This window comes from Callithrix jacchus, chromosome 3 (assembly GCF_049354715.1).
Source record: "Callithrix jacchus isolate 240 chromosome 3, calJac240_pri, whole genome shotgun sequence".
In the NCBI taxonomy this organism is placed as follows: domain Eukaryota; kingdom Metazoa; phylum Chordata; class Mammalia; order Primates; family Cebidae; genus Callithrix; species Callithrix jacchus.
The window spans coordinates 4,713,706-4,785,794 of NC_133504.1; the positions used below are offsets into that span (position 1 = coordinate 4,713,706).

Here is a 72,089-nt window from a genome sequence, read left to right on the forward strand (position 1 = left end):
TTCATCTCAAAGAATACTAACGTGTTTTAATATGCATATAATTATATTGACCGTTTTATTCATGCCTGCATAAGTGTTACAGGAAAACATTCTAAATCTATTATAAAAACAAGACATTACATAAGGTTTGAAAAATGTAGGAGATAAATCACTCAAAAGTTTACCACCATAGTGGGACAACTATTGGCATTTTACCTGTGGTTAGGTTTTCACAAGCTGATTGTAAATCAGGTGTGCGGTACAACGAGCCAAACAAATTGCCCAATAGCCTCTTCCTGCCTCCAGCACCGACGCCTTAATCTCTTTCTGAACCCTCTCCCTGGCTTGTAGCCAGGGCTTGATGCCAGGACAGGCAAATTTCTCCCTAGAACAATTTGCAATATAAGCCCCAGAGTCCCTCACAACCCTTTCATTTGTAGGAAGTGCCATGCTAACATCATAAACATCTGGATGAAGGTTCCTCGGAGATATCAGTTTATTAAAAAAAAAAAAGTAGAAATAGTCTCTTATTGCTAATACAACACTGAATAATTGAATCTTAATTCAAATACTTTCTGTCATAATCACAATGTTGTATGGCCATTGGCTTATTAAAAATTAAAATACAAATTCTAAAGTAAACATTCATCTATATAATAAAAAATTATTATATTAATCCTAGCATTTCCACATGCTAAACAGTATTTTTATTTAAACACATTGGGAAAAATATTTTACCTTTGACATACAGAGAAGTGGGCATTTTTTTCTTTGATCTATTTGCCATTATGGGTTTTATTTCTATTAATCTTCTTTTGTGGATGCCCCAAATCCCACAGTTATAAAGAAAAATCAAAAAGCTCACAACAGACCATGATTAGGTGACTACTTTTTAGAGAAGCTGTCCCTCAGTCAATATTGCAGGTATTCGTTCTATGATCACGGAATGACTCCAAATGCGAATTCCGTGGTGAGACGTCCATAATTACATTGGCATTTTTTCTTGGTACCTAACCTGCCTTCATTCCTATCACCATCTGTTCTTTTTCATCCTTCTTGGCTCTCCTCTTAGTCTTTATTTCTTCCTCACCTCCTTTTGTATCCTTCTGTCTCCTAAAAATTTCCAGGACACGGGAGAACGAAATGGGCTCCTGGCTACTGCTCTACCACAAACAAATTCAACTTTTTGGAGTATGATTTGGAAATATCACACGACCTTATTTCTAAGAATTTATTCTACAGAAATACAGCACATGAAAATATAGGAAAAAAAAGGATGTCAAAGATTGTTGGGAGCAGTAAAATATTAGGAAAAATCATAAGTGATTACCACAAGAACCTGGGTAGACTCAATGCTGGCTAGATGATGACATATTCAGCTAAAAGTGTATTGTGTATCTCTCTGCATTGACTTGGAAGACACACAGGACAAATTGTTGAGTGAAAAACGCTACGGACCAGGATATGATTCCGTCTACACATGCATACATTTTGCATGAAAGAATTCCAGAAAAATATGTACCAAACCAAGAGCAGTGTTCAACTCTAGGAAGCAGAATTACACGGAAGGCTTTCACACCAGCCATATTCACATTTAAATCGGCAAGCACTTTTTGATAATAAAAACTACTATTAATCTATAGTAATTTTAAAATTTGGCAGTAGCTCAGGAATGGAAAGATAAAGTGAAAAATTATACCACGTGATATATGGAATTTAGTATATGGTAATGGTAACAACATAAAATAATAGGAAGATAATTGGATTTGTTAGCATATTTGATCATCTGTAGTATATTTGGTTATCCATTGGAAAATAATCAAACTGAATAATCATTTCTTTCCTTATCCCGAACCAAACAAATGACTTCCAGATCCATCAGAATTTTCAACCTGAACAAATGAAAATTATAGAAGTTCTAGATTAAAACATAGGTAAATATCCATGTGACATTTAAAGCATGTCACCAAACCCAGAAAAATAAAAAATTCACTATTTTCTCAGAGGGGTGAGATATGAGACTTTACACGTGTACGTAAACAAGTGAAGTATCACTGCATATTCCTGTGCCTTCACCTCAACACTGAGGCATAGAAAGGACTCATTTCATGTAAGTATTACAGATATATACATTTCAATGGAAGGGTCAATAGTTTATCAATGATTCATGTGCAACATTTCAGTTCATGCTTCTTTTTGTCACTAAATTCAATTCTATTCACTTATGATCAGCAGACCTTTTTTTTGAGATCTGTGAACACATTATAACATTGTATCCACCTCCCTCATGACCAAAAAAACAACTTTTATTTTCTAACCAAATACCAGTACGATTTTAGAAACCTTTGTTTCACTCTTCATTGCTATGATCAGCACCAGCCATTCATTTCTTTTCTGAGCACCTTCACTCAAAGAGTGAAATAAGTGAACATTGTATGCCATGTAATTGAGAAGGTACAGAGGATCACAAGCCTCATCAAGATGGGAAATTCAAATGCTTAATTCCTATGAACTTTCAAGGGGCAATTTGGTGATACCTGTAAGGCATTTTAAATGCATATAATTGTATTTTTTTAAGGAGACAATATGCTTGTATTTGAAAACAAAATTCTTCAAAGGCATATATATATATATCCATTTGTTTTGGTAAAATTAAAGACAAGTGGAATTGTAAGATGAGGCGGTTAGGGAACTTCTATTTTTCCTAAGCTTATGTAACTTTCATGGTTAGGAAAGTCCTGCTTCACTGAAATTACAAATATTGACAAGTCATTTACTATCAGGTTGCTCATAAATAGGAAAATCTAAAATGTCTACTGTGTCCATTAAATACCTCTGAACCATCATACTAAAAAAAAAAAAAATGATCACCTGCCTATGCTACAGGAGTTGACAATTTTATTGAGAAGACAGGGTTTGCAAGTAAGTCAATTTAGGGGAAAAAAACTTAGCCACTTAGGCCACCGTACGGTTCTAAGTTGGCTGTAAGCAAATGCATTGGCTGAAATGCAAAACGTGACGGCTGCAGTTGTCTAGAAGGAAAGATGAACATTAGAGAAGCAGCGATTAGCCTGGTGTGTAAGACACAGTTTACAGAACCACAGGAGAGAGAAGGGTGCTCTAGGGGAAGAAACTCCAACCACTGGAGACCTGGCGGAGAGAAAAACTGGGATGTATGTGAGGCCCGGAGTCATGGAGAGAGACAAGAAGAGCTTGGTAGGGGTGGAGCGCAGGCCGCTGGGAATGAGCCTAAGGATACTTCTAGAAAGGAGTTGTCCTCACAGCAGGTCTCCAAGCTTTGTGACTTAAAAGCACTGAGGGTGTTTCTGTAGAAAATTGCTCAGAATAATGAAATAATGTGATACTAGGAAATATAACAGCAACACTATCTAGCGATGTTTGGCTTCGAAGAAAAGTGTGGGATGAAGTTTGAGAAGGGGAGAGAGCATCGTAAAGATCTGGGGACGGCAGCATGGTGAAGGCACCGCACCAACATCTGGCAATCCCAGGGGCCAGCTCCGACCCGCGTCAAAAGGACTCATCAGACCACTCTCCAGTGTAGATAGCTGTAAAATAGGTCTTCAGTGTAGACAGCAGTAAAATGTCATGTCAGAGAAGACAATCTTTAGGACACAATCAATCAATAGACTGTGACTTTCTGAGGGCTTTCTTCTGTGCAAAACAACGTAGGTATATTCTGCACAGCTTCAGGGAAAGGACTGACATACTCCGTCGTCACACACACACAGATTTCAGCAGTTCTCGGCTGTCAACAACATAAAGTCACTCTGGAAGTGACCAAGGAAAAACATATTGAAAATGATTGCTCACAGCACATACGGGAAGATCAGACAACCAAGCAACCAGGTGAGGCCGGGCAGAGCCCTGGCCAGGCTTGGCTGGCTCCCAATACTGCCAAGGGCACTGTTGCCACTGGACTCGTTGACAAGTCTCATGCTGGGGGTGTACAACAGCAGCCACAGGAATCTCCCACTTGGAGCTTTGCTGCATCTCCTCAAGAGTTCCGGCCCCAGTGAGGGCATGATTGGCTCTGATGGTGCCATGTGCTTGTGCCCTGGAGTCCACAGTCTGGGAGGAAAAGAGCCTGCCCATTTCAGCTCCCAGTGGAAGGCAGAGCCCTACTTTGGAACTACCCAAAAAATAGTAAGGATACATAGAAACTGCTGAGAATGACACACCGCCACCTAATAAGATCTGTCCAAAATTGTATGGCTTGTCTTTGGCAAGTGGTAGATGTAGGGCAGTGGCAGATGGTGGCCCCTAGAAAGGTATGTCCACGTCTCGATCCCTATAACCTGTGAATGTGACCTTATTTCATAAAGGGGTCTTTGTAGATGTCATTAAGTTAAAAATCTTTGAGATAAGAATGGGAGGCCAAGGCAGGTGGATCATGAGGTCAAGAGATCGAGACCATCCTGGTCAACATGGTGAAACCCCATCTCTACTAAAGATACAAAAAATTAGCTGGGCATGGTGGCGCATGCCTGTGATCCCAGCTACTCAGGAGGCTGAGGCAGGAGAATTGCCTGAACCCAGGAGGCGGAGGTTGTGGTGAGCCGAGATTGCGCCATTGCACTCCAGCCTGGGTAACGAGCAAAACTCCATCTCAAAAAAAAAAAAGAAAAGAAACTCATTCTGTATTACCTGGGTGGTCCCTAAATTCAAGAAAGGGTCTCTTTTTAAGAGACACACAGAGGATAAGATGATGTGAAGACAGAGAGCAGAGACTGGAGGCGTGTGGCACTAGCTGAGGAAGCCAGCAGCCACCAAAAAGCACAAGCAAATGGATTATCCACTAGAGGCCCTGTAGGGGGTCATCCTGGCTCAACACCTTTGAGCTTCTGGCCTTGAGAGCTCTGAGATCATGAGTCACGGTTTTCATGCCACTAAATTTGTGGCAATGTGTTACAGCAGACCAGGAAACCGAGACAGAGGTAGTGAGCATCCCGTTACTGTAAGTATTTAAGAGGTTAAATTCTACTTCTCAGAGGTCAGTTTTCTGGAGACAATCCTTGCCTAAGGTAGGAGGCCAAATTCAGGGATATTGCATGTTCTTTTCAACTCCAAGTCCCGTAATGCTAACCTCCACATAGGTATCTCACCAAGAATACAGCCTCATCTTGTTTATTGTATAACTTCTCTGCAATTAGGCTTAATGACCAAAATATTAACATTCCGCTACTGATAGAGTATTGAAGGTTTTATTTCCAAAGTTGTTAATATCAAATGTGATCTACCATTTACAGTCTCTTGATTTTTCTTTATTCTTTCTCTTGTTTTTTGGCAACAAGTTTCAATCCACTAACATGAAATAATTAACTGTTCTGATTATGCAGCTGTCATTTTCCATGCTCCCCGGGAATATTTGTGGAAAAATAAACGGGAGTAGGGCTGCTCCATTTGTTACCAAATCACTGGAAATTCCCTGATTGCACTTGAATCATCCTGAGACACACTTATTTTTAGCTATTTTCTTCATGTTGTCACAAATTGGAGTTCATCTCTGCAACCTTGTGACTCATGTCTCATCTGCATAAATAAATGCTGAGAAGTGGTGTGTAGAAATGTCTCTTTCTTTTTGAACAAGGAACTGAGGCAAGTGACGGCCATTCTGTAAATCTGTAAGTGGAAAACATCCGTCGTCATAAATTGGATCAGATTTTATGTTCTTCTTGCTCTTTCTCCAAATATTAAAAGTAAATGATTACAAAGAACTTCTTGGAGGGTTTTCTGGGTGTTTTTAACATTTCATTTTTAATATCCCAATTTTGAATAACGTCCTGTGATATTTCATGGGTAAACTTCATAGCTGGGTGTTACGTCTTTATAGAGGTGAAGGAATGATGATTGCAGATGTAACCTCAGTGTTAGAGAACATATATAAATAAGCCTTATGGATATTATTAGATTATGTATGTACATGTATGGTATGAACTGTAACACCAGAGTAGTGTCATGTCAGAGATCTCTGTGTTACTGTTACCTTCCCGACTCCTGCTCCTAGCCCCGCCACTCCCCATCATGCCTTCATGCTAGTCTTCCCTCTCCACTTTGTCCAAGGAGCTCAGGGCTAAAGAAAGGCTCAAAATGTGCGTGGTTAACTGCAGCGTAAGGCCAGCTATGGACAGTGACACAGCTACCAACACAGCACTAGGGAGAGCAGGGCGGGAGAGGCTCGGCACATGCTGAAGCCTGAGGAAAGGCCCTCTGGAAGTCTTCAGGAGCGGGCAGGACTTCCCATAAACAACACAGCGGGAGAGTGGGTTTCAGGAAGCAGAAGCCAGGGCCCAGGCAAGGGAGTGTATTGAGGCAAGGTTGAAAGATCCTTGGGAAATGAGGCAGGGGGCAAGGGGCAGGCACTGCAGGACGAATCCAGTTTGGATTGTATTATGCAAATAAAGTGATGGAGCGCTTTCATGCACCGGAAGGCTTTGGATGACATGGATGCAAAGTTAATCCAGAGAGAAAAGAACCAGACTCCAGGTCATTCTCTTTAGGCAGCAAGTGTGGGCAATGATATTACGGAACGGTGATGGAGGAGGAGAGGAGTGGGAGTGCCCAGGAGGAGGGGCGATGGGACTGGCCTGACCCTGGCAGGGGCAAAGGCAGCACGTAAAGGCCACCCACAGCCTCGGGGTCTGCTCTGCCTCCTGAGTTCACACATGCTGGTTCCCAGGAACTGATGAGCTCCCCACCCTAACATAAAAACATGAGACACACTCTGGTAATATATTTCCAATATAACACACATCACACAACCTGAAGCTCCGTCTGAACTGAATCCAAATTTTTCAAAGCAAAATTCTAAAGGCCAGACGACAGCTCCACTGCCTCATCTCACGCAGTTTGCAAGCAGGAGAAGCAAACTCTCCACCATCCGCTGTCTTCCTAGCTTGCTAGAGCAAACTCTGGGACTCGCCCTTCTAGGCAATCGCTTGCTGCTTTACTAACTTTCAGTCCAAAGAGAAGACATTTTGTCCTGTGTGTATGTGTTGGGGGCAGGGGCCAGTGTTGAATGTGAGGTTTCAACTCTGCCTCCCTAGTCAGGGCATAAAATACAGCTGCCACCTTCCGGCCCAGACAGCTCAGCCCATTTATTCAGGTCTTGTGTTTCAGCACTTCGCTGAGCCAGCCCCAAAATGCCTTTTATGCCAGGCTGGATGTCCTTTGACTGCTTAGCTCTCCTGGGTCCACTTCCCTCCTGCTTTTCCCCTTTACAGGGATGTGGTTTCTGTAGCACATGTCCGTGCAGAGAGGAAGGCTGAGCAGGCTATCAGCCCAAATCCCATTTACTGCGTCCAGTGTGGGGGTCTGAAATATTTGGGTGAGGTGTTTGGCTTGGTTCTATTTTCCCCTTCATGAGAGAGTATTTTGACAATTACTTGTGACGATATTTGAAAAGCGGGTGTAGCTGATTCCCTCGGGGAGTTCTAGGCCTGCCTCCTGCCAGAAAGAAATGCAAGCTCAAGGTGCTTATTTTGGAAAGGAGACCACCGAATGGCCCAACTGCGCTCAAAGTGCAAAGCAAGAAAGAGCATCTGTGCCCTGCAGAGCAAGGCAGCAGCCTGGCTTAGCCGTGCCGGGTCTCGGAACTAATTCACATCCTCTATCACCTGGCGGCAGTGATGTGCAGGCCTACATTGTGGGCAGAGAGGACCCCTCGGCTGGTCCTCCACTTGGGCAAGCTGTGTATTCCTTTGAAGATGAATTTGCACCTTCTTTTAAGGCCGCCCTAGATGTAAAGTTATAGTGAAAAATAATCATTACTCTGGCTCCTTGTCTACCCCTTGCTCTCACACCTATGGGATAAGGTCCTACTTTGGAGAAATAGTTCTCCGGAACTTCCAACAGCTGGTTGGTCCCAGAAGCCTTTTGGAAGTAAAGCGAGAGAGGCAGCGCGGCGCAGGGTCCCAGCAGAACGAAGCTGCAGTCGTCCTTAGAGCCGCTCGGTCTGAAGAGTCGGGCTAAAGATTTCTGTGGATTCTTCAGAGCTGAAGAGGCAGTTTCTAAAAGTCGACCAGGAAAGCAGTGTGTCTAGCAGAAGTTCTCTGCCAACAGCAGGAGAGATGGAGGATCTAGGGTGGGCTTTGCCATTAACTAGCCCCAGCACCCAGGACAAGTCACTGAAGCTTGAACTTTTTGAGCTGTAGTTTCCTTGAAAACAAAAGTTACACAGAATCCATAGTTCTGAACGCAAACAGAAAGGTGAAGGTAGAGGATGTTATGATCACCTGGAAGTGGTTCTGTTTGCATGTGCGTGTAGCACACTCGTGCCTGCCATCAAACTTACAAGAATGTGAGGCTTCAGGACGGAGGAATCCACGGAGCCAGAGATGATTGTTTTGGACGGACGGACAGATGGATGGACGGATGGACGGATGGACGGATGGATGGATGGATGGACGGATGGATGGACAGATGGACGGATGGATGGACGGATGGATGGATGGATGGACGGACGGACGGACGGACGGACGGACGGACGGACGGACGGATGAATGGATAGATGGGCGGATGGATGGATGGATGGATGGGCGGATGGATGGATGGATGGATGGATGGATGGATGGATGAATGGATAGATGGGCGGATGGATGGATGGATGGATGGATGGATGGATGGATGGACGGATGGATGGATGAACGGATGGATGAATGGATGGATGGACGGATGGATGGATGAACGGATGGATGGACAGATGGACGGATGGATGGACGGATGGACGGATGGATGGACAGATGGACGGATGGATGGACGGATGGATGGATGGATGGACGGACGGACGGACGGACGGACGGACGGACGGACGGACGGATGGATGGATGGATGAATGGATAGATGGGCGGATGGATGGATGGATGGATGGATGGATGAACGGATGGATGGATGGATGAACGGATGGATGAATGGATGGATGGACGGACGGATGGATGGATGGACGGACGGACGGATGGATGGATGGATGGATGGATGGATGGATGGATGGATGAACGGATGGATGGATGGATGAACGAATGGATGAATAGATGGATGGACGGATAGATGGATAGATGGGTGGATGGAGGGACGGATGGATGGATGGAGTGATGGATGGACGGATGGATGGATGGACGGACGGAAGGATGGATGGATGGATGGATGGACGGATGGATGGATAGATGGATGGACGGATGGATGGACGGATAGATGGATGGATGGATGGATGGATGGATGGATGGATGGACGGATGGACGGATGGACAGATGGATGGATGGAGTGATGGATGGACAGATGGATGGATGGATGGATGGACGGAAGGATGGATGGATGGACGGATGGACGGATGGACAGATGGATGGATGGATGGACGGATGGATGGATGAATGGATGGAGGGATGGATGAATGGATGGATGAATGGATGGATGGACGGATAGATGGATGGATGGACGGATGGACGGATGGATGGATGGACAGATGGATGGATGGAGTGATGGATGGACGGATGGATGGAAGGATGGATGGATGGATGGACGGATGGATGGACGGATGGATGAACGGATGGATGGACGGATAGACGGATGGATGGATGGATGGATGGATGGATGGATGGATGGACGGATGGACGGATGGATGGATGGATGGAGTGATGGATGGACGGATGGATGGATGGATGGATGGAAGGAAGGATGGATGGATGGATGGATGGATGGATGGATGGATGGATGGACAGATGGATGAACGGATGGATGGACGGATAGACGGATGGACGGATGGACGGATGGACGGATGGACAGATGGATGGATGGAGTGATGGATGGACGGATGGATGGATGGACGGATGGATGGATGGACGGACAGAAGGATGGATGGATGGATGGATGGATGGATGGATGGACGGATGGACAGATGGACGGATGGATGGATGGACGGATGGATGGACAGACGGACAGATGGATGGATGGATGGGCAGATGGGTGGATGGACGGACAGACAGACGGATGGATGGATGGACGGATAGAGATACAGATTGCTACAAGAAACATCAAAGTAAACAATCATTTCAGTGATAGGGTAGCTGAAAGGAGCTCATCCACATTTGCAAGAATGTGTAAAAATTAACTAAGAAGGGGGAAAGAGAAGAGAATAGAGAAAGTTTTGAAGGAAAGAAATGGTGTGATCTCTTCCCATAGTGAAGAGGTGTGGGATCGTGAAACCAGCAAAGCTAGGAAGAGAGGCCAGACGTCTCTGAAAGACTCATGAAAGCCCTGAGTCCCAGGCTAAGGAATTTGAACTTTATTTGGCGAGCTACGGAGAGATGCTGAAGAATTTTTCAATGAAGAAATGACATGATTGGGCAAGTGACATCACTGGGAAGTGGCCGCAATTGCTCTGACAGCGTTTTGAGCAATAGTTTAGAAGGGAGGTAGGGTTAGCTGCAAGGATTTTAATTCAGAGGTTAATGTGATATTTCAGGCAGAAAGTGTGAAATCATAACCTAAAGTGATGGTCTAAGATAGAAGAGGTGAACTGGATTTCAAAGGAACCACAACTGGTCAGATACCAGAGGTGAGGGAGCGGGAAAAGGTGAAAATGTCACACAGGTTTCTGGCTTTGTCAACTGGTTGACTAGAAATACAATTCATTATTTAGATGGGAAACTTAAAAGCAACCAATTTTCTGAGAAATTGCTTTAAAAATAGCACGTTTTAGAACATGTAAGTGGAGTGATCTTTGAGATCACTGGATGTGGAGATATGGAGACTTTCATAAAATCAGAATATGCCACTCTATATGAATATAAATACATACATATAATTATCCAGTTATGCAAATAGTATATTCTAAGCAAAAACTTGGGAAGGAAATGTGTCCTGAGTTCAACAGAGTTATCTCTGTCTGGTACACTTACGAATGGGATTTCCTTTTTCCTTCCTATATTTTTTCTATTTTCCAAATGTATGTAATTAAGATGTATTACTTTCAGTGTAGATAAACTTCCTTTTAATAATAAGATAAAAACCAACAAGAGAAATGGTAATGTAGTCACTCAAGAGAGAAAACTGTCCATTGGTGTGCCACTGTGGAGGTCATTTGGGGACCTTCCTAGAAGTCCCTTCCCATAGGTAGAGTATGGGAAGTAAATACATTCAGAGGAAGTAGGGACAGGGGATTCTTTCTAAAAGCATGGCTGCAAAAGGATGTAGAAATACGATCAGAAAGATGAGGAAGATGGGAGTTCAAAGGGGTGTCTAAGATGGAATTATCGTGATGTGTTCATAGCTGACAAGAAGTCACCAAGCTGGACAAGAGGTCAGAGTCACCAAAGAGAGAAGGCCCACATTAAAGGTCAAAAGGACTGGGGGAGGATGTGTACCCTGGGAAAACCGAGCCGACTGAGGTCAGTCCCAGAAACACAAAGTGATGTATGTTTCACTTGCCTCCTACACCATCTTTGGTGAGGGAGGAATGGCTGGACCCACAATGCCAGACACTGCCCAGGTAAGGTCAACGGCAGTTGACTGACTGCAAGGCCTGCAGCCCAGGGCAGAAGGGCAATGCCCACACTCAGGCCCTTGGGGGGCAGCGCTCAGGAGCAGAGTGAGCCGCCAGGTGGCAGGAGCCAGGCTTTATGGTACCACGGGAGTGAGGTGACCCCGGGTCCCATTTGAGGATGTGATTGGCTTGTTTGAATAAAACTCCAGGCTGGTAGGGAAATGAAACTTGTCACCCAGGAACAGCCATGAACTGTGTATTTAGCCAAGAGACCTTATCCATGGGAGCAGTGTGGAGGGGGCCTTGACGTTAGGCCATTTGATGCCTTCACCAGATGTCAGGCAGCAAACACCATGGAGCCTTAATTTTAGGCCTCACACCAATGTTCAGAAAAGGAAAAGTAATTATAACATGCCTCTGCTTAGCCATGAGTGGCATTTACATCTTATATAAATGAGTATAACTTATGGGAGGATAGGGCAGACAGAAAACGTGTTGTCAGTGTTGAGAGAGAAGAGGGCTGCTGTGAGGAAGAGCTAACCCGCATGCTCCCCGTGGGAAGTCCACAGAGCGGGATGAAATGGACAGATCAGTGAGTGCAACGTAAGCGCGACATTTACAAGTGTGGATGTAAGTGCCAAAAGAAATCCAGCTCTAAGTGGTTGCTTCTGGGAAAGTGGAAGTTAAGGATGAGAAGGTCAGGGACTGCTGTTTCCTCACACCTGTTTGCCTCTGTAAACTGTATTCATGAATGACTCACAAAAAATGGTAAAGCTAATTTTTAAAAATGAATGAAGGTAAGTTTGTTGTTCACAGGAGTAACACTGAGGAATTTGCCGTTCGGTACTCAAAACGTCAGCTCCGGAGGCAAGCCATGAGGCCGCTGTGGCTGTCCTCCCCCAGCTGCTCCTCCTCCGAGCGCTGACACAACCGCCCTGAGCCTGAGCTGCTTCCGCTCTGAAATGGAATCATAACCATATCTACTTCAGGACACTCTGGTGGAGACTGGATGAAGTGACAGAAATGACGGGCTTGACCTATGTGACGGGTCCGCCCTATAGGAAGCGCCCTGCCAATGTTAGTGACCTTCCACCAGGATGATGGCTTTTCTCAGCAGAGTACAAGAGTCTTTTGCTATAAGGTGCGGTGGGGAGGGCTGCAGTGTGAGGAATGACATGAGCTGTGAGGGAAACGGGACTAGAACCGGAAACGATCGCTCTGCAGAATGGAGGGTCCAGCAGAGGTGGCAAGTCTGCAATGCAATGCGTCCTCTGCAGCGACAGCCCTGGTGCTAGGGCGGGGAGATCGGGTGTTAGCGCAGCTGGGGGACCGCAGTTCTGCTGAGCGAAGGGGGCAAAGGGGTAAAACACAGTGGTAAGAGTGTGACTGAAGGGATGGACTGTCGCGTTCAGACTGTAAACCAGCCTGGAGCAGGTAGAAGCCGCTTGATTGATGGGGCCCGCAGGCTTTCCTGCAGCCAAAGAGGATTATGGCAAGTAAAAGGTGGCACACCGAACTGGTTCAGAAAAAACGACCAGAGAGCAGGGGATGGGCAGGTTTCTTTTTAATTTCCTAGCCCCATGGTAGAGAATAAAATACATGCTATGGATAAAATACTTATTTTATGTCTTCACAACGACCTTGGAGAAAAGAAGGTGAGATAAGGAGTGGGGGGGAGGGGACACACTGACCTCTGCTGAAACCTTCATGGATATCTGAGCTGTGTTAGGCTCAGTACATATTAATTTCATTTGTGTTTCACAACAGTCTTATGAAGCATAATCATGTCCTCACTTTACAAAGGGTAAACTACTCAGAGAAGCTGAATGAGTGACTCGAAAGCCAAGCACGCAGCTGGCAAAACGAACCCGGGGACAGGCGATTGGTACTGCAGCCGGCTGTGGGAACCGGGAAAAGGCGTGCATTTTTCTGAGGCTCAATTTCCTAAAGTGAGTGGGCTGGAGGGGTGTTCTTTAAAACACTTCCAAGATGAACGCCCCGGGCTTCTAAATAACATTGTCTATGAGCATCATTTTTCTCACTGGTCAAAAAGAAGCAACGAAATCTCCCTCATCCGCCTCGGAGGGCCATGATGCAGATCAGACGAGATCATGCGTGTTACAGGGATGTAGGAATGAAGGTGTGCTACACGATCGAGAGGTTAAAACATCTGGAAATACGGGAAAAGTTAAAGTCATGATGAAGAAAAATAGGGAGACAGAAGCAAGTAACATCCAGACCATCCCTCCCACTTGCTAGCCAGAGACCTTGGGCAAGCTGGCTGACCTCCTGTGCCTCAGTTTCCTTATCTGTAAAATGAGGATTAAAAATTGGACGACTTCAGAAAGTTCTTGTGAGAATGAAATGAGATGGTTTACAAAAAGTATCTTTTAAAAGCCCCTGGCATAATGTATGTGCTAAAAATATTATTATTACTGCACTAAAAAACAAGACTTCTCAGGATTAGAAAAAAATCCAAAGGGAAAGTATTAGGAGGCTGGAATGAGAATAAAAACTGATATTTGAAACACACACACACACAACACACACACACACACACGTATAAGGTTGGTGGAAAGTAATCACAATTTTTGTCATTAAAGAAGTAATGGCAAAAACAGCGTTACTTTTGCACCAACCTAATGAGAAGTAGGGCCCACTTAGTCTGCTACCAGCTCCAGACTACCAAGCGGAGATAACCAGCGGTCGCCTGTGTGTGTGACTTGTGGAGCTCCGTGAAGCCTGCTCTGCTCCTCCGAGTCCTCAGGCCCGCGGGAGAATCACAGCATCTGCCATTCCAGGGCCCACTATCTGGGAATGATTGCCTCAAGTGCTGGAGAATGACAGCCGAATAAGCCAAGTCTCTGCCCTTGGACACCTAATTGTGGAAGAATCGGCTATTTAAACAGATAGCTCAGATACAACACAGGAACTGCCAGCATTGTCTATTATTTACCCACCCAGAAAAGCCGGCACTCCAGCTGTAGAGCTGGCACGGTTCATGCTTTACTCTGCCCTACTCACAGGGCGCAGTCAAGAGTGGTGCCCGTGACCCAGTGAGGAACAGCAGGGCCTGAACTAGGGAAGTGGTAGCAGGAGTGCAGAGGAGGAAAGAGATTCGGGTTCTATTCAGGGACTTGAAATTGGCTGGGCTTGGCAACTGATCAAGAGCAACTGATGAGGAGATATTGAAATCAAGGAAAAATTCCAGATAACTCTGGAGGGACTGTGCCCGGTGACACGGATCCAGAGGGCATACACATGTCAAAAATGATTTTTAAAGTCCAAGCTTATTTTTAGAGCCCCTCGGACATCAGAGGCTGCTAGTTTCCTACCCAAATATCTATTAATGCATATTCTTAACTAACAGAACCTGTAAGTTTCTGGGTGCAGAAAAAACGTCCGGCTTTCCTTTCTGATGGGGTAGCCACTGAGATGTCAACAGAATGCACTGGATGAGGTTGCTGGAACCATCTTTGCTCCTGTCCCTTCTTTCCCAGACAGAATGTGGGCAGGATGTCTGGAGCCTCAGCAGTCTTGCCTGTGGACCTGAGGTGGTCTTGAGGGTAAGCACTGATCAGTAAGGATGGAGGAGTGAAAAACAGAAACAGCCTGAGACACTGAAGGCCTCAGAGCTCCGCCACAGTGGCCCTGGGCTGCTTCTGTTGAGGTTGGTGTAAAGGTAATCACAGTTTTTGTCACAACTCTCAATGGCAAAAACCACAATTACCTCCAGTCAGTGAGGGTGGTTCCAGGGCCATCTCTCTTGCAGAAACTCAAACTCAAAGTGAAGAGCTCCTCCTGCTTCTCCTCACCCTCCCACCTGTCACCGTGCTGAAGAATCTCGCTCATTGGCAAGTCGGTTTTCAGCTCTGTGTCTCTTCTCTGTGTGACCACGTAGAGGCCACCAGCTGATACCAGCATGGGGAAGGCTTGTGCAGAAGATGAGGAATTCAGTCTGGAAGAGGCTGAGGGTAAGAGGCCTTGAGGAGAGCCGGGGGAAGATGCTCAACTGGAGCTGGTGGGGACTGGAGCTCAGGAGAAGGCTGCAGGCTGGAGGTAAGGTGGGGGTGTGGACCTGAGCACCGATGGGGTCGCCTGGGAGAACACGTGGAGGAACAAGAGCAGTCGGGGATGGCAGAGCACAGCTAGGGGTGCTGACCTCCAGCATGCGGTGCAGGGTCCTGAGATGGCAGAGAACGCCCAGTGCAGTCAATGAATGAGAACGAGGGAAGAAACGCCTTGTGCAGAGCCGGGCCTCAGAGTCATCCAGAGGTGCCCCTGGGCAGCGAGCCTTGGTCTCAGCTGAGACTGTGCTGCCTGAGGGTGGAGGTGGGACGTTGGGTTGCCAGGGGGCTGCTCTGGAGCTGCCCTGAGGCCGGGAAAGGGAGGGGAGGAGCTGCAGCCAGCGATGGCTGGGGGGCACTGGCAGGAAGGCAGGGGAGCAGCCGCGAGGTGAGGGTCAGCCCGCTTCCCACATCCCCCAGAACTCTGCGATGCAGCCTGAATCTTATTTTTTCCCACACCAAAGCCCACCACGGTGGGCCCTGGAGCCACTTTTTTTTTCTTTTTCTTTTTCTTTTTTTTTTTTGAGAGGGAGTCTCGCTCTGTCACCCAGGCTGCAGTTCAGGGGCTTGATCTCGGTTCACCGCAACCTCCGCCTCCTGGGTTCAAGCCATTCTCCTGCCTCAGCTTCCGAGTAGCTGGGACTACAGGCCCCCAGGGCCACCTTCTAGGAGTCTGCTGTGTCTGACCAAAAAAACCCATCTTCACCACTTCTAAAGCTGGAGGCTCATTTGCCACCATTGTTTAGAGCAAAAAAGTGAGAAAAGTCACTTAAAGTATAAGACAGAGAGTTTCTAGGGGCGGCCATAGATAGCCATTTTAAAGATCTAATCTGATTCTTAAATTTGTACCAGAATGAGTATTTGACATGAATGGATATTTATAAAAAATTATACATTTGGAGAGAGCTATAAACTACTAATCAAATAATTTGGTTTCCAAAGTCTGTTTCAGCAAATTATTTATACTATTTGAAAATACATATTCTTTAAATTGGCTGAAAATATTTCCATATTCTTGACTAACGCTACTTTAATTGCTACAGTGGAAGCACACCCGTGTGCAAACCCAGAGACCTGCCTGTCCTCCTAACATAATACGTATCATAAACACTCATCTGTCAGGTGCTTCCTGCCTAATGTAGTATCGAGGCATTTGTTTCGTTGACAATTATTCTAATCGCTGAAATCCTGTTTTGAATCAGATGGAATATCTGTTCATTACCCCAGAGTTCTATTTGCCTGTGTACATTTCCATTCTTTTCCTACGAGGACTAAAGCTATTTCTGTGAGTAGCTCCACACTGAGTCACTTTAAGATAAGAAATCCGATAAACTATCCAGCCGAGAAGTGTCACCCTGGGCTTTATTAATGTGCAGGATTATATGCAAGGACGTCTTTCCTGCACCGCTAAGATGCGTGGAATGGTTATCGAAGGCCTTGCAATTGTCTTCTAACAATTGTGTCTAGTTTTAAAGATTCATCTTCAAATGCTCAGATCCTTGACCATTATAATTGCATTCAGTATCTCTGAAGAGTGCCAGATTCATAATAGAATAGGGAAGTGTGCCCTAAAAACAATGGAAGAGAGCCCAGAAACAATGCCTTCTTTATGTGCTTACTCAGCCCAACTGCTATGTAATCAGGAGCATGACCAACTTGTACGAGGAACTGAAAAATTGACTTGATACCTAGAAACCAGAAAGACCGTGAAGGAAGGGCTGGCTTGTCAAATGGATTTTTTCTTTTCCAGCTAGAGAGCATTTATAATTTCACTGGTCCAGATAACACAAAGGTCTCTGCTCTTCTTCATATATATATATATATATATCCATCCATTTAGAAGAAAACTTCACCCTTTAGAATTTCACCCTTTATACTGTAAATCACAATGACTGAAGAGGAGGTCTGATCCTGTCTGCATGCTGAGACTAGATTCTACCGGGAAATGTTTCATCACATTCTTTTCCTGTCATTAGAGGCAATTATCATGTATATTTATGCATTCCTTTGTATGAAAGTATGGTTTGGTTCTGAAAAGAGCCTGCACAAAAGAGCGTTTTTAATTGGACAGCCCGAGTGGCTCCTGACTCGTAAATGGCTACGTGAAATTGATACATACCCATACTGGACAAGCTCACGGAAGGCGGTTTCCAGTGCTTAGCCATGCTTAGCTAACAGGGCTGAGGAGGAGGCAGCTGCGTTCCATTCGACCTCACACATCACCGGCCAGATACCCAGCTGAGCTCAGATCCCACAGATTATTATCGGTAATGATGTTTAAGGCAAAGACTGTTCGGGCGGCACCCTAATTTGGCAGTCAGAGCAGCCTTGTTGTGACTTGTAAAGTTTGCACTTAATATGCCAGGCATTTAGCACATTAATTACGTGTAGAGCTGGATATAAAGCCTAGAACTGAGTCTGGTCTCTGAAAATGAGCACTCCTAAATTTCCAGCCCGGAGGAAAGGGAAATTTGCTCTTTCCCAAATCCAGGTAAAGAACTCTTGAGCAGCGTTCAGGTTCTGTGTGTGTGTGTGTTGTGCTGCTTTGCTTTTTGAGACTGGGCCTTGCTCTGTGCCCAGGCTGGAGTACAGCGGTGACATCATAGCTCACTGTGGCCTCAGATCCCTGGTCTAAAGCCATCCTCCCGCCTCAGCCTCCTAAGGAGCTGGACTACAGGAGGTTGGCCACCATGCCCAGCTAATTTTTTTTTAAATTTTTTTGTAGAGATCGGGGGTCTCACTATTTTGCCCAGGCTCGTTTCAAACTCCTGGCCTCAGTGATCCATTCACCTTGGCTTCCCAAAGCACTGGGATTATAGATGTGAGCCACCACAGTCATCTCTCTGGCACCTTCGAAAGCCTACATGGACTGTTTAAATCTCGTCAGCTACAGCATCTGAAGTGCTTCCTTTTAAGGAGTGTGCACCTTTTGAGACAGAGCCCAGCAACTAACATGGAAGCTGAAAAATGCCCAGCTCTTGTCTCTTCAAACTCCCCGGTGGTTGGGGAGTATGGGCACAAGGGAGGCTCTGCCAGCCCAACAGACCCACTCCTGCACCTTGAAGCTGCAGCTGTTGACCTGAGAAGCAGGGGCCATGCAGAATCCACAGAGCAAGGGTCTAAGGGCACGGCACTGCTGCAGCTACATCTGGTTTCAGAGGCAGTGGTTTTTGCAGTGTTTGCAACTGCTGGCAGGAATGTATATTAATGCAACTTTTATAGAAAGCAATATGGAGGTTTCTCAAAGAACTAAAAATAGAGCTACTTTCCGATCCAGCAATCCTGCTACTGGGTATCTACCCAGAGGAAAAGAAATCATTATGTTAAAAATCCTCTGGGCCAGGCGCGGTGACTCACGCCTGTAATCCCAGCACTTTGGGAGGCCGAGACGGGTGGATCACGAGGTCAAGAGATCAAGACCATCCTGGTCAACAAGGTGAAACCTCATCTCTACTAGAAACACAAAAATTAGCTGGGCATGGTGGTGCATGCCTGTAATCCCAGCTACTCGGGAGACTGAGGCAGGAGAATTGCTTGAACCCGGGAAGCGGAGGTTGCAGTGAGCTGAGATGGCGCCATTGCACTCCAGTCTGGGTAACAACAGCGAAACTCCGCAAAAAAAAAAAAAAAAAATCCTCTGTACTCATGTGTTTTTCACAGCACTACTCACAATAGCCAAGACAGAAAAGCAACCCGAGTCTCCATCCACAGATGAAGGTACTCATATAAAGAAACCGTGGTATAGATACGCTGTAGACTACTACTCAGCCAGAAGAAAAAGTGAAATCATATCTTTGGCAGAAACATGAATGGAACTAGAGGCCATTATGCTAAGAGAAATAACTCAGACAGTCAGGCAAGGTGGCTCACGCCTGTAATCCTAGCCCATTGGGAGGCTGAGGTGGGCGGATCACCTGAGGTCAGGAATTTGAGACCAGCCTGGGCAACACGGTGAAACCCCATCTCTACTAAAAATACAAAAAATTTGCTAGGCATGATGGCAGGTGCCTGTAGTCCCAGCTACTCTGGAGGCTGAGATGGGAGAATCACTTGAATCCAAGAGGTAGAGGTTGTAGTGAGCCGAGATCACGCCATTGCACTCCAGCCTGGGCGACAGAGCAAGACTCCATCGAGAGAGAGACAGAGAGAGAGAGAGAGAGACAGAGAGAGAGAGAGAGAGAGAGAGAGAGAGAGAGAGAGAGAAATGACTCTGAAGCTAGGAGTCCAACACTGCATGTTCTCACTTAGAAGAGGGAGTTAAACAGTGGGTACACACAGAGACAAGGTGTGGAATAACAGACACTGGGGACTACACAAGGTGAGCTGATGTAACGGGCTGACGGATGAAAATTTACTACTGGGTACCATGTCCACCTTTCAGACGACAGGTACAGCAAATGCCCAGACTCCATCAAATATACATTTCAGACTCCACCAAAACATATATCAAAAGTTACATAAATTACATGCAATATCTGCATGTAATAAAGCTGCCCTTGTACTCCATTTCTATAAAAAAACATGTTTAATATGTGATTTTTGAAAAATAAACAAATTTAAAAATGTGTCTCATGTGAAGACATCAGTAACGCAAGCCGCCATGTGTGTGTCCAGCAGTGGCAGTTGTGACGTTTTCACTGTTGGAAAAGAAATGCTCCTCTCCCAACTTAGTTCTGCCATCTGGGGGCTGCAAGTTAACTGATGATAGATTGACAGGAGAAAAACGTATTACACTTGCAAGAGTGCCCTGTGGAGAGAGCAGCTCCCAGGATGTCTGGGAGTGAAGAGTCTATACCAGCTTAAGTAAGGAATCCGGGCTAGGTCAGGGCATGAAAGGACGGAGGGCTCTGATGCGGCTTGTTTATACAGCCTTTGTAGAATGAACTGGAGCCCCAGGTGAGTGCGGTCTGGGTGGAAACCAGGGGTTGGGGCAGGGAGCAGCTGTGGTGGCCGACCCTGTAAAAGCGCTGCACAACTCCGATAAGAGAAGTCCAGATACGATTTCTTTCTGCATCTTCTCAAGCTCACATGTCATCACTTTGAAGTAATTTCTGTACCAGTTGGGGAGGTTGTTGGTTTCTTTGTACACTCATCTTGCAGTGGGATTTGGAACACTCTCAGCTGCACAGTTTTCAATTCTACAGGCTCTCCTATTAATTCTGTAAGTTCTGAAAATAGTTTTACAGATATGCCTTTACTATTCTAAGTATGTACTTGGTTTTAGTAGCCTTTATCTATGAAGACAATTACTGCATTTAAAGACAATTGAAGAGAAATAGTGATGAAAATTTAGAAGCATTTCCATTACAGTCAGAACCAGAACAAGGATGATTATTATTTCTGTTCACATTTAATATTAGCCTAGATAATGTCTTGACAAGAACATTTTAAGAGATAAAATAGTCAGAAACAAAGAGACAAAGGCATTCATTATTTGCAGACAAATATATATATGTATACATATATAAAATGCAAAATAAAGTTATTAAAACAAGATAAATCTGCAGTTACTAAATACAAGAACAGAATTTTAAAAACCAATAGAGTTCCTATGTAACAGTTAGAAAATGTATTAGAAAAATATTAAACTCAAAATCATATTTTTAAAAAGGTATACATTATCATGAATAACTCTAACTATAGATATAAAAGACCTTTATTAAAAAATTAGAAATATTATGTAAAGACACTAAAGAAGACCTAAATAAATAACGTGATAGACCACATTCATGGATGGAAAGATTCAATATCACAAACATGTCAATTTACCCCTTATTTATTCTGTAAATTAAATGAAATTACAATCTAAATCCCAAAATTATTTTTGTGGTAATAAGCTAACAACAAAATAATTATGGAAGAGCAGAAAGACCAAAAAAAAAAAAAACTATTTTGAAGAATAAAGTAGAGGATTTGCCCTATGAGATACTGATACTTATTTTTTAGCATTAAGATATCATGTTGGCAAAAAGATGTACAAAAATAATAATAATTGAGAGTGCTGAAACAGACAGACTGATCTGAGGGACCTGTCCCAGAGGGAAACTCTGAGGGATCTGGTCTCTGCGGGAAACTGAAGATCATAAGGCAAAAAAAATGTATACACAATATTAGATCCTTATAATTCTAGGAAAAGCAAAATTAAAATTTTCAGAAAAATATAGAAAAATATCTTTGTGAACACTGTTTAGGGAATTTTTTTGAAACATACACAATAAAATCCACACAATAAAGAAAAAGACTGATCAATTTCATTACATTATCCTTAATAAGCTCTAGTACCAAAAGATATAAAATGTATATTAAAAGATATGTGAATTGAAAGTTACAGTCTCTGAGAAGATGTTTTCAACACACGAAACTAACAGAGGATTAGTAATCGTGATTTTTAAAAGACTCCTACAAATCAACAAGAAAATGGCAAATCATCCAATAGGAAAAACAGACAGGAGATATAAACAGGCAATTAACAAAGAAAACTCCAACTGAATAAACAAGTAAAGATATACTCAACTGCATTGGAGATCAGGGAAATGAAAATTCATCCCAAGAAATGAGATACCATTTCACATCCATCAGATCAGCAACGCTTAACATTTACAATGCCAAGTGCTGGCACGCTGGATGAGCAGAAGGAACTGGTGGTAGGGAATACCGACAGAAAGGCTAAAGTGAAAGATGTTAGAACTCAGCATTTCAGCAATCTGCTTCCAGGTGTATTACAGGTGTGCACAGATGTGCAGATGTGCAGAAGAATGGAGTTTATAAGTAGTCACTGTTGCGACTTTTGTAATAATCAAAAAAAATTTTTTAAATACTTAAAGACCTGTCAAAGAAAAATGAAATTATAATTAATACAATATAATATCCTATAGCAATTAAAATAATTAAAATAAATTAAAACTACCTGTATCAACATGGATAAATCTCAAAAGCAAGGTTATTTTTTAAAAGCCAATTTATATGTATAACATACTATATGTATACATACAAATTTTAAAGAACATGCAAAATAATAATGCATATTGCTTATGATTTCATGTATTTGAAACAAAGGCTTACATATTGAAGTGATAAACATCAACTTCTTAATGGGAAAGAGAAAAACAGAATCAAGAAAAGGCACATGGGGCAAATAACCGTGTCAATTCTGGTCTAGCTCCTTAAATTCAAAAATTATCAGAAGCAAAAAAATAAATAAAACTTTTGAAAGACATGATCAAAACCAAAGTGGAAAAATGTGCCAATAATATGAAATTAAATTATAAGCAAATACATAGGGTAAACTGCAGGTTTTCAGCATTTGTGTGAGTCAACAGGACTTCTTATTCTATACGGTCCAAAATCTCTATTAAATTTAAGTTTCAAATCCTGAAAGTAATGAATCTAAGAATTCTTCAGGTTGCTTTTTCATCTGACTTTGTAAAAATATATCTTTGGTTTACCTGGATTCTGGCTGCTACAGAGTAGATTAGCAAGAGATCTAAAAGTTGCACTGAGTCAAAGTTGTCCTGTCTTATTCATTCCTCATTATGAAAAAAGAAATAAGGTTTCTGAGCTTGTTTCAGCCTATTCAGCCTACATTATGCAAAGATGCAATTAGAAACCCGGGGGCTGATTTCAGACTTGACTTTCACTACTCCTAGAAGAAGCTCTTCTCACATAAAAAACATTCTTAGACATTCCCAACTTGGTCATTCAGAGAGTAGTGCAGGCCACATTTAGGCAATATGGCCACATTTTTAGAAATTTATATGAAAGCAGTTATGCTATTTTATAACGTCAACACAGGACTGAAACATGAAAATCACAACAAGAGAATCACATTTAAGGGTTTCGTTATAACACACCTGTCTCTAAATTCTGCCGATTAATAGCAAAGTCTCAGATCGTCCCCAAAAACACAATTGCAATAACACCTAATAGTAACCCAGCACACCCAGCACATCTGGGACTCTAAGACCCTTGCAACAGAGTCTACATGACAATCTATAAGTATTTGACCTAAAACTGAAAAAGAAGTGAAACTCACTACAACTGAGATCCCAACAGTTCAAAAGCACTTCACTAATAGCAGCAGCAAGCAGTTCTCCAGATGAAATAGACAGACAAGCTAACCAATAATGAGATTCCAGATGGGCGTGAGTCATCAATATTGAGATGGATTCCTGTGGTTCAACTCTGCTGAAACCGGAAGGTAAGAAGACAGATGAAAGAAAACATTCTACGCAGCTCTGGAGCAGTAGGCTGAGACTCAGGTAGGAAATACATTCTCACACAGCATCGATGAGGATGGTTTGTGAAATGCAAAATAATCGCAGCAGATGAACCAACAGGCTGCATGATAAAAAGACATTTTGAGAAAAAAAAAATCGTCATGTAACCCACGAGAGAGAAAACTAAGCTAGTAACAGACTGTTCAAATAGCAAATGCGGCTACCAGGGAAAGAACAGCGGCTCTGCAAGGGCATGTCTACAGCACTTGGTATTTCAGCCGCACACCATTAATTGAGCAGTAAAAGTGAGTCATAATGCATGCACATTTGAATACCAGATGAACACACTAAATACCTAGTTCCAATACAGTTTTTCAGAGGAGCAATGGGAAGCTGCCAGGTCTTTCCCCTAGGTTTGCTTAAGCAAGTTAGATAAAGTAAGTTATAGCCCAAGGAGCCAAGGGCACCAAGAAAGTCTCAAAAATATAGGTCCTCAAAAACATAGCATCGTCCATCTGATTTGTTAATGTCATCTTTTAATGGGCAATTTGTTCCCCTAGCATGTTAAACATACAAATTCTTAAGACTTTCATCGGGATGTGTTCCTCCAAGCAGAGACAGGAATTTTGCTCTGAAGAAATGAGTTTGAGGGAGAAGAAATGAAGGGATTTTAGGGTAAAGAGAATGAAGAGTCTATCTGCAAGGAAGCCTAAGTTCACAGAGCATTCACCATTGCAATTGTTGAATCGGACTATATTTTGATTCAGAAAATACACAGACAATAAAGTCAGAGCCCTTGGGAGGATTTGCCTGAACATCCTCTGATGACTGACATTCTGGGGCAGCAGAAGGAACTATAAGAATTAGAAAGCAGGAAGGTGGCAAGTTGGCTTCAAGTTTTTGTAGTCACATTGAGTTCCTCAAAGCCATTAAAAAGCATCTTACCATGCTAGTCTTCCCTGTGCTCACTCTGTTCCCCTCTCCACTTTCCCCCTTTCTGTTTCTGAAATGCACCCAGTTTCTTCCCCACTTAGGATCTTTGCACGCCTCTTCCCTCTACCTATGATTACTTCCTGCCAAATGTTCAGAAGGCTGACTTCTTGCATTCAGGTCTCAGCTCATTATCACTCCTTCAGTGGACTATTTTCTGACGAGTCATTCTGAAATAATTCATCACATCATTCTCTATCACATCACTAATTATTTTCTTTATAGACTATGTATCTCTACAAAAGTATCTTCTTTGTAAATTTTACTTTTTTTAAATCTCAGTCCACTAAGACTTAATGTGCTAAAAAGTCAGAACTGTATCTGTCTTTTCTACAACACTGCCCAGAACCATACCTAGCATATCACAGGCTCTAAACACTTGTGTAAGACATGAATACAATGACTGAATGGTCAAACTTTATTATGTAACTTTGTGAACATAATTTTGGAAACAACACTGTTCAACATGAAAAGAATTGCTAAAAAACCATGCACTGCAGCATGTAGCATTCTTTTTCATTTCTCTTACAGGCCAGAAGGACCTTAGCAATATGTCTGCTCGGTATGGATTTGGAAAGAGGAAAAATTATTGTAACAATGGTAATAATAACATCTGTATCAGTCAGTCCTCAAGGAAAGTATCAAGAACCATCATAGGTATGCATATTAGTCCCTTTTATACTCTAAAGAACTACCTGAGACTTGGTAATATATAAAGAAAAGAGGTTTAATTGACTCAATTCCACATGGTGGGAAAGCCTCAGGAAACTTACAATCGGGGTGGAAGGTGAAGGGGACATGCATGTCTTACATGGCAGCAGGAGATGGGAGCGGTGTCACACTTTTAAACCATCAGATCTCATGGGAACTCACTATCACAAAACAGCGTCGGGGAAACCACCCCCATGATCCAACTGCCTCCCACCAGGTCCCTCACTTGACATGTGGAGATTATAATTTGAGATCAGATTTGGGTAGGGACACAGAGCCAAACTGTAACAGTATGTTAAGCAGAAAGGCATTTCATAATAGGTATTGAGCACTTAAAACTCATCAAAAGGACTGCAGGGGCAGATTCTAACCTGTGCTTCCAGTGACAGCACTCAAAATACTGCAGATTGACACAGTATTGGAACTACTGTATTACTTTTATCAAATTCTGAAGAGACGAATCAAGACACCAAAGCTGGAATCTATAGATTCAAAAAACAAACACTGCTGAAACTATAATCCAGGGATCAGGAAGCTGCCACAGCTAGGGCTACAAGGGGTGACTGCACACTGACTTTTGACTTCAGAGTCAACTCTGACGTGGGTACCTCTCAACACCCACAGGTTTGGAGATCAGACAGCATGTCCATTTTTTCTTGCCACAATCATGCTGCATTACCAAAATCAACAAAGCCTCAATGGCATACAACAACAGCCATTCTATTTGGTTCACTCTGTGAGTCAGAACTGTGGCTCTGCTCATCCTGGCTGGTTGTGAAGTCAGTTCCTAGGTTGGCCAGGCATGTTGATCTGTGAGGGCTGCGAAGACTCCTCTGTTTCATGTGCCCAGTGAAGGCAGGATTCTAAGTTCTAAAGCAGAAGCAGGTAAGTCTCCTTGAGGCCTAGGCTTGGAACTGGCTCATGACCTTTCCACAGCATTGTACTGATGGAAGTAAGTCATGCAGCCAGAATCAATGCTAAGAAATAGACTCATTCCTCCATGAGAAGAGCCATAAAGTCACATTGGTAAATGAGGATACATTCATTAGAGCCATCAATGCAATCAGCCTACCATGGTCATTAAAAGTCTGCTGAAGAAAAGAACTCATCTCTCCACAAACCCATTTGCCAGTAGAAAATGGCAAAAAGCAATAAGCAGATTTCTGCCTTCTGCCTTTTCCATCTTGCAAATGCTGTATCATATAGACCTAATTTGTATCCAGAACCTTAGGTGCAAGATAGTTTAGAAAATGTAGGTTTTATCTTTCAAGTCTCTGCCGCACAGGAAAAACTCACTAGGAGAAGGTGAGAAAGACCCTAAGTAAGAAGACAGCATATTCGACTTAGTAGCTAACATCTGATAAACACTTACTAGGTGGCTCCATAACATACTGAGCAACTGGCACGCCTGATCCCTCTGCTGCAAAGTCCTCTTTTGCTACGTATCTCCATGACCCTTTCCTTTACTCTTTGGAAGAATTACAGATTTGCCTTCCATTTATGAGTATTTCTGTCCTCCCAGCCACTGTCCCAGAAAACCAACACCAGTCTGTAAGACACTTGAGACAGCACTGAAGTTCAGACCTGCAGGATGTGGGCTCTGTCTTACAGCCATTCTCTTCCCGCTGTGTGGAGCTCTGAAATGCAGCTGAGAGCATCCCTTCAGGCCTGCAGAGTCATCCAGCTTCCTAAGTATGCACGGTGGATAAAAATCAGCCTGATTACATCCGATCTGTCATGCGATCCGTTTGTTGACCAAAGCAACAAACTGCGTAGAATTCCAGCAGCAACTGGAAATGTGCATGTAGTGTGAATTCACTTGAGCAAAGAGACTTCTTGGTAACATGCCTGGAATCGTTGGTGCCATGGTACTTGCTTTATTTGCTGAAAGCAGATGTTCCCCGCAGCACCCTTCACAGTGCGCTGCCAAGCCAGCTTGCCTGACACTAGCGTACAGCAAAATCTTCGTGGTTTCACTCTCTCGGCATATTAGTCCCGATTCTATAACAAATAACTCTCTCCATATACTCATTATTATTCCTTTGTCTCTTCTTGGGAAATGTATTTACCATTTTTTTTCCCAAACAGAATGTATTATTTCTCCTACATCACTTTCCATAGTCTCATAAACCATCTAATTGATTATAATAATTACTGTGAGCCTAATTTATATTCATAAGTCAATTTATGTTTTCTCAGCCTTTCACTGTGATTTTAAAGAGTTACTTCTCTTGGAAAAAGACAAGATTCTTTAATGCTTTCTTTGATTTATAGCTGAATATTTTTTAAAACCCTAATGTTATATTTAAAAAATCAAAATAGCGACTTTCTAAACAAGATATTCTGAGCAATTCTAGTTTCTATTAACCCTGTACAAGTACCTAAGTATCTTCTTTAACCAAGAAGACTTCATAAAATACCTTTATTTGGAGCTGAATTTTAGAAATTCTCTAAATAATTATTTTCAGATTATAGTCTTAGAAGTACAAAGAGTTTTGCAGAAGTATTAGAGGACATCAAGGGAAAAAAAGATTGACAAGACCAAGGCTCACACCGCTACCACTCCCTCCCCCACACATACACATATACACACATGCACATGCATAGATATGCACACAAATATATAGACATGTACACGTGTGAACATATATGCACACATACAAATATACACACATGCACACACATGTATACACATACATATACACAGGTATACACCCACACACATATACACACATGCACACACATATAGGCACACATACAAATATATACACATGTACACATGCACACACAAATATATACATATGTACAAATGCACATATATACACATATACGTATACATGGGTATACACCCACACAAACATATACAAACATGCACACATATACACATACACATATACACATATGCACACATATATGCACACAAATATATACATATGTACACATGCACACACATATACACACATACATGTACAAAGGTATACACCCACACAAACATATATACACACAAACAATACACACATACACACATGGACACACACACACACACACACACACACACACTCTTCCAAGAGAGCAGAGCAGCTCTTCTGGTTTTTATTTTTGGTTTTGCTTTTTTGAGACAGAGTTTCGCTCTTGTTACCCAGACTGGAAAGCAATGGCGCGATCTCGGCTCACCGCAACCTCTGCCTCCTGGGTTCAGGCAATTCTCCGCCTCAGCCTCCTGAGTAGCTGGGATTACAGGCACGCACCACCATGCCGGGCTAATTTTTTGTATTTTTAGTAGAGGCGGGGTTTCACCATGTTGACCAGGATGGTCCCGATCTCTTGACCTCATGATCCACCCGCCTCGGCCTCCCAAAGTGCTGGGATTACAGGCGTGAGCCACCGCACCCAGTCTCAGCTCTTCTGTTACTAGGTTCCTGCCTATAACATCTGTATACGTGGTTCAACCTCTATAAATGTGGTTCAGCCTCTGTAAACGATAGGATGACAGTTCAGACGCCACCGTCCTAGTACTGCCCTCATTGTTCTGTAAGGATAAAAAGGGGCCAAGTGAATTAAAGGACTCAGTCAAGGCACTGGTTTTTCTTGTCTCCTGGTCAAGTAACTTCCCCACTCATCTTATGTTCTTATTTGTTTATAAAAAATTGTATGGCCTTTAAGGAGTTTTTTTAAATTTGTGATTATTTTAACATTTAAATATTTAATATACAATTATTGCTATAAATGAAGACAATTTTAGTTTTACAACATAACTGACAACTGTCATTTTGTCACTTCCCTGAGCACATAAACTATCAATATGAACTGTGCTTAAAAAAAAAAAAAAAAAAGTACATATCTGAATGTTGGTCTCACCAAAATTACAATGTATTTCTCCAATTTTATATAAAGATCAAAGAAGTATAAATTCAGGACAAAAAAATGATATGCCAAAATAGCAGGGTTTTATCCTACTTTTCAAAATGATCTGCCATGCTTCCTCAGCCATTCTGTTACCCGTGTGCTCCTCAAGTCAGTTAATAAAATGTATTTGACAGTCCTGAAGAAGGCTGAGCATTCAAAACGTATTCAGAGTACGCCCAGGACTTAAGAAGGCGTTTCTGGAGCGATCGGGGATAGCACCAACGCAGGGTTAGAAATCCCACTGTTATACCTAAAAGGATAGGTTTAACTTATATAAATAAAGTTAAAAGTGGGTTTTACTTCACAGTTTAGTGCAGCATGGAGCAGAGATGACTCTGAAATTCCCCAAGGAGCTGATGAGGACCTTGGGGCAGTCATTTTAGCCAAGACCCTACTGTGACTTTAGACGAACTATTGTATTCTGCTTTCTTCATTCAGAGGACAATATTCACTGGCCTCATAAGATTTCTGTGGACAAAAACTATTATAAATCATAGTCAAAGTATTTATAAAATAAGATGCAAAGGAGCCTATTTTGTATATTTCAATCATGGCCACTATAATGACAACTATATTCCTTGGTGGTTGTGACCATATAAATAGACAGTGATGGGCACGGTGGCTCATGACTGTAATCCCAGCACTTTGGGAGGCCGAGGCAGGCAGATCACAAGGTCAGGAGTTTGAGACCAGCCTGATCAACATAGTGAAACCCCATCTCCACTAAAAATACAAAAAATTAGCCGGGCATGGTGGTGGCTACCTGTAATCCCAGCTACTCAGGAGGCTGAGCCAGGAGAATGCTATCATCAAGAGGGAAATATCAATACACTTCTTTCAATTATTAATGGGTCAAGAAAAAAACTTAAGATTGTAAAAGAATGGACAACACAGTTAACCAACCCTGCACCCCCAAATTAGAAAATAAGTGTTCTTCTCAAATACACACGAACCCATGTGAAAAATAATCATACAGAACTGACTTCAGTAATAGTAAAACTCTGGTCTCTCATGGGAAAAAAATTATGTAACTGACTATAAATAATGTCTCAAAATTTTTCAGAGAATTGGCTTATGGGCTTCTTCTCTTATGTCACTGAAAATTGATTAGACATTACCAACAAAACATGAAGAAAAATAGCATGTGTTGGCAAATGTAAAACACACTACTAAATACCTAAGATGCCAAAGATAAACTCAGAATAGAGATTTAAAAATACTTGGAATTGAAAAATAATGAAAAAATACACGTTAAACTTTGTGGAACATGGCAGAAATGGTATCTTGAAAAATAATCATAGCTTCAAATTACATTAGACAATGTAAGAGCTAAAGATTCGTAAGCTACATGCCCAAATTTTACAATGAAGGAAGAAAGAAAAGAAGCCCGGAGAACATATAAGGAAGAGGTCAGAATTAGGAAACAGTAAATCAATAAAAGTATTTTAAAAAGAAACAGAATATATCAACAAAGCCAAAAGTTAGTCTTTACAAAAACTAATAAAAAACCTTCCAACACAAGTATAAAGGAAAAATGAAAAAGCACAAAATTAAGAATGAAAATGGGGACATAACAAAAATTTCCAAGAGAACATGAAAATATACAAAGAAATATTTGTACCAATAAATTGGATAACTTTGGTAAAAATGAATGAATTTCTAGAGAATATTTTTTAACAAAATGTATTTGAGGAAATGTACAATGCCCCCAAACTTCTTTAACAATTAAAGAAATTAAATCAGTAGTTTTAAAAAGTCTTCTAACAAAGACACTGAGCCCAAATACTTTTGCAATCAAAGTCTATCCAAGATCTTTCCACTCCCATGTAGCATCCTTCAACTATAAACTACTAACCAACTTATTCTCTGAAGCCAACATAGCGTTGCTACCAAAACACACAAGAATGGTAAGAAAAAGAGAGAGAAAACTACAAGCCAGTTTCTTCATGAGTATAAATGCAATTATCCTAGACAAAATAAGAGGAAATTACTCCCAGTGATATATAAATACATTAATATATCATGACCAGGCTGCATTAATTCCAGAAATACAAGAGCCATGTAAAATTACTATACATATATATCTCATTAGTACATTAAACAAATTAAGATCATATTAACAGAAACAGAAAAAGTATTAGATATAAGTTAATATTAAATCATAGTTTTAAAAGATTTCAAGATGCAAATGGAAGTGAACTTACCAATCTAAAATAGAATATATATCAAAGTCCTAAAGAAAACATGCTTTTTTTTTTTTTTTTTTCTGAGACTGAGTTTCACTCCTGCTGCCCAGGCTGGAGTGCAATGGCACAATCTTGGCTCACCACAACTTCCACCTCCCAGGTTCAAGCAATACTCCTGCTTCAGTCTTCTGAGTAGCTGAGATTACAGGTATGTACCACCCTGCCTAGCTAATTTTATATTTTTAGTAGAGATGAGGTTTCTCCATGTTGGTCAGGCTGGTCTTGAACTCCTGACCTTGGGTGATCTGCCCCCCTACTTGGCCTCCCAAAGTGCTGGGATTACAGGCTTGAGTCACCACGCTCAGCCAAGAAAACATTCTTTAATATTTAAAGTGCTAAGAGCCTTCAAGAATCAGGAATAAGATGGATGTCAGTTTTTACCACTTCTATTCAATATTGTAGCCAGATCAATAAAGATATAAAAGATATGATTATGAAGGCATAAAGAAAAATATGATTATTCACAGAAAATGTGGTTGTTTAGATAAAATTCCCAAGAAGGTCTAAAGATAAATTTCATTAGAAATGAGAGTTTGTCTCGGTGCTGTGGTTCATGCCTGTAATCCCAGCACTTAGGGAGGCCAAGACAGGCAAGTCACTTAAGCCCAGAAATTTGAGAATAGCCTAGAAAACATGGTAAAACCCTGTCTCTACAAAAGAAATGAAAAAAATTATCCAGACGTGGTTGCCTGCACCTGTAGTCTCAACTCTTCCAGGAAGCTGAGGTGGGAAGATCACTTGAGCCCAGGAGATTGAGGCTGCAGTGAGCCAGGATCACACCACTGCACTATAGACTGGGTGACACAGCAAAAACCTATCTCAAAAAAAAAAAAAAATTAATTAAAAGAATGGCAGAGTTTAGCAAAGAGGCCAACTATAAAATCAGGATGTGTAACTAACTGCATTTCTACACACCAGCAATTAATGGAAAACACTTTGAAAAAAGAACTATGTGAAATAGCAGTAAGAGTCTGGCAAAAGATATATCTCAGAGATATGTACAGAAAATTATTCCTCTATATTTAAAGCCAAAAAGAAATAATTTTTTTAAAGTCTGACTTAGCCTAGGTCTCTCCATCACCCAAAGGTAAAATCTGAGAAAAGGCCTTTTGTAAAAGTCATTTATTGACAGTCTGATCTTATGGAAAGGAATGGGGATAAGAGAAGTTAAACAGAGAAGAGAGCCAATGCAAGGACACATTACTGAACTGGCCACTGCTACAGGCAACTGGCTGCTTGTTACCATGGATCCATCTGTGAAATGTTATGAAGAGTGTCTCATTCCCCTTCCTTCATTGTGAATAAAGGCAGTTACATTTATCTGTTAATTCCCATTCTCTAATGATCAAAAGTTGCTAAGCAGGGTATTGATTTTCCTATCCTCCAGAATGTGCCCTTGTATGTTCTGAGTGGTTTTCCACAGACATCTTAAATAGAGAAGATACAGCCTAAGAAGCAAAAGATACAACATGATCCTGAGATAAGGCAGGCAGGCAGTCTGCACATGTGTGAAGCTGGTTAAGGTGTGCCTGGGATTGGTCACTACAACTATGGCTAGAATGATAGGGAAGGCTCAGGGAATTGAAATGGTATATAAGAAGTATCAAATATATACCATGTTCATAAACAAGATTAAATATTGTAAATATGGTAATTATTTTCAAACTCAATACTAATGAAATCTGAAACGAATTTTTCTATGAATTTTACAAGCTCATTCTAATATTATATGGAAGACCAAAAGGCCAACAATAGATTAGACATTTCTAGGCCGGCATAGTGGCTCACACCTATAATCCCAGCACTTTGGGAGGCTGAGGTCAGGAGTTTGAGACCAGCCTGACCAACATGATAAAACACCATCTCTACTAAAAATACAAAAATTAGCCAGACGTGATGGTGGGCACCTGTAATCCCAGCTACTCGGGAGGCTGAGACACAAGAATTGAGGTGAAGGTTATAGTGAGTCTAGATCATACCACAGCACTCTAGACTGGGCAACAGAGTGAGATTCCATCTCAAAAAAAAAAAAAAAAGATTAAAGAAGAATAACATAGAGGGAACCTGCCATACAAGGTATCCAGATGCATAAAGCTATAAAATAAAGGCAGTGTGGCACTAGCACACAGAGGGAACAACTGAGCAGGAGAAGGAAACACAGATCCCAGAAGCATATCACATGTGTGGACACTTCATAGTTGACAGAGATGATACAGTAATCAACTATGTATGTAAAGGTAAAGTATGAAAAGGTAAAGTATGCTTGACTAATTAGTTATCTCTATAAGAAAAAAATGAAATTTGGATTTCTTACTCAGACCATTCACAAAAAGCAATTCTCATTGTATTTAAGACTTAAATGCAAAAGGCTAATTTCTAAACCTTTTAGCAGGAAGTAGAAGAGAATATTGCTACAACATTAGGATAGAGAAGACTTTCTTAAATGAAACTGTTAAGAAAAAGTAATTGACAAAGTCAACTAAATTAATGTTTAGAATGTCTGTTAATCCCAGCCTGACCAACATGGTGAAACCTTGTCTCTACTAAGAATACAAAACTAGCCAGGCGTGGTGGTATAATCCCAGCTATGCAGGAGGCTGAGGCAGGAGAATCACTTGAGCCCTTAAGATGGAGGTTGCAGTGAGCAGAGATCGCAGCATTGCAATCCAGCCTGGGTGACAGAGGGAGACTCCGTCTCAAAAAAAGAAAAATAAAAGAATGTCTGTTAATCAAAATATACCATAAAACAAGATACAGATATTTTGGAGAATATGTGTTTTACATACCAATGTTATACAACTTTGAGTGGAATGAGAGCCAGATATTAATTCAAAGGCAGCAGAAGAGGAATCAACTCACTGAAGAGCAGAAGCAACCGTCTCCACTGTTTCTCAGCAAGGGCCCCATTGGTACTTTGGGCTGGACCATTCTTTGGTGTAAGACAATGCATTGTGGGAGCTTTATCACCCTGATGTCTCCTTCCTAAATGCTAAAGGCATCCCTTAGTTCCTGGACAACTAAAACACTTCAGCAATTCTAAAATATTCTCAGGAATCAGGCAGTGGCTCCGTTGGATTGAGAATCAATCTGATTACACCCAGAAAATACATTTCCTTAAAAAGTAAATAAGAGAACAGGAACCATAGTTGAGGGCTAAACTTCCAAGTCATGAAGTGAAAGAGAATTTTATATATATATAAAGGTGAAGGAGGTGACTTTTCACAGCCTGTCTTGGGAAGAAATTTGGGAGAAAGCTCAGTGAAAAAACTTATTTCTGAAACCTCAAAGGGCAACCTGGAGATCTCTATCCAGAGGGAAAGCTAAAAAACATATTTAAGGGCATCAAATCTCTTGTCAGATGATTTCCCAGACAAAAAGAAAAAACACAAGAAAACTCAGATAACCATCCAAGAAAGACTGTAAAGTTTTAAAATAACAAGTTTCTCTGCTTATTTATTGGGCTATCAAGGAAGGAGTCTATTGAGGGAAAAAAAAAAAAAGTTCCACCTCCTGGCCAACAGGACAATAAGAAACTCAGGAGGTAAAAGAATAAAGTGTCAACATCCAAAGATGAAATCACGCTGTATCCCTGGAGCTGAGAAAAATGAAAAGGGTACATAAAATTACAGGGCAGCCAAATGTCCCAAACAATGGATACAGGAACATTTCTTAATGTGCCCAGACTTCACCCTACTTACCTTTTTAGATTAACTTATGTAATTAGTATTGGTTGCACAATACTTTAAGTAAAGCCAATTTTCATAGCCTGTAACTCAAGCAGGATGATTATATATTCACTTAATAACAGCAGAGGAAATGGCTAATTACTAAAAAGTATTTATCTATGAAGATTACATTTACTGGAATACTGGAGAGGGTTTCCGCTTATTTAGAAAAAGGTTTATATAGTAAACATAAAATCACTAAAGATAAAAAAGGTTGACATAAGCCAGCACCACTGGCATTCAGCTATACTGCTATCTAAGCTACTGCTTATCACCCATTTATGAAGTGTGAAGGCTCATCTGTCTTCTAGGTCATATAACGGGAATTTTCAGAGACTCACTCATCTGCACTGAGCCCCATTCACTCTTCATTCATTCAATAAATGCTAGCCCTCTACTAGTTGCCAGGCACTGAAGAAATAGTTTAGGAACCTCTGCCCTCAAGGAGATTACCGTTCATCAGGAAGAATACTGGAGAACCAACTAATGGAGGTATTGGGGGAGGAGGAGGTGTTGACTGGAGGGCAATTCAAAAGATCTTCCTACAGTGATACTGAATGGAATTTTGAAAGATATATGGGGCTTAGCTAGGGAAAAGCATTCCAAGAACATGGGGGAATGTGTGCACAGAGCCAGATGGGTAAAATAGCATACATCTGAGTAGGAGGTTAGCGCTGAGGAACAAGACTGGTTTAGGGGTGGCCAAGAGTCCCAGGAGAAGCACTGGCCCCAGCAAGAGCTTTTTCTGATCAACTCTGACCTGATTTAGAACACATTGCTGGAAGGCATAAGGAACCATTAAAGCAATTTAAATAAGAAGCTGAAAAGCTCTGATTTATGTTTTGTTTTGTTTTCTTTAAAAGCGCTTTGATGAGAAAACGGAGGTTGGCCCAACTCAGGACACTATGACAGAGGGTTTTACAGTAATCCAGGCAAAGACCAAGTGCTTAAAAGCAGTCAGAGGCAGAGGATCTACGGAGAAGGATGCTGATACCCACGGTATTGAGGAGGCAGGGGCCACAGAACTTGGTGGCTGACGGGGTAGCTGGTGATGGACGAGAGGTGGATGTTCTGAATCGCTCTTTGGGTTTGGCTCGGGTGTCATCTTCCACACAGCTGAGGCACTTTGGAAATGGGAGTAGAGGATGGAGAAGGTGAGTTCAGCTGGGGATATGTTGACTTTGAGAAACACATGGGCACCCAAGTAAGAAGAAACATGTCACAGACAAACGTATGGCATTTACACGCTGGACTTAAGATTCAGATGTGTTTACCTCCACAAGTAGCAGCTGATACCATGAGCTGGGGTAGAGGGAAAATATAGAGAAGAATTAAGAACGAACAGCTGTGAAGACAGTAACATTTCAAGGACCAAGGAGGAAGAAAAGAGCTACCAGAGGCGAAAGGAGCACTTAGGACAGAAATGCAGCAACAGCCACATCACAGACCCAAGGAGAAAGGAAGAGTGGCCACAGCAGGAAGACAGAAAAGATGAGAAAATTGATGAGGAGGACAGTGGCTGAGCTCAGGAGTGCGGATTAGATGGGAAACAAGGCAGGTACCAGGTGCAGTGCAGAGAAGTTGGGGAGCCAGGGAGGAGGAGAGGAAATGCAGATTTTGACTGAGCATGACTCTTTCTAAAAGCTTGACTAAAGAGTCAGGAGGAGACAGTGGCTAGAGGGGCTCAAGGGAAGCAGGGAGAGTCCCTGGCCCTGTTTCTGGGCAGAAATCACACTAGCAAATGCACTGCCCTCGGATGAATGAAGAAAGTGTGAGCTCTTTATTTCCCCATAACGGATCTCATTTTCCACTGGGCAAGGGGAAATCCACTTCATTTGACAGACGTTATCCCTCTCTTTCAGCTTTAGCAATCTCTTTTGGTCAGTCTCTTTCAAGTCAATGCCCCAGTGACAGCCAACATTAATGAGTATTAGGGGGTTAATGCGTGTGAGGCGCCTCTTAAGCATTTTATAAAAGTTATCTTAAACTGTCATGACAACCCTATATTGACTTGAGAAATGAGGAAAATGAGTAACTTGACCAAGGTGAGGCGGCTGAGGCATGTTGAAACCAGCTTTCAAACGCGGGCGGTCTGAGCCTGTGCTCTGACCAGTAGCACCTGGCTAACACCAAGCAGTGCCCGGGGTGTGCAGAGGACTGAACACAGCGAGTCTCTCAGATGCCCCCACTGCTCTGTCCATCTGATGGTTTGATCAGCTCTCTGGACTGATGAACACAGAGGGGCAATGAGTGCCATCTGATTGTCTGACATCAAGCTGGCATGCGAGACTGGGTACTGTGGTCCTAACCACGGTCTTTGGGCGCTAAAGAACCCACACGCTGCACCCATTTGCCTTCTGTCTAGGCTCTCTTGTCTCGCTCCAGACCATCAAAGGCCAGCCAGAAGCCCTGCATGCCCTGCAGTCATAGGAGCTTGGCACTGTTTCTTCCACAACACGCAGGTGGCCGAGTCGCATAAAGCCCTACCCCGTAACGCCCAATGTCATTGCCCTTTGCCTTCCTTTCATTTTGCTATTCCATATCTCAGGGCAAAAGGGAAATACTTCTAATTTCTCCATCTCTCTAAACACTGAGTTCCAACTACATTTGTCTATAGCAATTAGCCAACACTTCATACTGATGGAAGCTCAAGAAACTCTGAAAACACATTTCCTTCTCCCAAAGCCTGGCGTTCAAAATCATGGTCTTGCAGCATGCTCCAGAAATTCGGCTTTGTGAGTAAAGCTGACCCATCGTATGTCTGTTGGAGGCAGAACTGGGCTACTGTGCTCCGGGGCAACGGGCCTCATGGCTCAGCCTCAGAGGTGGGAGGCTGGAAGGGAACATGAAACCAAAGCGGATGAAAGTGCACTGACTTCACATCTTCAAAATATTCCAACAACTATGTCCCGAAAAGCCCTCCATAGGGGCATAAACACTCTAAGTAGACTCTGTGTTCCTCTCTCCCCGAAGCTGTCTTCCTTGTAGTCTAAGAATTCTGTCCTGTATTTGATCACAAATTTCCAGTCTATAATTTTATTGTAGCCCTGTTTAATCTTTGCAGCCAGAGTGGGAGAGACTCAAACTTATCAACACGTTGTGTCTTGAAAAAAGAAAAGAAGGATTATTGTAACAAGGTTCTTTTATTTAGGACTAGAGCTGAGTTAGTTGTCTAATGAGTCATACACAAATGAGAAATTTAATAGTACATAAGCAAATATTTTCATTACATAAAGAAGACATATTTTCCTTGCAGGAGTTCAGCTTACAGATTTAGAGAGTAATAAAAGAGCTGCTCGTATTATTTACATCAGTAACACGGATATTCTGGCTTTAAAAGGTGGCATTCATAATTATTATAGGCCTGACTTCTCTATCTGCTTTAATGAATCCCATAATGCTTTGTGATCTATGTGGATCTGTGTGCAGTAAACCATCGACCACATATCTTATTGCTGGTTCTTTTAGTGCAAGTCAGAAAATCATCCATAAGCTCACACAAATTAAGCAGTGAAGCAGTAAGACTCTGGCAGATTAGCATACAAGAAACATGAACAGACATTTTATACAAGAGAAAACATCCAATAAATCTACAGAGAAATATCTTTTTCGTATTCAAGAAGAGAAAACACAAACGCCAGTGATATACTATTACTGGCCATTAAAGTGAGAAAAACTTCCAGTGATGAAACCCAGTTACAGTAAAGCTGGATGAGGCTCACACGGCTGTACGTTGCTGGTGGCATTACAGATCAATAGAACACCGTTAGAAAACAGTTGGGAAACATGCTTTGAGACCACACGTGGGCCAGGTGGCCCCTATTATCAGAATTTATCTTAGCAAAATCATCCAAAATCTATTTGGGTCCGGAGATGATAATTGGAGTGGGCAAACTTTTTCTTAAAAGGCCAGATAATAAGTATTTTGAGCTTTGTGGGCCACACATCTTCCGTTGTACTCACTCTACTCTGCTGCTGTAATGGAAGGCAACGTAGACGATACACACACAGGTGTGTGTGAATGTGTTCAACTGAAATTTTATTTACAAAAGTACGTTGTGGACAGGATTTGATGCATGTGCCAAACCCAGCTTCATACTGTTGTTTATTATGGCAAATGAGTGGAAAAATCTAAAAGCTCAGCAATTACAAAATACTTTCATAAAATACGATAATCAACTCAATGGTTTATTAGGTAGCCATTAAGATAACAACAATTATAAAAAATATAGTAGCATGGGAAATGTTAAGTAAAAAACAGCATCCAAAATTATGTATACGGCAAGATTACAAACATACAAGATTCCATCTGTAAATGAAAAAAGACTGAAAGGGAATATATAAAAAGTGCAGATAATTATTTGCCATGAAGGATGAGATTTTGAGCTTGTCATTTTCATCACTGTTATTAAAAATGTACCTGAGAGGCAACATCAGCTTCAAGCACTCGTAATCACACTGCGTTGCTGTCATCACAAAGCATCTGCCTTTGGGTAGAAAAAGCACTAGGAAGGCAGCCAGAGGCTTGTGTAGTTCTAGGGTGATCACGTGTAATCTCATTAGTATATTATTCTGTTCTCAAATTGCTATAAGGAACTACCTGAGACTAAGGAATTTACGAAGAAAAGAGATTTGATCAGCTCCTGGTTCTGCAGGCTGTACAGGCTTCAGCTTTCAAGGAGGCCTCAGGAAATTTAACAATCGAGATGGAACACAAAGGGAAACAGGCAAACCTTCACATAGCCTGTAGGAGAGAAAGCGAGAGAGAGAGAGAGAGGGAGACACAGAGAGAGAGAGAGAGAGAGAGAGAGAGAGACACACACAGAGATAGAGAGGGAGAGACAGACACACACACACACACACACACAGAGACAGACACACACACACACAGAGACACACACACACAGAGAGAGAGACAGACAGACACATACACACAGAGAGATAGAGAGGGAGAGACAGACACACACACACACACAGAGAGAGACAGACAGACAGACACATACACACACACAGAGAGATAGAGAGGGAGAGACAGACAGACACACACAGAGAAAGAGACTGGGGGGAGGGAGAGAAAGAGGAGAGGGGAGTAGAGGGGAGGGGAGGGAAGGGGAGGGGAGGGGAAGGGAGAGAGAGAAGGGGAGGTGCTACATACTTTCAAAGAACCAGATCTGGTGAGAACTCTATCACAAGACGGTACTAGTGGGATTGGGGATTACAACTTGACAGGAGATTTGGGTGGGGACACAGCCAAACCATATCAATCACCGTATATGAATTCCTAACCCTCATCCATCAGCTTGCAATGCAAATTGGCTATATTGGCTGCAGATAATCAGATGAAAACTCTGCATGATTTAAACACATCCATGTGCACTACTTTTGTTTGTTGTTTAAGATTTGAGATTCCTTTAATCAGAAGCATTCACCTTCCAAGGATGTGCTCTTCATGACCCTAAGGGGATGCCTTTGATGGACCAGGTCCCATAGAGTGAGACTTGGGCTCTTGATAAAAAATATGTTTTCTGGATTTTATTTAAACAGTGGTGAAACTTAAAGGGCACCAGTCTAGATGCCCAAGGGTCCCAAGTATTTAGTGTTTGTGAAACCAACTCAAAGGGCCTCTCAAGCTAATGGCAGATGAACATTGTCACTATAGAGAATGCCGGCCGATAGAGCTCAGATGCACCTCATCTTGTCGTGGCGTGCCAGAGCCTGCTAAACCAAATCCCACATTTATCAGCAATTGAGAATGGCTTGAATCATAGTCATAAAACCTTTATACTGCCATGTACTATTCAGTAGTATATTTGCACTGTCTCCTTTGCTCTGCAGAACTAACGGAAAAAGGATACTGGGAAATTTTTATATAATTTCTGATGTTATGACACATTACAATCATCCATAACCAACTCTATAGTTTGGTGGTTAAGAGTATGGATCTGGATATAGACTGCCTGGGTTCAAATTCCAATTCCTTTATCTACTAGGTGTGTGAACTTAAATAAATGTGTTAAGCTCCGTGTGCCTCAGTTTCCCCATATGTAAACTGAGTTTAATAGCAAAATCTACCTTCTCAGATAGTTCTAAGGATTATCTAAATTACTACCTGTAAATTGCTCAGAACATAGTTTAAGACACTCAGTAATACTGAATACCTGGTTTGTGAAAACACAGTAATTATTATTATTTTAAATTATATTCTACTGATATTTCAAATCACTGTTGTATACACAATTTTATCTTACCACTCTGTTTACATTATTTTCTCCTCAGGCAGCACATAAAAAATTAATTCAACTCCCTAAGTAGACAATGGTTCAATATCACATCTCATAAATCCTATAGCATTTCTTGCAATGCAGTGGAAAAACATCAGATTTACTCTGGCAGTAATTTAATTTCACTGTTCTTCCACAAACACTGTCTGCTGTCTAAAAGCAAAACCGACAATCACCCCTACCCCATCAGTCTCCAAGAAATGCTGCTAATAAGACAACAAATGCCATGTTGGTCTTTCACGGGGAGCTACGTGGGAGACAAGTCCCCTTGAGGTTGCTTCTAGGAAGCAGGTGGAAAATTTGTCTTGAGATTTGTGCTGTCAGACAAAAACAGGAATCGGACAAAGCAACACGGTGAATGTCGTGTTCTTATTATAAGCCACAGTCAGCGTGGAGATGATTTCCAACAGCTGCTGTCAACGTCCCACTTTTACTATCCAAGTACCACACACTGAGTAAACGCTTAACGTATCAATCACCTTTGAAAAACAATCTAAGAGTTCTGAAAGGTAAATAATATGTGTAAACGGGTAACAGCATGCTTTACTTGACGCCATGGGTCATAGAAAACATATGTACGTTTTCCCCACTTGTACTGACTTCACCGTTTGTAAACATGGTGATGATATTCCTTTAGAGTGCAGAACAAAGGTACTTTGCAACTTTGCCCATCAGTCTTCTGCAGATTTTCCTGCTCACCTGATGAATTCAGCAAGACCTCATAACCCTCTTAACAGAGGTGATGACCAGATTACAGGTTAGAAATACTTACAGTCTTAACTGGAAAGTCAATATAAAGACATTTTAAAGAAACTATTTCCCAATACACTCCTGGATACAGACATGGTAAGAAGTTTTAAAGTGTTTCTTAACCATAACAATTTATGGGTCACATAGCAATGGTTCTCAAACCTTAATCTGCAGGAAGACATCTGTCTAGGAAACAAACTTAAAATGCAAATTCCTAGGCCCCGCCCCCATGGACTCTGCTTCAGCAAAACCAGGATGCAGCTCAGGAATCTGCATTTTTATCAGGCACCCAGGTGTCTTTCACACTCAACACCAGACCACACATTGATCAAGACCACCCTGGACAGCCCCATCGTCTCCACTCCTCACATTGATCGAGACCACCCTGGACAGCCCCATCGTCTCCACTCCTCACCTTGATCGAGACCACCCTGGACAGCCCCATCGTCTCCACTCCTCACATTGATCGAGACCACCCTGGACAGCCCCATCGTCTCCACTCCTCACCTTGATCGAGACCACCCTGGACAGCCCCATCGTCTCCACTCCTCACATTGATCGAGACCACCCTGGACAGCCCCATCGTCTCCACTCCTCACCTTGATCGAGACCACCCTGGACAGCCCCATCGTCTCCACTCCTCACATTGATCGAGACCACCCTGGACAGCCCCATCGTCTCCACTCCTCACATTGATCGAGACCACCCTGGACAGCCCCATCGTCTCTACTCCTCACATTGATCGAGACCACCCTGGACAGCCCCATCGTCTCCACTCCACACATTGATCAAGACCACCCTGGACAGCCCCATCGTCTCCACTCCACACATTGATCAAGACCACCCTGGACAGCCCCATCGTCTCCACTCCACACATTGATCGAGACCACCCTGGACAGCCCCATCGTCTCCACTCCTCTACCATCACACAGTGCTGACAGCATGAATTTGTGTATTCATAGTAGTTCTTGACCCCTTGTTGACAGACAAAATAATCTTGAATTAGGTTCTAGACAAGGCCTTCCTGCTTTCTGTGTGACTGGGCAAGGCACTCCAATTCTCAGATTTCATCATCTTAGCATTTGCTGTTGACTCCTCAGCATCCATTACCATAAACTGCAGCCTGAATTTTTTTTGAGATGGAGTCTCACTCTGTCACCCAGGCTCCTGTCACCCAGGAGCAAAGTGCAGTGGCATGATCTCCGCTCACTGCAACATCCACCTCCCAGGTTCAAGCGATTCTTCTGCCTCACCCTCCTGAGGAGCTGGGACGACAGGTGTGCACCACCATGCCTGGCTAATTTTGTATTTTCAGTAGAGACGGGGTTTCACCATACTGACCAGGCTGGGCTCCAACTCCTCATCTCGTGGTCCACCCACCTATGCTTCCCAAAGTGATAGGATTACAGGCGTGAGCCACCATGCCTGGCCAACCACAGCCTGAATTTTTTTGCAATGCAGTTGGCATGGGATTGATCCTGCCCTCAGCTCAAGGTTTGTAAGTAGCTGCCTTACACCAGTTGATAAATCTGATCACATTAATCACAGAGATTAACTGAAAAGAAACAGTGGCACATGACCCAAGTCGGTCCAACCAGGGCCAGGAGAACTCATTTCTGGGTTTTGCTTGAGGTCTCAGGAGGCAGACTCTTCTCCCATTAGAAGTGCTGGGAAGCATGTAGGGAGCAGCTTCTGGTCCCCATTCTAGGAACTTTGAGAATGTACCCTCATGCAGGAAGCAGGAGCAAGAACTAGAGTTAAACCTAGGCCCAGTCACGTAGACTGAGTCCTGGATAAAGTCTCTTTTGCCACCTGCAACATTCAATGCTGTGAGCCTCCACATTTCCATTTTTACCTCAGGAATTTAGAATCTATTTTCTGCCACATGCAACCCAGAGCATCCTAACTGATGCGCCTGTGAAATCCGAGATTTTTCTTAGATAACCTATAAAATAGTCCTAGAAGATCTATAATCTTTAAAACCCTTTTAAGTTAAAGAATTAGACTGATTAAATGATAGTCATATCTGGAAAATGCTGTGACACAAACTTGAGAGAGACCATATCTTCCGTTAACTTGCAAACTAATTAGGAAACTTTCTATTAGCTGCTCTTTGGCAAATATTCTGAGATTGGCTTTTAATTGGCACAAGAATCAGAAGATACTGAAATGGAGCGTGATCTACTATCGTAAGTCATGAAGCACTAAGGACGACCTAATTACTGAATTCCTGTATCAATCTTGGCCAAATGGAGAGTTTGATCTAGGTAAAGGATTACACAATTTGGGTAAGGTGAGAAAAGAAGGAATTTTAACAGAGATTAGTCCAGTGAATTGGATATGACAATAGACCTTAACATATTAAAGATGGCCATTGTATTGTTAAGAAAAGAATTATTGGACAATATATCAAATAGTTCTTCCAGAAAATTTAAGATTTTTTTTCCAATTCCGACATGTGTCATTTCAGCTCCATTCAACCAAATTTATTGGCATCTAAGATATTTCACATTTAGAAATTATTGCACTATATTCTGGTCTTCAAATCGTATTCTATGTCATACAGGTTTAGCATAATGTTAGTGAGACATAAAGACCCAGTCCTCAGCTTACAACTTTACCACGGTGAAAAAACTTGAAGTAACTATACAACCATTCTGTTTTTCAGTAGTGTTCAGCAAACTACATGAGACATTCAACACTTTATTATAAAACGGGCTTTGTGTCAGATGATTTTGCCCAACTATAGGCTAATAAGTGTTCTGTGCACGTTTATATAATGTAAGTGATAATGTTCCATAAGTTAAATGTATTAAATGCATTCTCAATTTATAACATTTTCAATCTATGATGAGTTTATTGAAATATAACCTCATCATAAGTCAAGGAGCACCTGTAATTTAAAACATTAAAAATGACATTTGTGTTACCAGGTTGCTTTCTAAATTAATGCATTAGTATCTGTTATGATATATGCCGGCCAAAGCTTCTGAATTTATTAGAATTATAAGCACTCAGATTTGGACTCATCATCACAAAAGAATCTGCCCAATCATATGAAGAGACAAAGCCAGTTATACAGCTAGATCCTACAAAACTTACACTTGTCACCTCTGTAAATCACAAGCTCGGTGTTGGCAGCATCGTGAGTGCAGACACCACAGGCTGAATGCCTTCGTGGCACAGCTGTTTGCAACAATACTGCCATTGATAACTCTCAAAAAACGAAACGACAGCTACAAGTGCCTTAAAAGAATAATGCTCCTCTTTACATCGTCCTGCAGGTTAACTCCCAGGGTGCTCTCAACTCTACACAACAGTAGCTGTAAATGAAAGTTATGACCCAAGGCCGTGGGCAACGATGAGCACCTCCGTGGCTCTCGGCGGGGAACTTATGTTTGAATTGCAGGATGAAATCGCTCTTTCTCTTCTGGGGAATTTGTTCATATTAGCGTAAAACTTCAGAATATCTATCAGTAGTTGTTCATACTAAAGAAAAAACAAGAAAAAGTGAAAGAGGAAGAGAAAGAACTTCGCAGAATTATGGTCAGGACTCACTAGAAGTTCTGCAATAGAGTCTGCATTTGTTGAGCTCCTCATGGCTTAGCCATGTTAAAAACTCAACTCCGGCCGGGCGCGGTGGCTCATGCCTGTAATCCCAGCACTTTGGGAGGCCGAGGCGGGTGGATCTCGAGGTCAGGAGATCGAGACCATCCTGGTCAACATGGTGAAACCCCGTCTCTACTAAAAATACAAAAAATTAGCTGGGCATGGTGGCGCGTGCCTGTAATCCCAGCTACTCAGGAGGCTGAGGCAGGAGAACTGCCTGAACCCAGGAGGCAGAGGTTGCGGTGAGCCGAGATCGCGCCATTGCACTCCAGCCTGGGTAACAAGAGCGAAACTCTATCTCAAAAAAAAACAAAAAACAAACAAAAAAATCAACTCAAACTGGCTTAAGGAAAGGGAGACTAAAATGACTGTGTAATTGGGAAGTCCAGAGCTGAATGAATCTTTAAACATGGACAGACCCAGAGGTAAACAGTATACACAGACTTCTGCCTCTTTTCTTCTCCACCTTTGAGCTATGCTTATCTTGGCTTGGTATATTACACACAAGCTTTTTCTGTGTGTTTGTATCAGATAAGATGACCTCAGTCAGCCCCAGCTGCACATTTGCCCAGCCTAGCAGCCACAGTGGAATTAGACTTCCCCACCCATTAGAAGCCCTATAACAATCTCTCAGGGAAGACAACAATTTCTCTCTCTGGGGTCATATGCATATATGATCAATACTTGGCATTCCAGTAGCCAGGCTTGGCTACATACTCACCCATGAAGTGAGGACAGGTCACTGTGATTGGCATCACCATCTGGATCACCAGAAATAGGGCAGGAGTAGAAGAAGAAAGAGGATGGGAAATAATGCTGAACAGACAAAAACTATAGCTTCCCCCAATCACTGCAGACTGCTTCTGACTCCTGTTCAAAGTACATGCCCTAGAGAAAAGATTTCCACAATGTGGGAAGGATCATCCAAAAGAAAGGGATGGATCCTACCGGTTCTTTGTAAGTTGTCATTTATTAAAACCTTTAAATCAGTCAGTCAGCCCTGAAAGATTATTTACATCTGAACCAAACACATGAGTGGTCATTTGAATATTGTGTTGTCTGCGTGATGGGTGACTTTTGACATTTTCTGAAAAATCTAAAATCATGTGCACAATGTGAAGTTATGGATTTGAAGAACATAATGCTTAGAATAAATTAGGTGGATTTTGATGCTTTACACCCAAAGCTTTGTGGGAAAAGTGACTTAAATTAAATTTTATAATCTGGAAAATAAACCACCACCCAGTGAAATTTCATAACTTGAATAAAAATTCAGACTGAGGGATTTCACATTACTTCATCAATTTAAAAACTGTCTTGCCTTTATTAGTGAAACTAACATACCATGGCTTTTTAGTATCAATAGTCACCTCCACTGCCCCTTTAAAAAACATAAACATGGCTGGGCGCGGTGGTTCAAGCCTGTAATCCCAGCACTTTGGGAGGCCAGGACAGGTGGATCATGAGGTCAAAAGATCGAGACCATCCTGGTCAACATGGTGAAACCCCATCTTTACTAAAAATACAAAACATTAACTGGGCATGGTGGTGTGTGCCTGTAATCCCAGCTACTCGGGAGGCTGAGGCAGGAGAATTGCCTGAACCCAGGAGGCAGAGGTTGTGGTGAGCCGAGATCGCGCCATTGCACTCCAGCCTGGGTAACGAGCGAAACTCCTTCTCAAAAAAAAATAAATAAATAAAATAAACACTTAGGTTCCAAACTCAGTGTCATTCTACCCTTAAAAGTGGGTAATTATTCTCCTTGTTTTGACTAAAGGTACTTTGGATAGATCAGTATTTCTTAATGTGTTTTCCACATTCATGTAGAAAAAGGCCAGTGAGGAACCAGTGTGAGAATATTATTGGGACTAATTCAATTCCAACTGACTGAGTGGAGATGAGAAAGGAAATGAAAAGAGCTTCAAGCTGTTGCTCGAAATTTTAACAATACTATAGATTTAGATGTATTCACTTGTTTGAATATTCACACTAGATTCTAGTGCTTAGGAACAGAGCTCTTCTAGCTGACAAAACAGGATGTCTTATTTGTGAGGGGAAAAAAATGAAAATTCTGAACTTAAAAACAGTCACTTCCTGCTTACAAAGCAAACATTGGAATCTCTATATTCTTTCAGCCATGCAGGCTTTATGTCATTGGGGAAACTTGTGTAGGAGGGGAAATGATTAGAAACAACTAATGAACTATTAAAAACAAAGTTGCAACTATACATTCACAGTTGCTATGATCACATATGCTATATAAAAGAGAAAACAATACACAGGTCAAAAATGAACACAAAGAGCATTAATTTAGTTTACTGAACCCAGAAGTTTCAGAATTAGGCAAGAGTTTTTGCTAAACTCATAATGTGGCCAGAATCACCAATTTGTTATGAAAGGCATTTCTTCAGCAGGGGTCCTGACCAATAAGGGATGGTCGATATCAGTCTTTCAAATTCACCTCATGAAATCCTCATAGTACTTTTCATTATTTCTGAGAAATGACAGAAAACGCCTTCTAAGAATGTTAGTTCTGTTTTCACTATACAAGATAAGAAAACTCACACCATCGCTTTCAACCCTTTGTTATTTTACTAAAATCCAGCTGAAATTGCAAGGCGGTCATTTATCTTTTGACTGAAGTCTATTCCCCCAGCCTCCCAGAAATCCTTTCTTGGTAATTGGTCTGACCAATTCACTAAACTTTTCTGATTTCATAATATAAAAATTTTTCTTCCTCTCAACTCTCCAGGTTTAAAACTTTAAATAACCATATTTTTAGTGTTGATTCTGGAGTATGATACACCTAGCACTGTCTTACAAATGGGTTTTCATTAATATTAATATTAATATTAATATTTCCACACATTTGGATTCAAGTTGAAAGAGAAATCTAGGATTCCATGTGCCATATAATCTGTTCACTATTCTAGAAAGACAAGTTTCATTAAAAACTCTTAAGAATCGTTTAGGTATTTAATAACTGTTAATTTCTTGAATTTTAGTAGTTCCATCTAACCAAGTAAATACTCTTTTTTTTTTTTTTTTTTAAGATGGAGTTTCGCTCGTTACCCAGGCTGGAGTGCAATGGCGCGATCTCGGCTCACCGCAACCTCTGCCTCCTGGGTTCAGGCAATTCTCCTGCCTCAGCCTCCTGAGTAGCTGGGATTACAGGCACGTGCCACTGTGCCCAGCTAATGTTTTGTATTTTTAGTAGTGATGGGGTTTCACCATGTTGACCAGGATGGTCTCAATGTCCTGACCTCATGATCCACCCGCCTCGGCCTCCCAAAGTGCTGGGATTACAGGCGTGAGCCACCACGCCCGGCCCCAAGTAAATATTCTTTCACTCTATAAGCTCATTGACTAGCAAATCAAACTAAAATATAACTAGAACAGGTTATTAAATGTATAATGGTTAATCATTACAGAAGGTATCCTCTAACCACAAAACATTTTGATCTTTGATTTCAACTTATCTGTGGATGTGTTTTTAGGGTGGTTGGACTATGCCATAAAAAGGGTGTAAAAGATGCTATGACTCAGTTTTACTACATGATAGCAGGCTCATTCCACCTATGTCATCTAGAGACCAACTCTGTGCTGCCTAAGTGAAGAATTTCCTTCTGTGGCTGGACTAGAAAAGATTCCAGTCTTTCTGGGCATGCTTAAGAAAGGTGAAGGCATGGGAATTCAAAAGCCTCTTGGAAAAGCTACCCAGCTTTGTGACCTATCTTACCTGTATAAGACAAAATAGAAAGAGTAATTTGTCTTCCAGGATCTTCTTCATTCTCAAATACCACCGGCTTTGGCAGTCTCAATTCTGAAGCCTGGTGAAGCAGCTACCTGGCTCTACTGTGCCATCCAGGCAACAGTAGAAACTACAGTGCATGCTGGAATGGCTGCTGAGAAATATCCCAGTCTGACTTCAGTGCCGAAACCTGTTGCATCCCTCCAAAGCAACTGAGAGTCATTTTTCTCCCAGCCCTTGTGACCATGTAATTGATTAGATATCCCTCTTCTCATTGGCTGCTAGAAAGCTTAGAGTCAACTTCTGTTTCTGGCACTATTAACATACCAGATATTCTGAAAGAATCTGCCAATAAAAATGACTAAAATTTTGAATTAAGAAAAAGGTTGCATTGCTGAGTTAACATGCATGCGCGTGCACGTGCGTGTGCACTCACACACACTCACTCACACACACACTCACACACACAGGCCAAAAGTAAAGTAAAAGCAGAAACTCAGAAGCTAGGCATGTGCCAATGCCAGCTTTCCCTCTGGGGCCTGTGCTGAGCCCTGAAGACACTGAGTTTTCACCATGCCAACTGCAGCAGGTGTGAAGGACGGGAGATAAGCATGTGACCAAGGTGGGAAAATAAATAGAAGGATACTGTATATGCTGCTGGGACGTCAAAGGTCTACATATTCTCAGCCTTGGGAAAAATGAAACATAAGCCCACTTTGCAGAGGCACAAAAATTTGCCTCTCTCAACCTCAGAGAGATGCAGAAGACATCTTGAGAGCTGATACCACTGAAGTTCAAATTCGCCTACCTGTGCAATTCAGAAATCTTAAAGCAGAGAATTTTATTTTAAACAATCTAGCTGAAGAGTTTGTGTGTGTAAGATGACTGAAAGAACAAATGCAAAGTCTCTTCAGAGGAACATCACTTCAACTGAGATGCTAATGAATTTTCAGAGTTAAAAAGAATGTCAGCCCCCACTAAAAAAGGTCACAAAACATCAAAGACATATGAAAGCATACAGTAGAGTCAACCAAAACAACATGAAGCAGAAAAGAACTACAAAAACTTCAGATATTGGAACTTTTTGATCCAGAATATAACATAATTATGTTTCCAACCACAAAGAAATTAAAAAGAAACCTGAAAATATGAGCCAGAAATATGAGACTATTTAAAAAAAAAGCATATTTTTATAAAAATCAAATAGAAGTTTTAGGAATTAAAAAACTCAACGAACAGATTAAATAAAATAGATACAGTTGAAGAGACACTTAATAAATTAGAAGATAGATCCAAAGAAAGTATCCTGAATTCAGCTAATGAAGTAAAAGAGAAAAATATCAAAAAGAGTTTAAGAGACATGAAGAATAAAGCAAAAATTTCTGCCATATTTTCAGCCAGAGTTCCAAAAAGGAGAGTAGTTGGAGGCAATGTTGAAGAGAGAATGACAGAACATCTTCTAAATGGTGACCTCCATGGACAAAGTATGTTACAGCATCTTAGCTTTTGGATCTCTTGAAGAATGTCAGGATGATGACCAGATTCATTAAAAGTTATTTGTAATAAAGAAGAGATGGTTCCTTGCTTCAGTGGCTGAACTAGTCTCATAGCACCTCCCAGCAGCCTCAGCAGGGCAGCAGGTATGGATGCCATGAGGTAGAAAAGTTTGAGTGGCTTCAGAGGTCATACCTATACCAGATAGCAGACCCAGAGAAACTCTGGGATAAGCCTGTCATGACCTGAGTAAGAAGATGATAAGAGTGAATGTCAGAAATTTTACTACCAAGGGCTTAGAACTCCAATTACATATATAGTAACCCTAAATCCCTTGATTATACCTCCTTGGAGGAATCAGGAAGGTAGAAATTAAGAAGATGCTTATCTTTCTCTCTCACTTCTCTGTCTTCTCTTTGCTATTCTTTACGTCTAAAACTCTCCTTAAAGTTTTCCCTGATAACCACTCATTTCCAAGTGCCCCCTGTATTGCATGCTCATTACGGCATTAGTGTCCTACACAGAATCTTAATCTTCTCACCATCTCTTTAATTGCCTGTACCCTCCACTCCTAACTTCAAACTTTACATTCCTACAAAATACGGATCTTGCACTAATATTTGTATCCTTAGACTCCATTAGACTCTAGTGCAATGCCTTGTATACAGTTCAACATATTTCCTAAATTTTAAAAAATTCACGTGTACACACACACACACACACACACACACAAAATGTCATTTGTTTATTTATTTATTTATTTATTTGAGATGGAGTTTCACTCTTGCTGCCCAGGCTGAAGTGCAGTGGTGCAATCTCGGCTCACTACAACCTCCACCTCCTGGGTTCAAGTTATTCTCCTGCCTCAGCTTCCCAAGTAGCTAAGATTACAGGAACCCACCGCCATGCCTGGCTAATTTTTTATATTTTCAGTAGAGATGGGGTTTCACCATGTTGGCCAGGTGGTCTCGAACTCCTGACCTCAGGTGATCCACCTGCCTCGACCTCCCAAAGTTCTGGGATTAGAGATGAGAGCCACTGCACCAGGCCTGATGTCTTTTAAATCTCTCTTTCACACACACAGATAGATTCCTAGTCATCACACCCTAATGGCTCAAAAAGTTCAGACTTAGATCCTTGGACCGTAAGTGAAATAAAATGAGAATTACATTCCTGAAAGTAAAAGTCAGAAAGGGCTAAATAATAGCACAAAAGACTGCAGCTAAAAGACATGCTTGTGTTCTTATTTTGATTTCAATGATTTTACTAAGAATTAATTTATCCTCAAAAATTATTTAACAGTAATCAGTATCCTTTATTTCCCAGGCTGCACACACTTTATAAAACTTTTTCTTTTCAGTTTTTTCTCCCCCAGGCCTCCACCGCTAGATGTGTTCTGCCTGCATGGAATCACATTAGTGCCTCCATCAGCTGGGGCCATCACTCACCCCACATATTTTTCATTCAAAATTAATCCTGCACCAGATTCCTCATTAATTATAGCAGGACATTTCGGAAAAGCTGCTACCCTTCTGGTATGTGATTTGGACTCCAAGAATAGAGTTAGAAAAGATATCTGTGAACATAGAGATTATGAGTCCCTATAACATTAAGCCATAAAGTATGCCCCAAGAAAGTTAAATAACAAAATTAAGTACATATTTATTATTTTAGTAAGTTTCATTTTGATATAATTTCAAACTTATCAAATGCTGCGAAAATATTATGAAGCTTACGGTACAGTTTACACAGGTTACTATTTGCTACCATTTGCCCCATCTTCATGAATCGATCTCTCTCTCCCACTCCTCTCTCTCACTTGATAAACGATTGATTGACGATAGATAGATGATGACTGAGACAGATATGGATGGATGTTCTGAATCATATGAGATGAAGTTATCACCCTCGTGCCCCTTTACCCTTAAACACTTCAGGCCGTATTTTCTAAGAACAAGGACATTCTCTTACATAACTATAGTACAATTATTAATATCAGAAAATTTCACATTGACAGCATTATCTTACCTGTGATCCATATTTGAATTTTCATCCCAATACTATCCGTTAGAGGTTTTTCCCCCAAGCCCAGGATCCAAGCCAGGATCACACATGCATGTGAGTCCAGCCATGTCTCTTTAGCCCTCTTTGATCTGGAATGGTTACTTGGCCTTTCTTGATGTTTCACCCTGTTATTTTTTAAGAGTAAAGGCCAGTTATTTGACAGAATGTCCCTCAGATTGGGTCTGTCTTAAGTTCCTTCTTAATTAGATTCAGGATATGCACTCTTCTGGCAGAAATGCCACAGGAGGATGAGCATCTGACAAATGAGCCCCTGAGGGCAGGCTGGCCCATTAACAATTGGTGAGGTTACCTTTGCAAAGGGTGTATGTAACTGTATCAGTGCACCTAGAGGTGAGTTACACAACAGGTAGATTGTTATAAACGCACAAACAGTGAACCAAGTACGGGAAATCTGTGGCATTCAGGAGACAGCATATACTCACAGCAGCCCCTTTCGACAAATAAGCCAGAAAACAAGTGAAGTCTCAGAATTAGAAGCAGGGAGAAATTGTTATGGAGAAATTTGGGGTATGGGGACATTTGCACATTAAGGAAAAACAAGTTGCTAATAGTTTCAGGGGGTGGGTAATAAATTGGGGGGCATTTTAAAAACAAGAAATTTGAATTTCCCAGGTTCTCTTTCCAGGACGTCACTGGTAATTATGTTTATAAATCATAACTGGTTCCCGACAATGGAAATATTGATCTGCCTCTGGCAAAAAAAAAAAAAAAAAAAAAAAAGTAATTTCTTTTTAAGTTCCCTTTGGTTCAATAGCTTTTAATTTTAAAAGGGTTGTAGGGCCAGGCGCGGTGGCTCACGCCTGTAATCCCAGCACTTTGGGAGGCTGAGGCAGGTGGATCACGAGGTCAAGAGTTTGTAGACCATCCTGGTCAACATGGTGAAACCCCGTCTCTACTAAAAATACAAAATTAGCTGGACACAGTGGCACATGCCTGTAATCCCAGCTACTCAGGAGGCTGAGACAGGAGAATTGCCTGGACCCAGGAGGCAGAGGTTGCAGTGAGCCGAGATCGCGCCATTGCACTCCAGCCTGGGTAACAAGAGCGAAACTCCGTCTCAAAAAAAAAAAAAAAAGGGTTGTAGGAATATATCCTTATGACACCACACATGCAGGTAAACTTATATAATAAGTAGCTTTATATACATGCATGTGAGTAATAGCATAGGTATATGTATTTTCAATGAATACACATACACGAAATGGAAAATTTGTTCCTTTCCATTAGTAAAGGTCACAACCCACAGAGCATTCACTCATCTCTAATGTCACCTTTGTTTGTGACCCTTCCCCATCCACAGGTTCCACATGTAATGTGCAGCATTTTGGTTTAAGAATGAGACTCTGAAATATTCTGTGGTAATTTTATGCCATCCCTGCAACTGGATACAGCACACTGCTATTCAGAGTAAAGTGGAGGGAATTTCAAGGCATTATAATGTGCAAACTGCAATTTCAGCCCCAATTTCAGAAATCGTTCCGTTAGAAAAAATAGCTTCACTGGAAGGTTCATCTCTGCACTATTTTTACGCAACTCTCTAGGCATGTAAACTTAAAAGGCCCGAATTGCACAAAGAAATGATTTTCTGTTTGCTTTGTTAAGGACTCAGTTCCCTCAGCACTCAAGTGGAGAATGAAGAGATCGTCCTCCTGTATTTTTTTAAAATGACACTGTGATATCCAGAAGTGGGACAGGAAGTTACAGTGTTCGCCATTCATCTTTATCACTCTCTGGGACTTCATGAGGCTAAGTCCTGTGCCAGTCCATTTTAGACCACGGGACAGAATTTTAAGAAGATACCCCCATCACTTGAATTACTTAATATGTCCTAAGGACATATTAAGATTGCGAAATACAATAAAAACAAATATTTTTGGATAATATTGCCACACAATGTTATAATTCACAAATAACCATGTGGAAGAAGTCCCCTAAAAAAAGATGATGCCCAGGCCAGGTGTGGTGGCTCACATCTGTAATCCCAGCATTTTGGGACCCCAGAGCAGGAGGATCCTTTGAGACCAGCCTGAGCAACACAGCAAGACCCTGTCTCCACAAACATGTTAAAAATTAGCCGAACACAATGGTGCATCCCTGCAGTCCCAGCTACTTGGGAGGCCAAGGCAGGAAGTTCACGAGTCCAGGAGGTCAAGCTTATAGTGAGCTATGATCCCACCACAGCACTCCAGCCTAGGCAACAGAAGGAGATCCTGTCTCCTTATGCCTAAAACAGTCCTTAAAAAGTTTTCCCTTAGAAATATAAGGGGCATTTCCAAGCGCCCCTTGTATTGCACATGCTCATTACAGCATTACTGTCCTACACAGAATCTTAATCTTCTCACAATCTCTTTAATTGCCTGTCTCTAGAAGAAAAAAAGGGCTGGGCACAGTGGCTCACACCTGTCATCCCAGCACTTTGGGAGGCCAAAGCGGGCAGATCACCTGAGGTCAGGAGTTCTAGACCAGCCTGACCGACATGGAGGAACCCTGTCTCTACTAGAAATACAAAATTAGCCAGGCGTGGTGGCACATGCCTGTTTAATTGCAGCTACTCAGGAGGCTGAGGCAGGAGAATCACTTGAACCCGGGAGGTAGAGGTTGTGGTGAGCTGAGATGGCACCATTCCACTCTAGCCTGGGCAGCAAGAGTGAAACTCTGTATCAAAAAAAAAAGTACAAAGGACACTGTGTGGAGGCAGCAGCGGGCAGAGTCAGGGTGTGGTCCAATGAACTTTTTGTGTGGCTTGAGTTGAGAATCTTCCTAAACTTTTAATCCCGGGGAAAGGAATTTTAAAAACATCGTTCTGAGACATCACTGAACAACACTCTTTCTGAGGTCTGCCATGAAGTGTAACATGAAATTGTTCAAAGGTAAGGAAATCGTGCATGACAAGTGAGAAAAACGTCTAACACATTCCTGCTCTTTTCTAACAGGTCTTCCTTGTGTTAACTCCCTTCTACCCGCCTTGCTGTGCTGTCTACACAATCAGGAGCTTTCTCTTCCAACCGCCTCGCCCTGGGAAGTGTTCCCTGACAAAGGAGTTAATGGAGAAACAGTTGCAAGTAGCCTTGGCTTCTGGCGCCTAAGATCATGAGAAAACTTTGCCATTTCCCCTTCATGTCCAATAGCTTTATCAGCTGGAAGAAATGAGTGAATGACTCACAGTCACTAGAGAATCCCGGGCGGAGGATTCAGGGGCTGCCTCAGAGCCCTGTGGGGTTCAGCGTGGCCTTTCGGCTCCCATGCCCCGGCCTGCGTGGGCTTGGCACATCAGGGAGGCAGCCACTCTCCGCCTGCTCATCACCCACATCCTCGAGGCTCTGCAGGGTCCACGCAGAGGGGAGGGGGCGGGGGAGGGGTCCTTAAAAGTCACCCTGGCTACATGGAAACCCTTACAAGAACGGTGACCAGCGTGTCACTTTTATCTCTGTGGAAAAGGGAGGAAGGTGTTTACGTGGAGGGTGCTGTCTGCTGTAACAGGTCAGGGCATAACCAGAGAGCTCCAAAGGCATAACAAGAGGGAGCAACGGCAAGCAGTTTTCCCATTTCGTTTTTACATTTTAACAAAGGAATGTTGAAACTTAAAGCATTCGTTTTTGCTTTAGAGCAGTTTCCCAGGCTATAAACTTTGACCGGATTTCACACAAGTAGCAGAGACTAATCGGAAATAAAACTAAATTCCATGCTGCTTGAAATGAGCTGAAATAGATAATTCCACAGTTTAAGAATTAAAATGTAGTGTTCTTGGAGTCATTGCATTTTTGCAAGGTGGAAATTATTACATCGTATTTCTCTGTGACAGCCTCCTCTTTGGGGTCATGAAAATAACATTTACCTTAAATGATCCACGGCTATACAATCAATAGCAACACTGTGCAGTTTTGAATCAGATGTGCTTCTGGTAACTGACATATAAAATGCATGAGCCTCACTTTTCCAATCCAACATGAAAGCTGACACAGAAAAGCAGCAAAAGATGTCAGCGGAGTGAACTCACAAGGGGAAAAAAGGAAAAAAAGTAGACAATGAAGGCTTGGCTTTGAAGTGGCGTTTCCTTATCGAGCTAAGGGACAGCCTGAATCCCTAGCATATTTTACTTAATCCAGGTTCTTAGAGTTTTGGATGTGGTTCAGATATGGTGAGCCCCTAAGCTGAACATTTCCACAGCTGACATGACTTCCTGGCTGGTGAGCTCAGCATTAGAAATGTCTGCAGGATCCACTCCGCAGTGGCTCCTCCCTCTTCTTCCCAGGCTCCTAAGTGATGCCATCAAGAGGGAACTGGGATTTGGAAGAAGGAAACAGAATCAACCTCCCATTGTGAATTCAGCCTCTAAGTCAGATTTTGAGCAAAAGTAAAGCAACAAAAACAAAAACCAAAGTGCCGAGGAAGAATCCAGCCCTTCGTGCAGCTCCTCTTCCAGCAGAAACCCGTTCTCAGCAGGCTTGGTTATCACGAGGTGTTAAAGACAGCAAAATGAGCCATCGTTGAAAGCTACATATGTTATGGCGTATGAGCCAATTGAAAACGAATCAACGGTTTGGCCGAGCACAGTGGCTCACACCTGTAATCCCAGCACTTTGGGAGGCCCAAGCGGGCAGATGATGAGGTCAGGAGTTCGAGACCAGTCTGGCCAACATGGTGAAACCATGTCTCTACTAAAACTACAAAAATTAGCCGGGCATGGTGGCAAGCACCTGTAATCCCAGCTACTCAGGTGGCTGAGGCAGGAGACTCTCTTAGACCCTGGAGGTAGAGGTTGCAGTGAGCCAAGATCGCACCATTGCACTCCAGCCTGGATGAAAGAGCGAGAGAAAGAAGAAAGAGAGAGAGAAAAGAGGAAGGAAGGAAGGAGGGAGGGAGGGAGAGAGGGAAGAAGGAAGGAAGGAAGGAAGGAAGGAAGGAAGGAAGGAAGAAGGAAGGAAGGAAGGAAGGAAACTAATCAACAGTTAAAAAATGATTAGGCTGTGGCCAGCCACAGTGGCTCACACCTGTAATCCCAAGACTTTGGGAAGCTGAGACAAGGGGAAGGATCCCTTGAGGCCAGGAGTTTGAGGCTGCAGTGAGCTAGGAGCACTCCATCCTGGGTGACAGAAGGAGACACTGTCTCTAAGATAATAACAATTATAATTAAGTAAATCCTATGCATCAATGTGTAAAAACATTAAGTGAAAAAAGCAGATTTCCAATCAGAGAAGATAAAACGTCCAATTGTGTGCAACACAATGTGGAAAAGCTACACACACATACCACGCAGGCCGTCGCAGTCACCCTGGGCCAGGGGTCCTCGGTGGAGGCACCGAGACCACGCGGGCTGGACAACGTTTTGCTGCGCGGGGCCGTCCTGCAGCCCGGGCCGGTCACCAGACGAGGGGCCGCGCGGGCACGGCCGATGGCGCCGGATCCTCCCGGTTCAGAACGGCTGCTCGGGGCGCTGAGGCCGGAGGAGGGACGTTCCTTTTCCTCTCTCCTCTGACGCACGGGATGGAGTCTCGTTTCTGTGTGTGACGTCACCGGGAACGCGCACTACCTGCACGAGGAGAAGATCCTGAGAAACGTGGGGGGGCGGCTTACAGTCCACCCGGAACCCATCTGGGACTTGGCCAAAACCACCAGACAACCGTAAAAACACTCCATAAGGCTGCGGCCCCACGTTGATGTATTTAGCAGTTCCATGTGGTTCATTGACTCCAGCCTCTGTAAAAAACACGTTTCCGAAAACCATCCTAAAACGTTTATCGCCAATGTCTGCAGCAGAACCGGCGGGGGAAGGGGCAGCAAAGCGGGCCGCCGGCATTCACTTCCGGGTCAGGAATTCCGTTTCCGCCTGCAGAACCCGCCCTCCCCGCGCCTGTCGTTCCGCTCATTCACTGCAGCACACGAGGACCGCGCTGCCCTGGGTTCCGCCCTGGGTTCCGCCCTGGGTTCCGCCCTGGGTTCCGCCCTGGGTTCCGCCCTGGGTTCCTCGGGGCAGCCGGGGAACAGAGTCATCTGGGCCTCTGTCCTCACCCATGACCTGTGCGCTTGAACATCCTATCCCAAGACAGAAAAGTATCCCGGGGTCGCTCCAGGACCGGGGGTCCGGCAGAGGCCCTCGGGGCACAGGGCTGACGGCCAGCAGGCACCCCAAAGGCCACTGCCCGGCGCCAGGGATGGTTGAAATCCACAGAAAGCGAACAGCCACAACAGCCACGTGCTTCCCCTCAGGGATGGAGAGCCCGAGGGGGTGCGGGCCAAACACTTCCTGAAAATGAAAACTGAAAGTGTTTGGGCAAACTGAGGAGAAAGGGAGCAACACCAGAAAGAGCGGATGGGGGGAGGGAGAAGGAGGGGGGCAGAGGGAGGAAGAGGGGAGAAGGAGGGGGAGGTTACACAAAGGAGAGGGGGGAGGTAGCAAAGGATGGAAAGGGGAGAGGAGTGGGGAGGGGAGAAGTGGGTAGAGTAGGAGGGGAAGGGAAGGAGAGCGAGGTGGAGAAAGGAGAGGGAGGGAAAGTAAACAAGGGGAGGGGAGGGGGGAAAAGGAGGCGGGGATGGGGGGGGTGGAGAGGGAGGGGAAGGGAGTAGAAAGAGGAAGGGGAGGGGAAACGGAGGGGGACAGAGGTCCAAAGACTGCTGTGGGAGAGAGAGCAGTCCAGAAGGGTCTTGTGGAAGGAGGCATGGCAATGTCTCCCGGCAAGAGGGTGGTGGGTAAGGAATTTCGACAGTGGACTTGGGTAAACTGGGAAGGGCCTCAAGGCAAAGGGTGTTTTCTTAAATCCCAGAACAAGTTGTGAGTTGTAAGGACAGGGTTGATAAACTCCCACTCAGGGAAGTCAGAGACATGAATAAGTAGGTTCAACTTAAAAAAAAAAAAGTTGTATTTGTCTTCAAGTCACCCTATTTTAATTTCATAGTGTCATCCATTATTCCGTCTCTGCTTTCATCGGCCTTCAGCCAAGCCATGACTCGCCCTGTCCCAGTTCTGTGGGTGGCTGGGGTCATGGGGGTGTTCTGTGGCTTCACTCCCTCTCTCCCGCCCCTCCCCTTTTTAGAGTGTGGCCCCCTTTGCCCCGCTCCATAAAAGACACTGTCATACATGAACGCCCTCTGTGTGTGGGCCTGGAGCCCCTCCAGCCAGATACTAACGGCCACAGCCAGAAACGGCAAAGCCCGGATTACAAACTTCAGTGTTAATGTTGGGACTAGCACTGGCCATGGGGGTTATGCTGTTTTCTTCTGAAACAGGAACAGAAAGAATAAATGTTCTGGGTTTTTATGAAATGAGTCATTATTGGCAAAAATTTCTGTTGTATTGCAAGGCATTTGTATTAACTTCTGAAAATATCTGTTTTCTTAATATGTGAAAAATCATAACATCAAGAATTTGCCACTACAAAATAGACAATACTTTTTCCCCCTCTCTTTAAATCCTATTTAGGGCAATATTTAAATGACTTAGCACAAATTGAAGCATTAAGAATTATGAAATAGCCAACCGGATGCTCACTGAAATCGCTACTCCTAGTCTGAAAGAATTGGAGCTCCTTCAGCCATTCTCAGTATTTCTAAGAGTTAAACAGGAATGCTCAGTTCACTTCCAATAAAGTTACACAAGCTAATTGAAATGTCAAGCATCTTTGATTCTGCCTGGAATTGTTTTAATGTAATGTGGCAAGAGTGGTTATCTCTTGCAGATCCAGGTTTCTGTTAAAGGGAAAAATAAGAAGAAAAGGGAGAAGGGAGGAAGAGAGGGAGAGAGAGAACAGGAGCAAGGTTTAGCTCTAGACTGGAGCCAGTCTGTTACATTAAGCAACTTTTAATCTCAGTAGGTCTCAGTTTTCTCATCTGTGAATTGGGCACAATGCTCCATTGAGCATTGGGAATAATCCACATTAGCACTCATAGCATGGAATCAACAGCATATTTTTGAGTGCTTACTATGTCCTAGGCACTGTTGTAGGTGCTTTTCGTGAACTCGTTGAAAAAATTATGACTTTGCCACATTTATTACCCTCCGTTAAGATGAGGAAATTGAGATACAGAACAGTTTGTAAGAACTTGTATGTAAGGCCACACAGCTAGTGAACTGTGGTCCTAACCAAGGCAGTCGGGTTAAGAGCCCACGGCGCTTCACCGCAAACGCATGTCCATAAGCGCACTGCACTGTCACCTTAACAGCACAAATATGAACCTACTGCGTGATCGCTTCCGTCAGTACTATTATTCCATGTCATTTTTATTAAAAACGAGAAAAAGAAATTGCTATCAAATGAACACATCATATTTAGTAGACAAACTTTTTCCAGTCTCATGATCTGTGGTGGTAAAATGGTTAGTAACCATTGATCTGTAGTGGAGAATTTAACATTTTATGGTCAGTCGTTAACTTAGTTACTAGGATGACCCTGATATTTTTTCAGTCATTCATTCATTCACCAACTACATTATCAAGCACTCCACTACACTGTTATGTGAATAGACTGCTGTACCATCAAGACAAATACCGTGTTATTCTGAAACCACAATATACTTATAATTCATATTTTAATACTCATTAAATAACAAAACACAGATTCCTAGGTGTATGCTCTGAAATCGCAAATCCTGTATTTGATCCACTTGGTTTTGTGTTACTAATTTTTAATTTATTTACATGTCATTACAGACAGAATGTATTTTCTCAAACACAATTTGAAATAAAAATTATCCCCAAATACTTCTTACATACAATGGATTTTAAAACAAAAAATATATAGAAGGCACATAATATCCCTTTTCATGTCCTAATACACAGTTCTTATAAATTCAATTTAGAAAAAGTTTTTTTTTAAGTAAAAGAATTCTAACTACAACAGATTAGCATGCAATTAGCTACAGTGGACAGCATGGATGGCACATTCCCAGTTGTCCAACAGTAAGTTATTCAATTGACAGATTAACCATCCTCCTTGTGCTACCGTTTTCTCATTTCTTGCTTCCCTGAATCTCTTCCTTTAGCCTAGTGCCTTTCATTACGTGGGAAGGGAAAGCCTGCAAGATCAGAGTTTTGAGGTGGGAACTCCATGAGACACTTTGGCTCCTCCTCAGCAGTTCTTACAGAAAACAGCCAGATGAGTTGCTTCAGGTTTCGCGTGCCAGAGTGAAGTCTCCTTTCAGTAGTTAGGCTGACTGTATATGACATCTTTACAGCTTGAAAATGAATTCCTACCCCCATACTTAACAGATCATGAACCTGGAGCCCAGACAAGGTAAGCGACTTGCTCAAGATCACCAAGCAAGAGAACCCCGCAGTGCAGGTGAGAGTGCAGACTTTGCCAATGCCCCAACCTGCTCTTTCCCTAATAATATTTATGCAGACATGTCTTCCCAGGACATTTTATTTCTTTTTCATCGTAGTGAAGAATTGAGTGACTTCACATCAATTAGCATTATTAGCAAACAAGTACGCTAATAATTACAATGAAATTCATTTATTTGAACAACAGTTTTGACCTTTTTCCATTGATGGGGTAAACCAGTGTTCACCAATTGTTTGCATATAAAATCCTTCCTATTACCTTAGCCAAGAATGGCTATCCAACACAATGGATAGCCAAGTTCACTTTTCCCAAGAGCATTTAGTACAGAGCAAACGACTTGAATCTTTTTGGAAAGAGACATAAAATAGGAAAAGAAAGGTAGGAAAGAGAAAAAAGGAGGAAGCAAAGAGGTGCTAATTTTATCATAAGGATTCAGTTCTTCAAGGATAACCTTTGAATTCATTGGAAATGACTTTTATTATAGATTCTTAGTGTTTGTTGGCAAACTTTATAGTATGCAACCATAATCTCCATTTATATTTATCTAAACTATGTTCTTTAATAGATTACAAAGGCAGACACTCTAAACTGATACACTTATTATTTATGTGAGATCATCAGCCTCAGAAAAGAATTAGTTTCCCAAAGTTTGACCATTAATTTATCTCTGCTTTAGGGAGTACAATGTAAATAATTCAATATTTTAAAATTACCTGCAAAATTCTAGGAAGATAAATGATTAATTTAATATGATTTATGTTTAGAATTATGCAGTCAAGTCTATCCTACATTCGTCTATTATGTAGGGACCTGGTGTAATACCTCCCTGTACCTTCATCTATTATCTATGGATCTGGTGTAATCCCTCCCTGTACATTGGTCTATTATGTAGTGATCTGCTGTAATACTTTCCTGTATATTCATCTATTATGTAGTGATCTGTTGTAATACTTTCCTGTACATTCATCTATTATGTAGCAATCTGGTGTAATACTTCCCTGTACATTGGTCTATTATGTAGTGATCTGCTGTAATACTTTCCTGTATATTCATCTATTATGTAGTGATCTGTTGTAATACTTTCCTGTACATTCATCTATTATGTAGGGATCTGGTGTAATACTTCCCTGTACATTAGTCTATTATGTAGCGATCTGGTGTAATACTTTCCAGTACATTCATCTATTATGTAGGGATCTGGTGTAATACTTCCCTGTACATTCGTATATTTTCTAGGGATCTGGTGGTAAATACTTCCCTGTACATTCGTCTATTATGTAGCGATCTGGTGTAATACTTTCCAGTACATTCATCTATTATGTAGGGATCTGGTGTAATACCTCACTGTACATTCGTCTATTATGTAGCGACTTGGTGTAATACTTCCCTGTACATTCGTATATTTTCTAGGGATCTGGTGGTAAATACTTCCCTGTACATTCGTCTATTATCTGGGGATCTGGTGTAATACTTTCCAGTACATTCATCTATTATGTAGGGATCTGGTGTAATACCTCACTATACATTCGTCTATTATGTAGTGATTTGGTGTAATACTTCCCTGTACATTCGTATATTTTCTAGGGATCTGGTGGTAAATACTTCCCTGTACATCCATCTATTATGTAGCGATCTGGTGTAATACTTCCCTGTACATTGTTTTATTCATCCTTGGCCTACTTCTTTGTTCATTTTAAAAGTTTGATCATTCACTTCACTTAGATCTATAATTTCTCTAAATTTCCTACATATAAAATCTCTAAACGTCTTTAGTTGCCTGTGTAACAAACATTTCTTCAAACATTGTACTTCTAAGAAATAAAAGCAACTAATTCTTTTTATATATGTTAAAAGTGTGAATAAAAATTTCAAGAAAAGGTAGGCTTCACTTCTTTTTTTTTTCTTTTTTGAGATGGAGTTTCGCTCTTGTTACCCAGGCTGGAGTGCAATGGCGCGATCTCGGCTCACCGCAACCTCTGCCTCTTGGGTTCAAGCAATTCTCCTGCCTCAGCCTCCTGAGTAGCTGGAATTACAGGCACACGCCACCACGCCCAGCTAATTTTTTGTATTTTTTAGTAGAGACGGGGTTTCACTGTGTTGACCAGGATGGTCTCGATCTCTTGACCTCATGATCCACCCGCCTCGGCCTCCCAAAATGCTGGGATTACAGGCTTGAGCCACCGCGCCCAACCCACTTCTTATACATAATAGTAAATTAATTGTATTTTTGAAAATAAAATTTTTAATATCCAATAAAGAAACCAAAGCACATTCAGTACATTTAAACAAACTTTTTTGTGATAAACATGTTTTGCACAGTTGCTTTTAAAGGTCCACAATTCGGTTTGTTATGCAAATGTTTGGTTTTCCTGAGTTATTCAGCTACTTTAAAATATGCATATAAGCTAGCTAGTCATTTTGAATAAAAGGAAAAATAAATGGAGAAATTATTATGATAATACTGTGAGTGTTTATGCCTTTTAAAAAATAGAATAAGTGTCTAAATATTTGGATTTAGTCTGTTGACATAATGTCAAAGACTGGTATTTACATAGTTTATGAAGTTATATTTCTGGGAACATTCATGGCATAAATTCAGTGATCATTGTTTTTCTTGAGTTTAACTGGCGTACATAAAGGGGGCAATGTTTAAAAATAGTTAAAATAAGTCCCAGCCATTCTGCTGAGGGGTTTTCATGCATTACTTGTTCATCTTCACAATTGTGTGGGGTAGCTGTTTTTATTATCTTCATGTCACAGAAGCAGGTTTGCATACTAAACAGCTGGCCTCACAGTTCAGCTTATAGCTGGCCGAGCTGGGATTTGAAGCAAGTTCTGGACTCAGTTCAGTTCACGAGTAACATGTGACCACACAACATATAGGTTTACTTAAAGAGCCACTTCATAAAATCCGTCCAAAATTCAGGTTCTTCAAACTCTACATACCACTCAAGAAAATGGAAAAGGTCATTCTCTGGATCTCTGAGGAAAGTGCTGCTTTCACCTAAACTGACGAGGTCAGTCGGTAAGAAGTGTGATATCACTACCTGGAGTATCCTCTTTGCCACCTCTTTGAAACAGAAACTGGACTGGGTATTAGATAAGTGAATAGGGTAATAAGAATTTGTGAGCATGGCGCTAGGGAAACCCGGTTGATTTGATAAATCCAATCATTAAATTCTTTTTTTTTTTTTAATCAACCAAGTTGAATATTTGAAGTTAAACAGTTAAATATAATAGTCAAAAATAAAATTTTAATCACTATTTTTATTTGCGTATGCAGCTTCCAACGTTTAAAAAAATTTCTGGATTTGTTTTTTATTTGGTTTCCATACTAATACTGGGTGCCTTCTACTGTTTTTATCTTTGCCAATCATAATAATCTCTCTCTCTCTCTCTCTCTCTCTCTCTCTCTCACACACACACACACATGCACACACATGCACTCACATGCATGCACGCACACACCCCTTCCATCTTTCGCATGTCTTATGTTCACTTTGCAATCCCTTTTTGTAAATTAGGTAAAGTAGCCGATTTTTCATCAAATGGTTAACATTTTAGATAACCAACATGCTTTGCCCTAAAATATGGAGGTCAGAGGGAGGAAGGGTGTGAGCAGGAGGACAGGAAAGCCACGCGGTATTACAGTAGTAATACAGTATTACCCAGGAACACAAGCCAGGCAACGTTAGCCCAGGACAGAAAGTCAAACCCCAGACTTCCAGAGGAACGCCTAGGGTAGGAGAACTTTGAGCTTTTTAATTGCTGTAGCAGTATACTCAGCCTTCCACAGAATCTTCTACACACAAATATATTGAAAAGAGTTTGTGTGTAAATTAAAGAAAAATGCTGAGCTCCATGTTTGGGTCAGCAGGAACCTCAAAACCAAAGGGCATAACAGCGAAATGATCCCAAATGAAGTCATTTCGTGGAGGCAGAATGAGGAGGGAACATGAGAAAACACCACCAGAGGAATTGTAAGAAATCTTAAAGATGGCCTTGCCCTTTCAGTTTTCTCTGGAAAGGAAGAATTATGTCACTTTTGTCTATCTAGCCATATATATATCTATCTATTTATTTAGGCAGAGTCTCGCTCTGTCTCCAGGCACCAGGCTGGAGTGCTGTGGCACAATCTCGGCTCACTGCAACCTCCGTCTCCCGGGTTCAAGTAATTCTCCCACCTCAGCCTCCCAAGTAGCTGGGACTACAGGCATGCGCCAACACGCCCGGCTAATTTTTGTATTATTTTAGGAGAGATGGGGTTTCACCGTGTTGGCCAGGCTGGTTTCAATCTCTTGACTGCACAATCCGTCCCCCTCAGTCTCCCAAAGCGCTGGGATTACAAGCTTGAACCACGCGCCTGGCCACTTTTATCTATATTTTAAAGGGCAAAATGTCCCCAGCTAACTTTGGAATTATCATTTCTTTCAAGAATACTTCATTCTAAAATGAATTAATTGCTGAGTTTTTAGGAAAAAGGCAAAAGAAGACACTGAGTTTGCTTTGAGAAGCAAATACGTGGAAGTAGTGATCAAAAGGGCAAAAGAATAGTTTTAAATATATAAACTCCCTGCCAAACAAATATACCCCCTAATAAGACAAACGTAATGCTCTAAAGGTATAATATCTCTAGAAAAATGTTTTAGGCTATTTCTTCCTTCTCATATCTTAGAATTGGCAAAAAACAAAACCCCTTTTGACAAATGTTTTTCTTTTTATTATTGGATATTTCAAAGTTATAATTGCTCATATGACCTGGTTTATTGCCCTGAAATATTTACGCACATCAGGAAATGTGATGACTATTGTCTCTCTAGTCTCCCCCGAGTCATCCGCCACGCGGACTCCCACTGCACACACACAGACCTATGTATTTATTTGTTATCAGACGCTATTCAGGACATAGAGTGCGCCCAAGAGAAGGAGCTGTCAGTTTCTCCCTACACAAAGCTCCTCGCTACACAAATGACTGCGGTGAAACATGGGCCTAAAGGACGTGAGGGCACGAGAACCTCCAGACACAGCCCGCTCCTTGCATTCCCCTGACCCACCCAAGCATTCCATTAAAACTTGTCTGGGACAGAACCTTCATGGGTGAGCTGACCACAGTCTCTTCCACAGACTTAATAGAGGAAGAATGTGGGAGGGAGAGTGGAAGAAGCTTCTGACCCACTACTCCAAATGACCCCCTTTCCGGGACTCATCCTCAATGTCCTCGCTCTTGGCTGCCACTTCAGCAGGTCTAGGCTGATGGCCTGGTGGAGTCACGCACATCTTCATCTCGAAGGAATCTGAGTATTCAGTTGCCTTGCACTCGTGGGGTATTTATAGTTATTGAGGGCATGGAAGCATGGCGAGCTGTCGTTCAGTCTCCTGGCTTCCAGACACGCCATGCTGTGTAGCAGCAACCCTGACTCTCTGTGGTAACGAACACAACACTCCCATCTTTGTCTGATGATCCACTCTCATGAACTATCCAAAATGGTTGGCAGTGGCCATAGTTTCAGGTTCAGTGCGATCCTCATCGTATCATCCAGAAACGCATCCGCACCCTTACACCCTAGGAACCAGGACCTCTAATCCAGTACAGCAGTAAGTTGACAAGAACAAAAAGTACTAATTCTGCAGTGAGTCACTGGGAGTGATGGAGCCAATCTTACCTCCATTCCTTGTTTCCTGAACCTGTGTATTCTGTTAGAGACAAAGCGCCATACGTGGATCATTGCTTCAACAAATACAACTTCACCCTGACAGCAACCCAATCCCGTAGAGTGTTCTCAGACTGGCACCTTACGTAAGTCTTCAGTCAGTCATGTCCTCCTCCCTCTATGAGGCCAGCTGCTCCTGGGTTGCATTTGTACAGGCTCCAGGGGGACCTCAAGGTCACACACCCACTGTTGCTTTTCTTTTTGAAAAAGCAAAAGCAGATGGGGGTCCTTAGATCTGAAGCACTGTTGCAAAAACGAATGCTGGTAAACCAGGCATTCTGAAATGCCACCCTGAGATGGTGGCTCTGAGAGAGACACTGCAGGCAAACAGGGAAATCCCAAACCCAGAGCTTCCATCATCTCTGGGAAATAAGAATGATTACCCCTGCCAGAGTACAGGGTTCAATGATCAGACTTCAGCCAGGCGGCTGGCCTCTCCTCACAGGATTCTCAGCACTGGCCTGCTGCTGGCAGGTTGGGCGCTGAGTAGTGGCAGCAGCCAGGGCAGCATGGGCCATGCATAGGACTCATAGTCCCATTGCACAAGAATTGGGCAGCCAAGGACGGAGGCTGACTAACCTGCATGAAGGGTCATGATGTCCAGATGGGTTATTCAGGCTCTTCTCTGTTGATGCTCTCTGATGGGAACTATCTTAAGACACAAAATGGACACGTTTTGCACCCACTCTTATATGTGTTTCAGTATGCCTGGTCCTCAGATTTCCTTATCTCCAGTTTTCTAATTTTGCTCCTTTTAAGCCCTTGAGCAATTGGCCAAGTGATTTACCACTGCCCTGAAGTCCACATTTACCCTAAAGCTCTGTGAAATACACGTATCCCAGTAGGCTGTTTGCAATTCTGTCCACGAGGAGACTCTTCCCTTCATCGTGGTTTTACAAGGCCATCTGTGAGCATGCTGCCATACAGCCACAGTCCACTTACGGCCAGCGCCAAGATACTGAGCTGATCCGCCTGGGACCCAGGCCTAATTTTGTGCTTCCTCTGCCGTTTGGTCACAGGGAGACCCCATGAGACCATAGCTATAACAAAGGGGTTATAACATAGAGAACAAAGGATTCTGAGTCACATATTAAATGTGACTCATGTGTGGCTCCCGAGCCTGCTTGCGACTCATTGGAAATGTGCCATTTCCATCATAAGAGACACTGCTGCTGCATCCATCTGGACTCATAACATCCGGCTCTCCATGGATGTCACCACAGTCAGGATGTCCCATGGTCAAGTGCTCAGTCCGCGTAGGGCCCAGCAATACTGCAATAGCCACCCTCCCAACAGCCAGTGTTGCTCTGCTGCAGAATATGTGATCTTACTCCAGACCTCTAGCAGGCTATGCTGGAACACTCCTTGAGGGATTCATCATAGATTTTTCTAGCATCACTGGACATAGAAGTCTCTGTAAGCACTGCCCTGGGGACTTTTGCTTTCCCATCATTCCTTGATGTGACGGTTGGCCAGCCTGAGCCTGTGGTTTTCACCGAGAGTAGCTGCACTGCTCCTGCACACAAGGGCGTCCTGACCTACTGACAGCAGTGGTGCCCGTATCGCTCTCTGGCCTGGGAACGATCCAGCTCCTGATCCTCATCCTGAGGATCTGAATTCTAAGTCACTTCCAGTACCAAACAGAAAGCTGTATGCAGGTGCTTTATTTGGGGAATTGATCCTAGGAAACAGGTAAGGAAGAGTACAGAAAGGAAAACAGGAACAAGGAAAAACCTAACACAGGGATTCAGTATTCAGCCGGTCACAACTGATGCCAGTCGGGCCTTGACAGCTGAGATCTTGGAGGAGCCGTGTGTCCTGCACCCGAGGCACAGAAAGCAGACCTTTAGCCACTGACTCCATCGTCTCTCCAGTTAGATATACTTGAATGCAAATAGCCCAGGCTCTGGTGTCAGAAAGGCTCCAGGGAGGGAAGTGAGATACACACAGTGCGGTGAGGTCAGATTGCTGCAGAGAACATATACAAAGCTCACTGCAGCAACAGGGGTTACAGTAAACGACGGGCTGAAAGGATAGGAAGTCAAACACAAGAGATGTCCCACACAGATGGCTCTGAAGTCATGTTGTCCTGCACACAGGTTGAATTATAATTCACTGAGGTGGAAAAACACCGTACGAGGAGCAGGTTTCGGAGAGAAAAAGAGAGTTGGGTTATAGACTTGTTACACCTGAGATGAGTGTTAGGCACTCAAATGTAAAGATAAGTGGCCCTTGAGACAGACAAGTTCATGGTAGAGGTCCAGGCTGGAGAAACAAAATTTGGAGTTGACTGTATGGATGGTGTTGAAAGACTAGCTGAGGACATCAAAGAAGTGAGTGGTCGCAGGACCAAACGCTGTGACAATATAATGTTAAGAATCCAGGAAAATGAGGAAAGACCAAACGAATTGAGAAGGAGAAGTGTGAATGGGGAAGAACGTTGAATTGTGGCGTTCTGGAGGCTGAATGAAAATGTGTGACGAGGAAGAGGGAGGAATCAGTTGAGTCCAATGCAGGGTATAGGTCAAGTAAGATGAGGAGTTAGAGCTGAACATTCGGATTTAGCCACATAGAAGTCACTGATGGATTTAGCAACATCGAGGTCCCTTCCAAGAAAATCGTAAGGGCACCTGTGTTGGGGACTAAATGCCCTATTGGAGTGGAAGAGAAAACTGGAAAGGGAAGGGGAGATATTGGCGACTCCTTCAAGGAGCTTTAACCATTCGAGGATGATAGGGAAATAAAGTAGTGGCTGCAGGGGAACACAGTCTAGAGAGATTTGTTTGCACATTTTAAGATGCAAGAAATAATATTTCATGTGCTGACAAAGAATGACCCAAGAGAGAAGAAAAGCTGATGATGTGTGAGAGAGGAGAGAATTACGGGAGTTCAGTGTCCTTGAGAGAACAAACAGAAGTGAGATCTATATTCACTCTCTACAGCTACCATAACGAATGGCCACAAGCTTGGCAGCTTGAAACACAAATTGGTGATCTCAAGGTTTCTGAAGCTCTGTAGGGATTGAGAGGACTTGGCTGGTCCCTCTACTCACTATGCCACAAAGCCAACATCAAGGTGCGGAGCAGTCTGAGCTCTTATCTGAGGCTTCAGGGAAGCATCTACTTGCAAACTCTCTCCACTTGTTTACCAACACTCAGTTCCTTGTGGTTGTAGGACTGAGGTCCCTGCTTTCTTGCTGGATGACAGCATAGAGACTCCATCAGCCTTTAAGGCCCCCCACATTCCTTACACTGCTCCCCCTGTGATAACCAACAATAGCACATCAAGTCCTTCACAGGCATCAAATCTTGCCGACTTGCAGAGAAAGTTTTCTGTTCTAGGGGCCCATGTGATTAAATTGAGCCCACCCGGATGGTCCAGAATAATCTCCCTGTTTTCTTCTGTAACCTTAATTACAGCTATAAGATCATTTTTTGCCACATAACAACGTAGCCACAGGTTTTAAGGATTAGGGTGTGGAGGTTTTAAGGGAGATCTCTCTGCCTCCCACAGGAACAACCATATTGGTTTTAGACACGAAGCAGGGTAGAATATGCAGTCATCATATTCTCTCCAGATGGCCAATGGAGCAACACAGGGTGGCAGCTGGTGAAGTTCTCTTGTGACTGCTTCTGTTTTTCCAGTGATGTCAGGTCAGTCCATTGGGGCTACTATACAAAATATCATAGACTGGCTTATAAACCATAGAGACTTACTTCTGTCAGTTCTAGGGACTGGGAAGTCCAAGATCAAGGCATCAAAGGAGCTTGTTCTCTGATTCAGGATGCACCTCCTC

The 72,089-nt window shown here is 42.5% G+C and overlaps 1 protein-coding gene across 1 annotated transcript; it reads right to left on the reverse strand.

Annotated features, from left to right (window-relative positions):
• Nucleotides 1-7,609: 7,609 nt before the first annotated feature.
• LOC144581892 (uncharacterized) lies at nt 7,610-58,740 on the reverse strand. Its single transcript, XM_078367787.1, has 5 exons — nt 58,555-58,740; nt 53,248-57,584; nt 8,809-20,708; nt 7,819-8,006; nt 7,610-7,732 (listed from the first exon to the last, which is right to left on the reverse strand). Exons 3-5 carry the CDS (start codon nt 10,037-10,039, stop codon nt 7,610-7,612), a joined length of 1,542 nt encoding a protein of 513 aa, XP_078223913.1. The 5' UTR covers nt 10,040-20,708; nt 53,248-57,584; nt 58,555-58,740.
• Between the last annotated feature and the right edge of the window lie 13,349 nt (nt 58,741-72,089).

What these genes read in the sequence shown, in the direction of transcription:
- LOC144581892 (XM_078367787.1), bottom strand. Translation starts at nt 10,039, where the DNA reads ATGATTGTTTACTTTGATGTTTCTTGTAGCAATCTGTATCTCTATCCG. An exon ending in ATCCATCCATCCATCCGTCC is followed by an intron (nt 8,007 to 8,808) that starts GTCCGTCCGTCC and finishes GTCGACTTTTAG; the next exon opens with AAACTGCCTCTTCAGCTCTG. An exon ending in CGGAGAACTATTTCTCCAAA is followed by an intron (nt 7,733 to 7,818) that starts GTAGGACCTTAT and finishes CTTTACATCTAG; the next exon opens with GGCGGCCTTAAAAGAAGGTG.